The sequence below is a fragment of the Octopus sinensis genome, linkage group LG19 (genome assembly GCF_006345805.1).
Source record: "Octopus sinensis linkage group LG19, ASM634580v1, whole genome shotgun sequence".
NCBI classification, from domain to species: Eukaryota; Metazoa; Mollusca; class Cephalopoda; order Octopoda; family Octopodidae; genus Octopus; species Octopus sinensis.
This window is the reverse complement of record NC_043015.1, coordinates 45,150,150-45,222,238: the sequence shown is the minus strand read 5'-3', so window position 1 is coordinate 45,222,238 and position 72,089 is coordinate 45,150,150. Positions and strand designations below refer to the sequence as shown.

Sequence of the window (72,089 nt, the reverse complement as noted above, 5' to 3'; positions counted from 1 at the left end):
AAACTCTGCCAGATAAAGATTGGAGCCTGGTGCAGCCATCTGGTTCGCCAGTCCTCAGTCAAATAGTCCAACCCATGCCAGCATGGGTGGGATGGTTTGCCAGGAGCTGGCCAAGCAGTAGGCCCATATCAGACTTCTGTGACTGTTTTGGCAGGATTTTTACAGCTGGATGCCCTTCCTAACACCAACTTACTCAGCAGAGCAGACTTAGTGCTTTTTACGTGATTCAAACACAGGCAAGGTCAGTTTTGGCAAGGTTTTTACAGCTGGATGCCCTTCCAAACAGTGTGGATTGGATGCTTTTTAAGTGGCACCTGCACTGACAGGGTCACCAAGTAACTTGCTAGACAAAAATTATTTGTGAGGAGAGGGGTCATAAGAGGAGGTGATCTTGTATCAGGTGATGAAAGGCTATAGTGAGACAGAGAGGAAGAAACAGGTGTGCTGCTGCAAGGAGATACATGGTTACCTCACCTGAGGGAAGTGCAGGAGATGGAGAGAGAGTAGGAGACATCAGGATATAGATGGTGACAAAGTACTGGGCATACTCACAACAGACAGGGATCAGAATGTAAATGGAAGGTTCAGAGGTCGTATTACAGGTGGCAGGATATTGCAAAAGGAGCAGGATTAGAGTGTGCGAAGGGGTGAGAAAGTGAGTGGTGAAAACCTGGGTATATAGAGAGTTGGGGGTGGGGAGCTGCCTGGTAGCAATGATACAGAGAAACAGGGCCATGAGGACAGGATTGGGGAGTGAGAGGTAGGCATAGTGTATGAAGGAGGAAATGTGAGGAAGAGAAGAGATGCAGAGATGTAGATTGGTTTGTGGGAGTAGGGTGTGTGAAAAGTTTTTTTGTTAAGTGTGGATGGAACACACAGGTCCGCTGGGCTTGTGGATAGTAATGATATGAATCAGTGAGACAGAGCCAAGAAGACAACATTGGGGAGTGGGTAAGCATAGTACATGAAGTGAAAGTGTGAAGAAGAGAAGAGATGTAGAGATATAGTTTGGTTTGTTGTGGTAGAGTGTGTGAGAAGTTTTCTTGTTAAGTGTGGGTGTGGCACACAGCATTTCTAGAACTTATATATATATATATATAGGGAGAGTTTATGAAAAAAACAAAAGACGAAGACAGGTGGTGTAAAAAACAAACAGATGTATTAGTATAACGCTCAGGAATAGAAAAAGTCTTTTACGTTTCGAGCCTACGCTCTTCTTCAGAAAGGGACACAGAAAAAACAGGGAGAGAGAAAAATGTGTGTAGTGGCTAACGATCTATCATGGCGACGTGTGTATGTGTGAGTAGTCTAATTCATAGTTTGAAAATTTGACAATTTTCTAGAATCATTTCTTTGGGGCATTTGTTCAGGCAAGTAGACAGCAACGTTTGTTAGGAAGCATTTATTGGTCTGTTTGTCATAAATCACATTTTCGGGCCTTCTCCATTTAGCAACTGTAACCATATAACATTTTTAACACCATATTTATATAACTTTGTACACATAGGCGTAGGAGTGGCTGTGTGGTAAGTAGCTTGCTTACCAACCACATGGTTCCGGGTTCAGTCCCACTGTGTGGCACCTTGGGCAAGTGTCTTCTACTATAGCCTCGGGCCGACCAAAGCCTTGGGAGTGGATTTGGTAGACGGAAACTGAAAGAAGCCCGTCATATATATGTATATATATATGTATGTATATATATATATATATAATATATATAGGGAGAGTTTATGAAAAAAACAAAAGACGAAGACAGGTGGTGTAAAAAACAAACAGATGTATTAGTATAACGCTCAGGAATAGAAAAAGTCTTTTACGTTTCGAGCCTACGCTCTTCTTCAGAAAGGGACACAGAAAAACAGGGAGAGAGAAAAATGTGTGTAGTGGCTAACGATCTATCATGGCGACGTGTGTATGTGTGAGTAGTCTAATTCATAGTTTGAAAATTTGACAATTTTCTAGAATCATTTCTTTGGGGCATTTGTTCAGGCAAGTAGACAGCAACGTTTGTTAGGAAGCATTTATTGGTCTGTTTGTCATAAATCACATTTTCGGGCCTTCTCCATTTAGCAACTGTAACCATATAACATTTTTAACACCATATTTATATAACTTTGTACACATAGGCGTAGGAGTGGCTGTGTGGTAAGTAGCTTGCTTACCAACCACATGGTTCCGGGTTCAGTCCCACTGTGTGGCACCTTGGGCAAGTGTCTTCTACTATAGCCTCGGGCCGACCAAAGCCTTGGGAGTGGATTTGGTAGACGGAAACTGAAAGAAGCCCGTCATATATATGTATATATATATGTATGTATATATATATATATATATATATATATATATATATGTGTGTGTGTGTGTGTTTGTTTGTCTGTGTTTGTCCCCCCCCAACATCGCTCGACAACCGATGCTGGTGTGTTTATGTCCCCGTAACTTAGCGGTTCGGCAAAAGAGACCGATAGAATAAGTACTAGGCTTACAAAGAATAAGTCCTGGGGGTCGATTTGCTCGACTAAAAGGTGGTGCTCCAGCATGGCCACAGTCAAATGACTGAAAATAAAACATCAAACCCATACTTAGATCATTTAGGGAGTTAATAATTACCTCACTGCCTTGAAAAAAAAAATTGAAAAAGATAGGGTTCAGGAAAGGGAAAGCAAGAGGTAAAAACTTTAACGAGGAAGGAAATAGAGAAAGGAAAGGAAAAAGAAGAAAAATATTCTCACAAAAATCCATCAAAATATCAATTAAACAATTGGTTGATTAATCGAATCATTTCATTATATTTAAACTGCCGCATGATAATGAATTCAGTTGCATCAATTTAACATACAAGTATGTTTTGTTTGTTTGTTGCCGTTGTTGTTGTTGTTGTTCTTGTTTTATTTTTCTGTCATTTAAATTTTTTTTTCTTTCATCAATAAACAATAATTTTAATCCTTTTTGTTACCGAATTCCTGTTAAAATACACTTTTTTATTTGGTTTTAATTAATTTTGGTAATAATGAAGAATTTAGTAAAATATCTTTTATTATTACTAGCCCTTTAGCATTCAGATTATTGTCGAATGTGATGCTTATTAATTCACATTGTCTTGAATAGGTGCAGGAGTGGCTGTGTGGTAAGTAGCTTGCTTATCAACCACATGGTTCCGGGTTCAGTCCCACTGTGTGGCACCTTGGGCAAGTGTCTTTTACTATAGCTTCAGGCCGACCAAAGCCTTGTGAGTGGATTTGGTAGATGGAAACTGAAAGAAGCCCGTCGTATATATATATATATATATATGTGTGTGTGTGTGTGTTTGTCCCCCCAACGTCGCTTCACAACCAATGCTGGTGTGTTTACGTCCCCATAACTTAGTGGTTCGGCAAAAGAGACCGATAGAATAAGTACTAGGCTTACAAAGAATAAGTCCTGGGTTCGATTTGCTCGATTAAAGGCGGTGCTCCAGCATGGCCGCAGTCACATGACTGAAACAAGTAAAAGAGAATACATCATGCTTCAAGATTTTGATGATGTGAATGTTTATGTTTAGAATGACATTGTAGGGTAGGTGCAAGAGGCCAGATCTGATTGCTTTGAACACAAAACAGGTAGAATATTTGGGCCAGATATGGACAGTTTAAATGCTAAAGGATTGAAATAGAGAGTTTGAAACATAAATTGATATGAAATTTTTATTGAAGTTCACTTTAAAAACTAAAGATTGTATCAAAGATCCATGTGTGGTCTTGGGGCAGTTTGGTATCAAAAGGGTTGATATTCCTGATTTTATTGCCAGAAACAATAGAGAATTCAGCTACATGTTCCTTAGAATTTAGTTCTGCTACCCACCTATATTCTGATTTTCAAAATCCTGTGAAATTTTACTTTTCTCACCACACCCGGTATGTCTTAAAACATGTTTTATTTTACACTTCTTCCCCAAAACAAAGGCTAGTTGTGGTAGATGTTTTTTTTGGTGTATGTCACTTGTTGGCCACCATCAGGCAAACTTACAACACTTAGGGTTAATCTGTCAGCCAAACAACCAGGAATCCATCATTTAACCATGAGCGGTTCACATTGGTAACACTTTTTTTAGAAACAAAATTTTTTTCTGAGATATGGCAGTGTGGTTAAGAAGCTTGCTGTACAACCACATGGTTTCAGATTCAGTCCCACTGCACAGAAACTTAGTTGAAATTTAACTCGGAACATAACTGAATACCATAAAGCATTTTGTCTGGCGCTCTACCAATTCTGCTATTCACTGCCCTAATAATAACAATAATAATAATTAATATTACTATTGTTATTGTCATTATAACACAGAAAACAAACCTAAGTTATCATAACCCTTAATTAATATTACTATTATTATAATTATTAATATTATATGTTAAAGAAGATCATTGTTTTGCTTCACTGTTTCTTATTCTTCAATTTTCATATATATATTTTTTTTTTTATTTTGTTTGTATTTTTGTTGTGTTTTGTTTTGTTATTATTATTCTTATATAATTATTATTTTGTTTTCTATTTACCTTTTTTTCTTCTGTTTTGTGGTCACCAACAGATAACTCTATCATTATAGAGTTTCATCTCACATAATGAAATGAATATGTACATAATATGTAGAAAAAACAAAGTGGAAAAAAACATTACCAAAATAAAATGGTTTTAAAGAATATGTTGCGATTAACCATGGAACTTCACACAACCTGTATTCTATGGAAGAGTTTGTCATTCTGTATGTGCCATGAAAATACATCAGTATAGAACCATGTTTGGCTAAATGGTAAATACAAATAGGATTGTAATGTTAATTTTAAGAACCTGAAGAGTGTAAATTGTAATCATGTGAAACCAAGGATATTTCAAATACTCTTACGGTTATACAGTTCTATTTTTAAGAGATAAGGAATTATGTACATTATTTACATTCGACGGATATTTGTCCTCATCTTGTTTGTTGTTAGCACAATGTTTCAGCTGATATACCCTCCAGCTTTCTTCAGGTGTCTTGGGGAAATTTCAGACCTGGGTTCTCAGACAGATATTTGTCCTCATCTTGTTTGTTGTTAGCACAATGTTTCAGCTGATATACCCTCCAGCTTTCTTCAGGTGTCTTGGGGAAATTTCAGACCTGGGTTCTCAGACAGATATTTGTCCTCATCTTGTTTGTTGTTAGCACAATGTTTCAGCTGATATACCCTCCAGCTTTCTTCAGGTGTCTTGGGGAAATTTCAGACCTGGGTTCTCAGACAGATATTTGTCCTCATCTTGTTTGTTGTTAGCACAATGTTTCAGCTGATATACCCTCCAGCTTTCTTCAGGTGTCTTGGGGAAATTTCAGACCTGGGTTCTCAGACAGATATTTGTCCTTATCTTGTTTGTTGTTAGCACAATGTTTCAGCTGATGTACCCTCCAGCTTTCTTCAGGTGTCTTGGGGAAATTTCAGACCTGGGTTCTCAGACAGATATTTGTCCTCATCTTGTTTGTTGTTAGCACAATGTTTCAGCTGATATACCCTCCAGCTTTCTTCAGGTGTCTTGGGGAAATTTCAGACCTGGGTTCTCAGACAGATATTTGTCCTCATCTTGTTTGTTGTTAGCACAATGTTTCAGCTGATATACCCTCCAGCTTTCTTCAGGTGTCTTGGGGAAATTTCAGACCTGGGTTCTCAGACAGATATTTGTCCTCATCTTGTTTGTTGTTAGCACAATGTTTCAGCTGATGTACCCTCCAGCTTTCTTCAGGTGTCTTGGGGAAATTTCAGACCTGGGTTCTCAGACAGATATTTGTCCTCATCTTGTTTGTTGTTAGCACAATGTTTCAGCTGATGTACCCTCCAGCTTTCTTCAGGTGTCTTGGGGAAATTTCAGACCTGGGTTCTCAGACAGATATTTGTCCTCATCTTGTTTGTTGTTAGCACAATGTTCAGCTGATATACCCTCCAGCTTTCTTCAGGTGTCTTGGGGAAATTTCAGACCTGGGTTCTCAGACAGATATTTGTCCTCATCTTGTTTGTTGTTAGCACAATGTTTCAGCTGATATACCCTCCAGCTTTCTTCAGGTGTTGGGGAAATTTCAGACCTGGGTTCTCAGACAGATATTGTCCTCATCTTGTTTGTTGTTAGCACAATGTTTCAGCTGATATACCCTCCAGCTTTCTTCAGGTGTCTTGGGGAAATTTCAGACTGGGTTCTCAGACAGATATTTGTCCTCATCTTGTTTGTTGTTAGCACAATGTTTCAGCTGATATACCCTCCAGCTTTCTTCAGGTGTCTTGGGGAAATTTCAGACCTGGGTTCTCAGACAGATATTTGTCCTTATCTTGTTTGTTGTTAGCACAATGTTTCAGCTGATGTACCCTCCAGCTTTCTTCAGGTGTCTTGGGGAAATTTCAGACCTGGGTTCTCAGACAGATATTTGTCCTCATCTTGTTTGTTGTTAGCACAATGTTTCAGCTGATATACCCTCCAGCTTTCTTCAGGTGTCTTGGGGAAATTTCAGACCTGGGTTCTCAGACAGATATTTGTCCTCATCTTGTTTGTTGTTAGCACAATGTTTCAGCTGATGTACCCTCCAGCTTTCTTCAGGTGTCTTGGGGAAATTTCAGACCTGGGTTCTCAGACAGATATTTGTCCTCATCTTGTTTGTTGTTAGCACAATGTTTCAGCTGATATACCCTCCAGCTTTCTTCAGGTGTCTTGGGGAAATTTCAGACCTGGGTTCTCAGACAGATATTTGTCCTCATCTTGTTTGTTGTTAGCACAATGTTTCAGCTGATATACCCTCCAGCTTTCTTCAGGTGTCTTGGGGAAATTTCAGACCTGGGTTCTCAGACAGATATTTGTCCTCATCTTGTTTGTTGTTAGCACAATGTTTCAGCTGATGTACCCTCCAGCTTTCTTCAGGTGTCTTGGGGAAATTTCAGACCTGGGTTCTCAGACAGATATTTGTCCTCATCTTGTTTGTTGTTAGCACAATGTTTCAGCTGATATACCCTCCAGCTTTCTTCAGGTGTCTTGGGGAAATTTCAGACCTGGGTTCTCAGACAGATATTTGTCCTCATCTTGTTTGTTGTTAGCACAATGTTTCAGCTGATATACCCTCCAGCTTTCTTCAGGTGTCTTGGGGAAATTTCAGACCTGGGTTCTCAGACAGATATTTGTCCTCATCTTGTTTGTTGTTAGCACAATGTTTCAGCTGATATACCCTCCAGCTTTCTTCAGGTGTCTTGGGGAAATTTCAGACCTGGGTTCTCAGACAGATATTTGTCCTCATCTTGTTTGTTGTTAGCACAATGTTTCAGCTGATATACCCTCCAGCTTTCTTCAGGGTCTTGGGGAAATTTCAGACCTGGGTTCTCAGACAGATATTTGTCCTCATCTTGTTTGTTGTTAGCACAATGTTTCAGCTGATATACCCTCCAGCTTTCTTCAGGTGTCTTGGGGAAATTTCAGACCTGGGTTCTCAGACAGATATTTGTCCTCATCTTGTTTGTTGTTAGCACAATGTTTCAGCTGATATACCCTCCAGCTTTCTTCAGGTGTCTTGGGGAAATTTCAGACCTGGGTTCTCAGACAGATATTTGTCCTCATCTTGTTTGTTGTTAGCACAATGTTTCAGCTGATATACCCTCCAGCTTTCTTCAGGTGTCTTGGGGAAATTTCAGACCTGGGTTCTCAGACAGATATTTGTCCTCATCTTGTTTGTTGTTAGCACAATGTTTCAGCTGATATACCCTCCAGCTTTCTTCAGGTGTCTTGGGGAAATTTCAGACCTGGGTTCTCAGACAGATATTTGTCCTCATCTTGTTTGTTGTTAGCACAATGTTTCAGCTGATATACCCTCCAGCCTTCTTCAGGTGTCTTGGGGAAATTTCAGACCTGGGTTCTCAGACAGATATTTGTCCTCATCTTGTTTGTTGTTAGCACAATGTTTCAGCTGATATACCCTCCAGCTTTCTTCAGGTGTCTTGGGGAAATTTCAGACCTGGGTTCTCAGACAGATATTTGTCCTCATCTTGTTTGTTGTTAGCACAATGTTTCAGCTGATATACCCTCCAGCCTTCTTCAGGTGTCTTGGGGAATTTCAGACCTGGGTTCTCAGACAGATATTTGTCCTCATCTTGTTTGTTGTTAGCACAATGTTTCAGCTGATATACCCTCCAGCTTTCTTCAGGTGTCTTGGGGAAATTTCAGACCTGGGTTCTCAGACAGATATTTGTCCTCATCTTGTTTGTTGTTAGCACAATGTTTCAGCTGATATACCCTCCAGCTTTCTTCAGGTGTCTTGGGGAAATTTCAGACCTGGGTTCTCAGACAGATATTTGTCCTCATCTTGTTGTTGTTAGCACAATGTTTCAGCTGATATACCCTCCAGCTTTCTTCAGGTGTCTTGGGGAAATTTCAGACCTGGGTCTCAGACAGATATTTGTCCTCATCTTGTTTGTTGTTAGCACAATGTTTCAGCTGATATACCCTCCAGCTTCTTCAGGTGTCTTGGGGAAATTTCAGACCTGGGTTCTCAGACAGATATTTGTCCTCATCTTGTTTGTTGTTAGCACAATGTTTCAGCTGATATACCCTCCAGCTTTCTTCAGGTGTCTTGGGGAAATTTCAGACCTGGGTTCTCAGACAGATATTTGTCCTCATCTTGTTTGTTGTTAGCACAATGTTTCAGCTGATATACCCTCCAGCCTTCTTCAGGTGTCTTGGGGAAATTTCAGACCTGGGTTCTCAGACAGATATTTGTCCTCATCTTGTTTGTTGTTAGCACAATGTTTCAGCTGATATATACCCTCCAGCTTTCTTCAGGTGTCTTGGGGAAATTTCAGACCTGGGTTCTCAGACAGATATTTGTCCTCATCTTGTTTGTTGTTAGCACAATGTTTCAGCTGATATACCCTCCAGCCTTCTTCAGGTGTCTTGGGGAAATTTCAGACCTGGGTTCTCAGACAGATATTTGTCCTCATCTTGTTTGTTGTTAGCACAATGTTTCAGCTGATATACCCTCCAGCTTTCTTCAGGTGTCTTGGGGAAATTTCAGACCTGGGTTCTCAGACAGATATTTGTCCTCATCTTGTTTGTTGTTAGCACAATGTTTCAGCTGATATACCCTCCAGCTTTCTTCAGGTGTCTTGGGGAAATTTCAGACCTGGGTTCTCAGACAGATATTTGTCCTCATCTTGTTTGTTGTTGTTAGCACAATGTTTCAGCTGATATACCCTCCAGCTTTCTTCAGGTGTCTTGGGGAAATTTCAGACCTGGGTTCTCAGACAGATATTTGTCCTCATCTTGTTTGTTGTTAGCACAATGTTTCAGCTGATATACCCTCCAGCTTTCTTCAGGTGTCTTGGGGAAATTTCAGACCTGGGTTCTCAGACAGATATTTGTCCTCATCTTTTTTGTTGTTAGCACAATGTTTCAGCTGATATACCCTCCAGCTTTTTTCAGGTGTCTTGGGGAAATTTCAGACCTGGGTTCTCAGACAGATATTTGTCCTCATCTTGTTTGTTGTTAGCACAATGTTTCAGCTGATATACCCTCCAGCCTTCTTCAGGTGTCTTGGGGAAATTTCAGACCTGGGTTCTCAGACAGATATTTGTCCTCATCTTGTTTGTTGTTAGCACAATGTTTCAGCTGATATACCCTCCAGCTTTCTTCAGGTGTCTTGGGGAAATTTCAGACCTGGGTTCTCAGACAGATATTTGTCCTCATCTTGTTTGTTGTTAGCACAATGTTTCAGCTGATATACCCTCCAGCCTTCTTCAGGTGTCTTGGGGAAATTTCAGACCTGGGTTCTCAGACAGATATTTGTCCTCATCTTGTTTGTTGTTAGCACAATGTTTCAGCTGATATACCCTCCAGCTTTCTTCAGGTGTCTTGGGGAAATTTCAGACCTGGGTTCTCAGACAGATATTTGTCCTCATCTTGTTTGTTGTTAGCACAATGTTTCAGCTGATATACCCTCCAGCTTTCTTCAGGTGTCTTGGGGAAATTTCAGACCTGGGTCTCAGACAGATATTTGTCCTCATCTTGTTTGTTGTTAGCACAATGTTTCAGCTGATATACCCTCCAGCCTTCTTCAGGTGTCTTGGGGAAATTTCAGACCTGGGTTCTCAGACAGATATTTGTCCTCATCTTGTTTGTTGTTAGCACAATGTTTCAGCTGATATACCCTCCAGCCTTCTTCAGGTGTCTTGGGGAAATTTCAGACCTGGTTCTCAGACAGATATTTGTCCTCATCTTGTTTGTTGTTAGCACAATGTTTCAGCTGATATACCCTCCAGCTTTCTTCAGGTGTCTTGGGGAAATTTCAGACCTGGGTTCTCAGACAGATATTTGTCCTCATCTTGTTTGTTGTTAGCACAATGTTTCAGCTGATATACCCTCCAGCTTTCTTCAGGTGTCTTGGGGAAATTTCAGACCTGGGTTCTCAGACAGATATTTGTCCTCATCTTGTTTGTTGTTAGCACAATGTTTCAGCTGATATACCCTCCAGCTTTCTTCAGGTGTCTTGGGGAAATTTCAGACCTGGGTTCTCAGACAGATATTTGTCCTCATCTTGTTTGTTGTTAGCACAATGTTTCAGCTGATATACCCTCCAGCTTTCTTCAGGGTCTTGGGGAAATTTCAGACCTGGGTTCTCAGACAGATATTTGTCCTCATCTTGTTTGTTGTTAGCACAATGTTTCAGCTGATATACCCTCCAGCTTTCTTCAGGTGTCTTGGGGAAATTTCAGACCTGGGTTCTCAGACAGATATTTGTCCTCATCTTGTTTGTTGTTAGCACAATGTTTCAGCTGATATACCCTCCAGCTTTCTTCAGGTGTCTTGGGGAAATTTCAGACCTGGGTTCTCAGACAGATATTTGTCCTCATTTGTTTGTTGTTAGCACAATGTTTCAGCTGATATACCCTCCAGCTTTCTTCAGTGTCTTGGGGAAATTTCAGACCTGGGTTCTCAGACAGATATTTGTCCTCATCTTGTTTGTTGTTAGCACAATGTTTCAGCTGATATACCCTCCAGCTTTCTTCAGTGTCTTGGGGAAATTTCAGACCTGGGTTCTCAGACAGATATTTGTCCTCATCTTGTTTGTTGTTAGCACAATGTTTCAGCTGATATACCCTCCAGCCTTCTTCAGGTGTCTTGGGGAAATTTCAGACCTGGGTTCTCAGACAGATATTTGTCCTCATCTTGTTTGTTGTTAGCACAATGTTTCAGCTGATATACCCTCCAGCTTTCTTCAGGTGTCTTGGGGAAATTTCAGACCTGGGTTCTCAGACAGATATTTGTCCTCATCTGTTTGTTGTTAGCACAATGTTTCAGCTGATATACCCTCCAGCCTTCTTCAGGTGTCTTGGGGAAATTTCAGACCTGGGTTCTCAGACAGATATTTGTCCTCATCTTGTTTGTTGTTAGCACAATGTTTCAGCTGATATACCCTCCAGCTTTCTTCAGGTGTCTTGGGAAATTTCAGACCTGGGTTCTCAGACAGATATTTGTCCTCATCTTGTTTGTTGTTAGCACAATGTTTCAGCTGATATACCCTCCAGCTTTCTTCAGGTGTCTTGGGGAAATTTCAGACCTGGGTTCTCAGACAGATATTTGTCCTCATCTTGTTTGTTGTTAGCACAATTTTCAGCTGATATACCCTCCAGCTTTCTTCAGGTGTCTTGGGGAAATTTCAGACCTGGTTCTCAGACAGATATTTGTCCTCATCTTGTTTGTTGTTAGCACAATGTTTCAGCTGATATACCCTCCAGCTTTCTTCAGGTGTCTTGGGGAATTTCAGACCTGGGTTCTCAGACAGATATTTGTCCTCATCTTGTTTGTTGTTAGCACAATGTTTCAGCTGATATACCCTCCAGCTTTCTTCAGTGTCTTGGGGAAATTTCAGACCTGGGTTCTCAGACAGATATTTGTCCTCATCTTGTTTGTTGTTAGCACAATGTTTCAGCTGATATCCCTCCAGCCTTCTTCAGGTGTCTTGGGGAAATTTCAGACCTGGGTTCTCAGACAGATATTTGTCCTCATCTTGTTTGGTTGTTAGCACAATGTTTCAGCTGATATACCCTCCAGCTTTCTTCAGGTGTCTTGGGGAAATTTCAGACCTGGGTTCTCAGACAGATATTTGTCCTCATCTTGTTTGTTGTTAGCACAATGTTTCAGCTGATATAACCCTCCAGCCTTCTTCTTCAGGTGTCTTGGGGAAATTTCAGACCTGGGTTCTCAGACAGATATTTGTCCTCATCTTGTTTGTTGTTAGCACAATGTTTCAGCTGATATACCCTCCAGCTTTCTTCTTCAGGTGTCTGGGGAAATTTCAGACCTGGGTTCTCAGACAGATATTTGTCCTCATCTTGTTTGTTGTTAGCACAATGTTTCAGCTGATATACCCTCCAGCTTTCTTCAGGTGTCTTGGGGAAATTTCAGACCTGGGTTCTCAGACAGATATTTGTCCTCATCTTGTTTGTTGTTAGCACAATGTTTCAGCTGATATACCCTCCAGCTTTCTTCAGGTGTCTTGGGGAAATTTCAGACCTGGGTTCTCAGACAGATATTTGTCCTCATCTTGTTTGTTGTTAGCACAATGTTTCAGCTGATATACCCTCCAGCTTTCTTCAGGTGTCTTGGGGAAATTTCAGACCTGGGTTCTCAGACAGATATTTGTCCTCATCTTGTTGTTGTTAGCACAATGTTTCAGCTGATATACCCTCCAGCTTTCTTCAGGTGTCTTGGGGAAATTTCAGACCTGGGTTCTCAGACAGATATTTGTCCTCATCTTGTTTGTTGTTAGCACAATGTTTCAGCTGATATACCCTCCAGCCTTCTTCAGGTGTCTTGGGGAAATTTCAGACCTGGGTTCTCAGACAGATTTTGTCCTCATCTTGTTTGTTGTTAGCACAATGTTTCAGCTGATATACCCTCCAGCTTTCTTCAGGTGTCTTGGGGAAATTTCAGACCTGGGTTCTCAGACAGATATTTGTCCTCATCTTGTTTGTTGTTAGCACAATGTTTCAGCTGATATACCCTCCAGCTTTCTCAGGTGTCTTGGGGAAATTTCAGACCTGGGTTCTCAGACAGATATTTGTCCTCATCTTGTTTTGTTTTAGCACAATGTTTCAGCTGATATACCCTCCAGCTTTCTTCAGGTGTCTTGGGGAAATTTCAGACCTGGGTTCTCAGACAGATATTTGTCCTCATCTTGTTTGTTGTTAGCACAATGTTTCAGCTGATATCCCCTCCAGCTTTCTTCAGGTGTCTTGGGGAAATTTCAGACCTGGGTTCTCAGACAGATATTTGTCCTCATCTTGTTTGTTGTTAGCACAATGTTTCAGCTGATATACCCTCCAGCCTTCTTCAGTGTCTTGGGGAAATTTCAGACCTGGGTTCTCAGACAGATATTTGTCCTCATCTTGTTTGTTGTTAGCACAATGTTTCAGCTGATATACCCTCCAGCCTTCTTCAGGTGTCTTGGGGAAATTTCAGACCTGGGTTCTCAGACAGATATTTGTCCTCATCTTGTTTGTTGTTAGCACAATGTTTCAGCTGATATACCCTCCAGCTTTCTTCAGGTGTCTTGGGGAAATTTCAGACCTGGGTTCTCAGACAGATATTTGTCCTCATCTTGTTTGTTGTTAGCACAATGTTTCAGCTGATGTACCCTCCAGCTTTCTTCAGGTGTCTTGGGGAAATTTCAGACCTGGGTTCTCAGACAGATATTTCCTCATCTTGTTTGTTGTTAGCACAATGTTTCAGCTGATGTACCCTCCAGCTTTCTTCTTCAGGTGTCTTGGGGAAATTTCAGACCTGGGTTCTCAGACAGATATTTGTCCTCATCTTGTTTGTTGTTAGCACAATGTTTCAGCTGATATAACCCTCCAGCCTTCTTCAGGTGTCTTGGGGAATTTCAGACCTGGGTTCTCAGACAGATATTTGTCCTCATCTTGTTTGTTGTTAGCACAATGTTTCAGCTGATATACCCTCCAGCTTTCTTCAGGTGTCTTGGGGAAATTTCAGACCTGGGTTCTCAGACAGATATTTGTCCTCATCTTGTTTGTTGTTAGCACAATGTTTCAGCTGATGTACCCTCCAGCTTTCTTCAGGTGTCTTGGGGAAATTTCAGACCTGGGTTCTCAGACAGATATTTGTCCTCATCTTGTTTGTTGTTAGCACAATGTTTCAGCTGATATACCCTCCAGCTTTCTTCAGGTGTCTTGGGGAAATTTCAGACCTGGGTTCTCAGACAGATATTTGTCCTCATCTTGTTTGTTGTTAGCACAATGTTTCAGCTGATATACCCTCCAGCTTTCTTCAGGTGTCTTGGGGAAATTTCAGACCTGGGTTCTCAGACAGATATTTGTCCTCATCTTGTTTGTTGTTAGCACAATGTTTCAGCTGATGTACCCTCCAGCTTTCTTCAGGTGTCTTGGGGAAATTTCAGACCTGGGTTCTCAGACAGATATTGTCCTCATTTGTTTGTTGTTAGCACAATGTTTCAGCTGATATACCCTCCAGCTTCTTCAGGTGTCTTGGGGAATTTCAGACCTGGGTTCTCAGACAGATATTTGTCCTCATCTTGTTTGTTGTTAGCACAATGTTTCAGCTGATGTACCCTCCAGCTTTCTTCAGGTGTCTTGGGGAAATTTCAGACCTGGGTTCTCAGACAGATATTTGTCCTCATCTGTTTGTTGTTAGCACAATGTTTCAGCTGATATACCCTCCAGCCTTCTTCAGGTGTCTTGGGGAAATTTCAGACCTGGGTTCTCAGACAGATATTTGTCCTCATCTTGTTTGTTGTTAGCACAATGTTTCAGCTGATATACCCTCCAGCTTTCTTCAGGTGTCTTGGGGAAATTTCAGACCTGGGTTCTCAGACAGATATTTGTCCTCATCTTGTTTGTTGTTAGCACAATGTTTCAGCTGATGTACCCTCCAGCTTTCTTCAGGTGTCTTGGGGAAATTTCAGACCTGGGTTCTCAGACAGATATTTGTCCTCATCTTGTTTGTTGTTAGCACAATGTTTCAGCTGATATACCCTCCAGCTTCTTCAGGTGTCTTGGGGAAATTTCAGACCTGGGTTCTCAGACAGATATTTGTCCTCATCTTGTTTGTTGTTAGCACAATGTTTCAGCTGATATACCCTCCAGCTTTCTTCAGGTGTCTGGGGAAATTTCAGACCTGGGTTCTCAGACAGATATTTGTCCTCATCTTGTTTGTTGTTAGCACAATGTTTCAGCTGATGTACCCTCCAGCTTTCTTCAGGTGTCTTGGGGAAATTCAGACCTGGGTTCTCAGACAGATATTTGTCCTCATCTTGTTTGTTGTTAGCACAATGTTTCAGCTGATATACCCTCCAGCTTTCTTCAGGTGTCTTGGGGAAATTTCAGACCTGGGTTCTCAGACAGATATTTGTCCTCATCTTGTTTGTTGTTAGCACAATGTTTCAGCTGATGTACCCTCCAGCTTTCTTCAGGTGTCTTGGGGAAATTTCAGACCTGGGTTCTCAGACAGATATTTGTCCTCATCTTGTTTGTTGTTAGCACAATGTTTCAGCTGATGTACCCTCCAGCTTTCTTCAGGTGTCTTGGGGAAATTTCAGACCTGGGTTCTCAGACAGATATTTGTCCTCATCTTGTTTGTTGTTAGCACAATGTTTCAGCTGATATACCCTCCAGCTTTCTTCAGGTGTCTTGGGGAAATTTCAGACCTGGGTTCTCAGACAGATATTTGTCCTCATCTTGTTTGTTGTTAGCACAATGTTTCAGCTGATGTACCCTCCAGCTTTCTTCAGGTGTCTTGGGGAAATTTCAGACCTGGGTTCTCAGACAGATATTTGTCCTCATCTTGTTTGTTGTTAGCACAATGTTTCAGCTGATATACCCTCCAGCTTTCTTCAGGTGTCTTGGGGAAATTTCAGACCTGGGTTCTCAGACAGATATTTGTCCTCATCTTGTTTGTTGTTAACACAACGTTTCGGCTGATATACCCTCCAGCCTTCTTCAGGTGTCTTGGGGAAATTTCAGACCTGGGTTCTCATTCCTAAGGTATTTTTCAATGTTGTTATTATTATCATTATTATTATTATTATTATTATTATTATTAAGGTCACTGCTTGGAATTGAACTCGGAATCTTGGGGTTAGTAGCCCGCGTTTTTAACCACTACGCCATGTGCCCGTGAGCATATGGCGTAGTGGTTTCCTTGGAAACTACTTTGGGAAAATATTTCTCTAATTAGTAAATGAAAATATGTAAATTGTTGTTTAGCAGACTTATGTTCAAAAACCATTCCAGCTGTCACTATTTTCAGAGAGAGAGAGAAAGAGAGAATAATTGGCACAGTATCGTCCTGTATCTTGGCAGTTGAAAACCTTTTGTAAACTTCAGTTTACCTGCAGAGAAAGTAAAGTCAAACTGAGTGAGTAGATAATTTATTGGCCTTCATGCTCATTATCTTGGTTCACTAACTGCTGTCAAAAGACCGGATTGTTCAGTCTCACATCAGAATACACTAACCATCTTAATCCACTTTGACACCAAATCTTCGCTCTTATTGCAAGCTGCATATGATGGCATATGTATGTTCAGGCAAGCTGGCAGAAACGTTAGTGCGCTGGGCTAAATACTTAGCGGTATTTCGTCTGCCGCTACGTTCTGAGTTCAAATTCCGCCGAGGTCGACTTTGCCTTTCATCCTTTCGGGGTCGATAAATTAAGTACCAGTTACGCACTGGGGTCGATGTAATCGACTTAATACCTATGTCTGTCCTTGTTTGTCCCCTCTGTGTTTAGCCCCTTGTGGGTAATAAAGAAATAGGTATTTCGTCTGCCGCTACGTTCTGAGTTCAAATACCGCCGAGGTCGACTTTGCCTTTCATCCTTCCAGGGTCGATTAAATAAGTACCAGTTACGCACTGGGGTCGATATAATCGACTTAATCCGTTTGTCCTTTCTGTGTTTAACCCCTTGTGGGTAGTAAAGAAATAGGCATATGTATGTTCAGTTCTAGAGTTGGTTTAGTCCTTACGTTGAAACATTTTCAGCCAGAATTCATAAGTTCTGAATATATTTTGTTATGGAGGCACAATGGCCCAGTGGTTAGGGCAGCAGACTCGCGGTCGGAGGATCGCGGTTTCGATTCCCAGACCGGGCGTTGTGTGTGTTTATTGAGTGAAAACACCTAAAGCTCCACGAGGCTCCGGCAGGGAGTGGTGGCGACCCCTGTTGTACTCTTTCGCCCTAACTTTCTCTCACTCTTTCTTCCTGTTTCTTGGGTAATGCTGCAATGGACTGGTGTCCCATCCAACTGGGGGGAACACATACGCCACAGAATCCAGGAAACCGGGCCCATGAGCCTGGTTAGGCTTGAAAAGGGCGCATAAAAAAAAATATTTTGTTATATGTTCATAGTATCCAGCTCCACCATCACATCCCCATTAAGTTCATAGTGCACAGGTCTTCACTACTAAGTCCCTGTTAAGACCATATGTAGGCCTCCCCACTAGGTGCCCATTAAGATGATAATATGCAGGATCTCTTTGACCAGATCCCCATAAAATTCATATTACATAGGTCTCCATCACTAGATTCCATTAAGTTTATAATAAAGAGGCCTCCACTGTTAGAAGGATAATTTCGAAGAAAGCAAAAGAAAACTCCTTCCTCTTTTATTGATAAATAGATTTTGAAGTCCTGCCAAAACATTAGGCACAAGATGTTGAGAAATTACAAAGTAAATTTAAAAACGAAGAGTTTATAAAAAAAAATCAAAAATGGTTATTCCATTGTATAAACACTCGTTTTATGATCATCATTGAATGTCCACTTTCCATGCTGGCATGGGTTGGAATGTTTGACCAGAACTGGTAAGGCTGTGGTTTCCATTGTCTGTTCTGGCAAGGTTTCTACCGCTGGATGTCCTTCCTAATGCCAACCACTCCACAGAGTATACTGGGTGCTTTCTATGCCGAACCAACACCAGTATCAATTCTGTTATGGTGGACAGGTCATCTTGAGTACAGCAAGGCGCCAGATATCTCGATCCTTTGTCATCTCTTTCATAAGGCTTAGTCTCTCAAGATCAGCTTTCGTCCCATGTCTTCCTTTTCCACAAGTTCCCCACTTGTTTATCAAATTCTCTTACAAGGCATTGGTTGGCCTAGGGCTATCGTAAAAAACACATTTGCCCACAGTACTGCCCAGTGGGACTGAACACTGAACTTGTTTCAGTCATTTGACTGCGGGCATGCTGGAGCACCACTTTTAGTCGAGCAAATCGATCACAAGGCTTATTCTTTGTAAGCCTAGTACTTATTCTATCGGTCTCTTTTGCCAAACCGCTAAGTTACGGGGACGTAAACACACCAGCATCAGTTGTCAAGTGATGTTGGGGGAACAAACACACAAACACATATATATATATATATATATGATGGGCTTCTTTCAGTTTCCGTCTACCAAATCTACTCAAAAAGCTTTGGTCGGCCCGAGGCTATAGTAGAAGACACTTGCCCAAAGTGTCACACGGCGGAACTGAACCCGGAACCATGTGGTTGTTAAGCAAGCTACTTACCACACAGCCACTCCTGCACCATATAACAAAATATATTCAGAACTTATGAATTCTGGCTGAAAATGTTTCAATGTAAGGACTAAACCAACTCTAGAACTAAACATACATTCCACTGAATGTTCAGTGAGATAAAATACCTACGAACAAGCACCAGTAGTGAGAAGATTGGCAGTTCTCATCACTTCAGTTGTATTGTATATGACCAGTCTGTCTATCTGCCATAATAGCTTCTCTTTGATCCAACCAACCTCATGCCCTCATGCTATCCATGCCTATGAATATATAATATTTCTTTTTTTACCTTTTAAGTTAGCAAGACATTGAATGAATATGTTATGTATAGGCACAGGCATGGCTAGGTGGTTAAGAAGCTCGCTTTACAACCTTGTGGTTACAAGTTCAGTGTTCAATCTCACTGGGCAAATGTAGCTTTTACGATAGCCCTAGGCCAACCAATGCCTTGTAAGAGAATTTGATAAACAGAAACTGTGCTGTGTGTATGTGTGTGTATATGCATACATCATCATTTAACGTCCGCTTTCCATGCTAGCATGGGTTGGACGATTTGACTGAGGACTGGTGAACCAGATGGCTGCACCAGACTCCAATCTGATCTGGCAGAGTTTCTACAGCTGGATGCCCTTCCTAACACCAACCACTCTGAGAGTGTAGTGGGTTCTTTTACGTGCCACCGGCATGAGGTCCAGTCAGGCAGTACTGGCAACGGCCACGTTCAAGTGGTGCTTTTTACATACCACACACACACACATATATATATATATATACATACACACACACATATATCATCATTGTTTAACATCTGCTTTCCTTGCTGGCATGGGTTGGACAGTTTGACATGGAGCTGTCCAGACTCCAATTGTCTGTTGTGGGGCATGGTTTCTATGGCTCGATGCCCCTCCTAATGCCAACCACTTAACACGGTGCATTTTACTTGCCACCAGCAACAGGTTGTTTACACAGCACCAGCACGGGTGCTTTTCATGTGGCACCCCCCACCTGAAAGGACAAGCCTGTGTGGAAGACAGTGATCTTACTTAGTTTGACATGTCTTACCAAGTACAGCAAACCATGACATCTCCTGCTCCCTTGTCATTTCCTCAGTGAGGCCCAGCATCCAAAGATCCTTTCTTACCACTATCCCATGTCTTCACGGTGTGCTCCCTCCACAAAGCTCAGCACTCCTTTACACAGCTGTACTCACACACACACATAGTGAAGGCACATGGCTCAGTGGTTAGAGCATCAGGCTCACAATCATGAGGTAGTGAGTTCAATTTCTGGACTGGGCTGTGTGTTGTGTTCTTGAGCAAGACATTTTATTTCACGTTGCTCCAGTTCACTCAGCTGTAGAAATGAGTTACGATGTCACTGGTGCCAAGCTGTATCGACCCCTTTGCCTTTCCCTTGGATAACACTGTTGGTGTGGAGAGCGGAGGCTGATATGCATGGGTGACTGCTGGTCTTCCATAAACAACCTTGCCTGGACTTGTGCCTTGGAGGGTAACTTTCTAGGTACAATCCCATGGTCATTCATGACCAAAGAAGGACTGTATTTGTCACCCCACAACCACCTGACAACCAATGCTGGTTTTTTTATGTCCCCGTAACTTAATGGTTTGGCAAATGAGCCTTATAGAATAAGTACTAGACTTACTAAAGCTTATTAGTACTGGGGGTCAATTTGCTCAACCTAGACCCTTCAAAGCAGTGCTCCAATATGGTCACAGCCCAATGACAGAAACAAGTAAACGATAAAAAATTTTTAAATATAACTAGCAGTATCGCCCGGCATTGCTCGGGTTTGTAAGGGAAATAACTATATAAGCATTTTTAGAGAGTTACTTCCCTTATATAAACCGAGCAGAAAATGCCAAAAAAATTATGGTAAATTTTTTTTTTAATCATAGACTCAGCGTAGACGCACGCTAATACCCAGAAGGGCTCGATATGAATCACAACTATAAGATACCTGCTTTTGGTTAAACTGCACCGCAAAATGTGGGAGTAAAGAATCTAAATCGGAGGAGACAGACTCTCACACAACTTCAGTTTTATATATAAAGATAAATTGAAGACAAAACAGCTCTCTGATGGTATTAAAAAGTTCTTTTTTTAATTTACAATATGGAATTTGATGTGAATAGATAAGAGTTAGTCTTGTAATCTTCTTTACAACCCCTATCACAATTTCATGTCCACGTGTCTCAAAATCTATATAACAAAGTGTCCTAAACAATACGATACTCAATTCCGTTTCTTCTTTTTCTTTTTGTCTGGTTGACCAATCTGAAGACTTTCCTGGTATTCGTCTATCAAAGTCTGTTGCGTATCAGCTCGGGCTGGACAATAACGGCTAAATTCCATTGTAAACTCGCCTTTACCCTGAGTTGAAGATCGTAGCTCTGTTGCATAACCAAACATGTCGTTTAATGGTACCTGCAAGAAAGGACATAAGAATAAGAATGTTGTCTGTCTTTCAGACTGGGTGCAGCAAAGGTAATTAAACTTCTTTGTGTGGTGTATAAGAAAAGGATGGGTGATTAAAATCATCATCATCGTTTAACGTCCGCTTTCCATGCTAGCATGGGTTGGACGCTTTGACTGAGGACTGGAAAACCAGATGGCTGCACCAGACTCCAATCTGATCTGGCAGAGTTTCTACAGCTTGATGCCCTTCTTAATGCCAACCACTCCGAGAGTGTAGTGGGTGCTTTTATGTGCCACCTGCACAGAAGCCAGTCCAGCGGCCTGAGGACTGGAAAACCAGATGGCTGCACCAGGCTCCAATGCTCGAATGGTACTTTTTATGTGCCACCGGCACGGAAGCCAGTTTGCTGCTCTGGCAACGATGACACTCGGATGGTGCTCTTAGCACTCCACTAGCACAGATGCCAAATGACTTTTTTATATTACAAGTCCTCAGGAAAGATGACAGGCGACACTGATACCAACAAAATTTGAACTTACAACCATGAGATGAAAGTGAATCATAATAACCCTTTAACATTCAGATTACTCTGTCAAATTTAATACTTATTAATTTGCATTGTTTTGAATTAATCATGCATTATCTATTAACTTTGAGATTTCAATGATGTGATTGTATATTTTTAAAATGACGATGTAGGGTAGACATGAGAGGCCAGATTTTGACAGTTTGAACATAAAACAGGTAGAATATTTTGGCTGAATGTGGCTGGTTTTAAATCCTAAAGGATTCCTATAGGGGCAGTGGCTGGTTTAAATGCTAGAGGGTTCCTACAAGCACAGGAGTGGCTGTGTAGTAAGTAGCTTGCTCCCCAACCACATGGTTCCAGGTTCAGTCCCACTGCATGGTACCTTGGGAAAGTGTCTTCTACTATAGCCTTGGGCTGACCAAAGCCTTGTGAGTGGATTTGGTAGACGGAAACTGAAAGAAGCCCATTGTATATATATGTAGATATCTATATGTGCCTTTGTGCCTGGCCCCCTATTACCACTTGACAACTGATGTTGGAGCGTTTACATCCCCACAACTTAGTGGTTCGGCAAAAGAGACTGATAGACTAAGTACCAGGCTTTAAAAAAAAAAGTACTGGGGTTGATTCACCATCATCATTCCATGCTGGCATGGGTAGGACGGTTTCACAAGAGCCAGCCAGGCAGAAGCCTGCACCAGACTTCTGTGACTGTACAGCTGGATGCCCTTCCTAACACCAACCACTCAGCAGAGTGGACTTCGTGCTTTTTTATGTGGCACAGGCAAGGTCAGTTTTGGTAAGGTTTTTGCAGTTGGAAGCCCTTCTGAACCCCAACCACTTTACGGTGTGAACTGGGTGCTTTCAAGTGGCTCTTGCACTAACAGGGTCACCAAGTGCAAGACAAAATTCAACTAAAAATTCAAGGTGGTGCCCCAGCATGGCCACAGATAATGACTGAAACAAGTAAAATATATACAGTTTAATAATTGCTGGGGGTTTTTTTTGTTTTTTTTCAATATTTTTATTATGAATTAAAAAGTGTTTCCAGAGAAGCAGAGGGAGGTATAGTGAGAGAAAGAAAGAAAATGAGAAGGGGAAATCTAGGGAAGGAGAGAGTGAAAGAGAAAAAAAATCTAAAGAATTTCATCAAGTAAAGGTGTGTGGCCTAGTGATAAAGGTGTTAGGCTTGTGATTGTAACATCAATGTGACAGGCTTAGCCTTCAAGAATAATACCCCAGGAGCTGTCTTATTTATAAGCATTTTTACCAGGGAACATGTGGAAGGGGTAGACCCAGGAAGATGTGGGACGATGTAGTGAGAAAGGATCTACAGACATCAGGACCCACAGAGGGGATGACAGGAGACCAAGCAACTCACAGCTGGATAATTTACAAGGCACTTAGTAGTTGCTACTAGTAACTCTTATAGCATGGATTCTTCTTCTCTTCCCACCAGTCAGGGAGGTCCCAAAAAGATCAAGGATGTTCCTTCTTTGACTAACCCATTAGCATTTAAGCCATTCCTATCAGGCCCCAAATATTCTATTTGTTTTATATTCAAACTGACCAGCCCTAGCCTCTCATAACTTCCCTACCATGTCATTCCGAAAAAAAACAATCACATCGTTAAAATTTCAGAGCTTATGACATAATAGATAATTAATTCAAAACAATGTGAATAAATAAACATTACATATGAGATAAAAAGCTGGATGCTATCAGGTTTCCTTTAAACAATATAGAAACTTAAGAGAAAGAAACAGAGAGGAATTGTGAAAATACGTTGAGAATTCTGAGTGACATTACACCTACCTCACATTGTATTATAGTATAGCCTTCATTTGCATCTGTTCCCAAAACAACAGCATGGCGCCGATGGAGAGTAATCATGACATTTTTCTCATATTCAAACGGAATGACAACTTCTACAGACATAACGGGCTCCAAAATTTGAAAATTTCCACCTTCAAATACTTGAGAAATGACAAAAAATAAAAAAAAGTGATTATAATATTTCTGTTTTGAATTAGTGAACGTGAAACATAAATAGTAGGAATTGCAATAAAATCAACACTGGAATTCCAGAGTTTGTTAAACATAAAAATAAGACCATGACAAAGAAATGAAGCTGGTATGCTAAGAAATGAAGGCAGCCGTATGGTAAGTAGCTTGTTTACCAACCACATGGTTCCGGGTTCAGTCCCACTGCGTGGCACCTTGGGCAAGTGTCTTCTACTCTAGCCTCGGGCCGACCAAAGCCTTGAGTGGATTTGGTAGACGGAAACTGAAAGAAGCCCGTCGTGTATATGTAATATATATATGTGTCTGCGTTTGTCCTCCCAACATTGCTTGACAACCGATGCTGGTGTGTTTATGTCCCCGTTACTTAGCGGTTCGGCAAAAGAGAACGATAGAATAAGTACTGGGCTTACAAAAGAATAAGACCCAGGGTCGAGTTGCTTGATTAAAGGCGGTGCTCCAGCATGGCCGCAGTCAAATGACTGAAACGAGTAAAAGAGTAAGAGTATGCTTTGCTGGATGGGTAATTGAGTATCGTATTGTTTAGGACACTTTGTTATATAGATTTTGAGACACATGGACATGAACGATACATACATATATATATATATCATCATCATCATCGTTTAACGTGTTTTCCATGCTGGCATGGGTTGGACGATTCGACTGAGGACTGGCGAACCAGATAGCTACACCAGGCTCTAATCTGATCTGGCAGAGGTCCTACAGCTGGATGCCCTTCCTAATGCCAACCACTCCGAGAGTGTAGTGGGTGCTTTTTACATGCCACACACACATATCATCATTGTTTAACATCTGCTTTCCATGCTGGCACATACAACAATTTGAGAGCAAAACTGGGTATATGTAGCATCAAATGTGTGCAAGAGAGAAGACTATGCTAGTATGGCCAGGTAATTGCATCAAGGGGTGTTGATCTCTAATTGTAGAGAGAACATGTGGAAGGGGTAGACCCAGGAAGATGTGGTGAGAAAGGATCTACAGACATCAGGACCCACAGAGGGGATGACAGGAGACCAAGACTCCTGACAGTTTGCTGTGCTTGAAAAGACACATCAAACTAAGTAGAAGTGTGGTTACCTTTGCGTACAAGCTTGTCCCCTGCGTCCATCTCCAGCTGAGCATCCCTAATCTAGTGGGCTCATAGGTGCTAGTGCCACGTAAAAAGCATCCATGCCAGTGCTGTATAAAAAACACCCAGTACACTCTGTAAAGGGGTTGGTGTTAGGAAGGGCATCTGGCCATAGAAACCATACCGAAACAGACATGGAGCCCGAACAGCCCTTCAGCTGGTCAGCTCCTGTCAAACTGTCCAACCCATGACAGCATGGAAAACAGACGTTAAATGATGATGATGACAATAACAAGTAGGGGCAGGCATGGCTGTGTGGTAAAAAGCTTGCTTCCCAACCACATGGTTCTGGGTTCAGTCCCACTGTGTGGCACCACAGGCAAGTGTTTTCTACTATAGCCCAGGGCTGACAAAATCCTTGTAAATGAATTTAGTAGACGGAAACTGAAAGAAGCCTGTAATGCTTAGTAGCATTTCATCCATGTTAAATGATGATGATGATGATGACAATAACAGGCGTGGCTGTGTGGTAAGAAGCTTGCTTCCCAACCACATGGTTCCGGGTTCAGTCCCACTGTGTGGCACCATAGACAAGTGTTTTCTACTATAGCCCTGGGCTGACAAAATGAATTTGTGAATGAATTTAGTAGACAGAAACTGAAAGAAGTCTGTCATGCTTAGCGGCATTTCATCCATCTTAACATTCTAAGATTCATAGTTGAAACATCTAAGAACATTAAAACGTCCAGGTTTACCTTGTTTTACTGCACCTTCGGCTGCTGTGAAGAAAGAAAACTCACTGGAATCTACAATGTGATGAGCACCTGAAAGATTAGAAGCAGGTAAAATAAATATATCGTTAGAATATTATTTGAAGTAAAAAATATTCTGTATGTGAGTGTATACATATATGCATACATATATAATTGGCATAGCTTTTTAGTATATTTTAGCAGGAGTAGCTGTGTGGTAAGTAGCTTGCTTATGAACCACATGGTTCCAGGTTCAGTCCCACTATGAGGCACTTTGGGCAAGTGTCTTCTACTGTAGCCTTGGGCCGACCAAAGCCTTGAGAGTGGATTTGGTAGACGGAAACTGAAAGAAGCCCGTCATATATATATATATGTATGTATATGTTTGTGTATATGTGTGTGTATATGTTTGTCTCCCCAACATCACTTGACAACCGATGCTGGTGTGTTTACGTCCCCGTAACTTAGCGGTTCAGCAAAAGGGACCGATAGAATAAGTAGTAGGCTTACAAAGAATAAGTCCTGGGGTCGATTTGCTCGACTAAAAGTAGTGCTCCAGCATGGCCACAGTCAAATGACAAACAAATAAAAGAGAGAGAGAGAGAGAATCACAGCTAAGGCATGAGGTGCACCACTTTCAAAATATAGGGAATTATATGGGTGTGTGGGCATATGCATAAATGTTGATATTATTTTTTAAAATAATAAATAAATCATAATCATAAAAAAAATAATTAAAGCAGTCCTTTTTAGAAGGGGTAGCAGAATGGCAGGCTTGCCAGAACATTGGACAAAAGACTGGCAATATTTGCTCTGTCTCGAGTTCAAATTCTACTCTGGTTAACATTGCCTTTCATCTTTTGAGATTGATAAAATTCAGGCTTGTGCCTATATTAAAAATTATTATTTAAGCTCACTAGGTGTACCATGAGAATGGATGTTAATGGAAAACTACATGAATTTGGAAGGAACTGATTGAATGGTCGTTCCACACCATTAGACTATATTTTAACATGACTTGATGTAGAATTGAAAGACATGTAGAAAGATTCAATGTGATGGACATTTTCAGTTCTTGCAAGTATGGAAAAATTAAATAATAATAATAATGGTGGTAGAGAAGGGTGTGATGTTGTGCTGCTGCTGATGATTTGAAAACTTCTGCTTACCGTCTTGTAGTCTAAAGCTGACACCGGAAATTGGATGCCCGCATAAAGTCCCCTTGCCACAAGAATGTAAGAAACCCTATCAACAATAAAGACAGGAAGTCAAACAACAAAAATTTAGTTTTGGAAAATAAAAGGATCAAAACTGAAGAAAATCAAACATGAAATAAAGGTTAAGTTCTATTTATGCCTACAGACATGAAACAATCCCAGAGAAAGAGGGAGAGAGGGACACAGCATAACCACCTTTTCTCTTGTTTTATATATATATATATATATATAATATATATATATATTAGAAATATTGAATTTCTAAATGTCTCAAAGAGACATGAGCGGTGGTGGAGCGATAGAGCGGTTGTATAAAGTCAACATAGCGTGACAGTCCCATAAGGGAATTACACCACCGCTGTTTAGCCCTAGGAAGCATCGACGCTTCCTGTCGGCCTTGACACATTTCCTGTGTCGTAAATGTAAGGACATAGGAAATGTGTCAAGGCCGACAGGAAACGTTGATGCTTCCTAGGGCTAAACAGCAGTGGTGTAATTCCCTTACAGGACTGTCACATTATGTTGACAGTATACAACCGCTCTATATATATATGTATGTAATGTATTCAGTCCACACTGTAAAGTGGTTGGCATTTGGAAAGACATCCAGCTGTAAAATCCATGCCAAAACTGACCTTGCCTGTGCTTGTGCCACGTAAGAAGCAATTGTTTTCAGTTTTTGTTTTACTTTTGTTTTTTTGGGCTTTTTTTTTTTAATCTAGAGGAAGAGGCTGTAATTAATGATAGCATTTGCAGGCCCTCTAAGAATAATCAGATTAAAGTGTTAGTTGTAAATGAGTTTCACCATTATACAAGCAGTGTTGTTTGTTTCAAATCTTCCATGAATACAGGAATCAGAAGGCTCAAGGCTGGCTGAACTAAGACACCAAATTTAATGATTCCCAAGAAATATTTACAACCAAAACTAACAAGTTTAGCACCACATTCTTTCTAAATACAGCATTTTAAAGATCGGAAACATGCCTGTTGTTAAAGACGACACTGCCCCACTTACTATTCAATGGTGTACCATCTAGTGCCCACCCAGAATATTCTGAAGCAGCCCCAAGGTACCAAAGTCTGGCAATGGATCTGATCAGATATGAAATAAAAACTTTCGCTAGATACCTTTTTAATAGCTGGTAGATAAGGTCTTGGTACGTTTGTTCCAGAGGTCTCATCAACAAATTTTAGCTGTGTGTTTTCATGTGGAGGTAATGGCTACATAAAAATAAAATAAAGTAAAACAATAATGAAAGAAAAACATCTACACATCAAAAGATACGCACATATAATTACGGACTTAATCAAAAATATATCATTCAATCTTATTGCATTGAAATCCGAGGTAGCTTAAAGCAAATTTTTATGATAATTATCATAATATCATCTCATCATCATCGTTTAACGTCCGCTTTCCATGCTAGCATGGGTTGGACGAATGACAGAGTTGGCGAACCAGATGGCTGCACCAGGCTTCAATCTTGATCTGTCAGGGTTTCTGCAGCTGGATGCCCTTCCTAACGCCAACCACTCCGCAAGTGTAGTGGGTGCTTTTACATGCCACCGGCACAGGGGCCAGTCAGGCGGTACTGGCAATGACCTCGTTCGAATCTTTTACACTTGCCACCGGCACAGGTGCCAGTAAGGCGATGCTGGTAACGATCACGCTCGAATGGTGTCTTTTACATGCCACCGGCACAGAGGTCAGATAGCCGCTCTGGCAACGATCACACGCGGATGGTGCTCTTAATACCCTACTAGCACAAGGCTTGAGTAACGATTACGCTCGAATGGTGTCTTTTACGTGCCACCGGCATTGTTTGTGTATATATTTTTTTCCAGGTTTGTATGGGTTGAACAGGTCAGTAATGGAATATGCCTCTTGATAGTGGGTTATATCAGTTGCATGGTCCATTGTTCTCAAATCTGACCAAACTACTTGTAACACAAGATATACAATGAACATCCCATATACAATGTAATATGAGGTATATCATTGTCCATATGCATAGAAGAGGCGGTGCTGAAAAGTTCCTGGCTTTAAGGATATTGCGAAAGGCCTGATTGAAGGCCTTTTACTTCCAAGTTCTTTTACAGGGTTTAGAAAAACTGAAGGACCGCTGCAATAAGTGTGTGAATCTGAGAGGGAAATATGTTGAATAAAATCCTAATTCACTGATCCTCCTGGATTTTCTTTCACCCAAAACCAGGAACTTTTCAGTTTAATCTGCCTACTTCAACATTCAGAAGGATATCCAGCTGTAAAGACAATAACTGAGTGGAAGTCCATCACGCACACACACATATATATGTATGTGTGTGTGTGCTTGTCCAAGCCACCTCCCAACAAGTGTTGGTTTGTTTATGTCCCTGTAATTTACATGTTTGGCAAAAAAGATCACTTGAATATGTACCAGAGATAGAAAAAAGTTCTGGGATCAAATTGTTCAGCTAAACCCTTCAAAATGGTACCTCAGCGTGACCATAGCCTACTGACTGAAACAAGTTAAAGATAAAAAATTAATTACTTCATTCATAATTCATTTTGAAATAAATGAAAGTGTCAACTGACCTCCATAATTCCTATGACGCGACCATATTGACCCTGACCTCCTGACTGTCTTTTATGAAGGTAATCGAATCTGAAATGAAAGAAAATTGTCCATTATCACATTTGGGAACTATTATATCTTTATGAAAATACAATTTCTTTCCCTTAAACATCCCTGTCCTGAGTCTTAGGACTCGTAAGGCCAGTTATCCAGTTTCCAATGTGTATAAGTGGCTGAGATCATAACATCTACCTAGACCAGGATGCTGGACTTCTCACAGGATTACACATTTACAGCTGAGTGGACTGGAGCAATGTGAAATGGGGTGCTTTTTCTCAAGAACACTGCACTGCTTGGTCTGGGAATTGAAACCGTGATCATGAGTACAACGACCTCATCACTAGGCCATATACCTTAACCACAATTTCTTTTCAGCTATACAAAAATATCTTTACGGCTACTCTGGCACCCTGTTGATTATTATAATGATGAGGGTTCCAGACAATCTGATCAATGGAACAGCCTGCTTGTGAAATTAACATGCAAGTGGCTGAGCACTCCACAGACATGTGTAACCATAACGTAGTTCTCGGGGAGATTCATCGTGACATAGAGTGTAACAAGGCGGCGAGCTGGCAGAAACGTTAGCATGCCAGGCGATATGCTTATCGGTATTTTGTCTGCCATTACACCGACTTTGCCTTTCATCCTTTCAGGGTCAATAAATTAAGTACCAGTTAAGCACTGGGGTTGATGTAATTGACTTAATCCCCTTGTTTGTCCCCTCTATGTTTAGCCCCTTGTGGGCAATAAAGAAATAAGAATGTAACAAGGCTGGTCCTTTGAAACAGAGATACTACTCATTTTTGCCAGCTAAGTGGACTGGAGTAATGTGAAATAAAATGTCTTACTCAAGGACACAAAGCACTGCCAGGTATTGAACTCACAACCTAACAATCTTGAGCTAAATATTCTAACCACTTAGCCACGTACCCTCACAACTTTACAACTATAGAAAGACTAGCTATTTTGACCCATGCTTCGCTCAGGTTTTGGCGGTGGTGTTGTTTTATGCATGTTGTTTCCTTTTCCCTTTCTTCTTTGCCTGGTTCTTTATATTGCCCTCTTCTTTCTCTTTTTTTAATTTTTTCTTCATCTTTATCTTCTTTCTCTTCTTCCACTCTTTCTTTTCTCCTCATCATCTCCATAGTTGATGCCCCCCCCCCTCCATCCCTTCCAAAATCCCCTAAATTTTTACACCCACAATTAAAGATAACCGCCTCTAGCTCCTGCAGCAACATGAAAAGCCACCATTATTCAAACAGCGCAACCTGTCTATCCCATAAAACTCAGTTTTTCCCATATTCCTCACCATGGCAACCAAACGGTAGCCCTGAGTGACTTGCAACCCTCCTCACACCATTGCCCACCCCATTTTACCCCCCCCCCCCCCAGTATAAATTTCGGTGCCAATCTGACCCCATCTACTGCCCCTTAAACTGTTCCCATCCCAAAATGAGACAAATAACCAAGAAATCAAATAACTTTTTCGCATTTCAGCTTTATAGATATTGATAAAGAAATGTAGATTGTGGTGAGAATGAAAAGTAGCATCAACAGCCCTGCCCCTCCATTCTAAGACTGAAACACTGCTGCCATTGGTGCCATGCTGTATTGACAAACAACAACAACAATAACAATAATAGCCCTTGCTTCAATGAAATAAATTGTGTACAAAACGTTACAAATAAATGATAAATAAGAAATGAAACAATATACTTACTCGCAAGGAGCTAAAAGAGTTTCTCGGAAAGCAACTTTAGGTTTCCCAAGAACACATTTGGCATTATATTCCCGTTCCAAGCGCTGAAATATATTTTCAATAAACACAGTTTTACTATCTTTTGAAATATTAGCTTTTAGAAATGCCGCATTTTTATTATTATTGAGTGAAAGAGCAGCACATGCCATCAAAGTGACACTGGGGTACAAATATACAAAGCCCAATATACCCATCATGAATTGGTCCCACTCAAAAGGTCCCCGAAAAAGGGTTGTTTAAGGATGTTGAACGAACCACCCATGTTTCCAGAGGTGAATTATTTAAACCCCAAAGAATTCCTCTCAACACATGGCTATGATGCTGCCCCACTACATCTACTCATTATCAGAGGTGCACATATCATCAGCCACTAAGGGACATGCTTGACTGATTAAGGTCAAACAACTGACCAGCAAATCTGTGGTATTGAGCAGAATATTTGCTGTAGCCCATCTTTTATACCAAGACAAAACAATGTACATGATAACACTTCCAATCAGTTAAGATCAGAAGCCATGATCTTAACTGGTAGTTTTATTCTTACTATTTCAAAGACAGCAAGCTACCAGAATCATTAGAAGGCGGTGAGCTGGCAGAAATGTTAGCACGCCGGACAAAATGCTTAGCGGTATTTCGTCTGCTGTTACGTTCTGAGTTCAAATTCCGCCGAGGTCGACTTTGCCTTTCATCCTTTCGGGGGTCATAAATTAAGTACCAGTTATGCACTGGAGTCGATGTAATCGACTTAATCCCCTTATTTGTCCCCTCTATGTTTAGCCCCTTGTGGTCAATAAAGAAATAAGAATCATTAGCATGTTGGGTAAAATGCTTAGCGGAATTTCATCCTCCTTTGTGTTCTGAGTCCAAATTCTGCTGAGGTTGATTTTGCCTTTCATCCTTTTGAGGGTGGATAAAATAAGTATCAGTTGAACACTAGGATTCAGTTTAATCAACTTACCCACCTCCCTAAAATTGCTGGCCTTGTGCCAAAATTTGAAACCATTATTATTATTAGTAGTAGTAGTAGTATTTCAAAGACGGCAAGCACAGGGCAAAGTGCTTAATGGCATTTTTCTGGGCCATTGATATGTACCAAGACCTTATCTACCAGCTATTAAAAAGGTATCTAGCAATGCTAAAAATGAGAAAATTCATTCCAAGGGCCACAAAAACATCGAAAGGACATATTTCCCACCTGCACCAGGTAAACACAACAAAGAGGAGGAAAAATATTGCTTACCTGAGTGTAGATGTCTAAATGCAGCTCACCCATGCCAGAGATCAATGTTTCTCTGCTCTCGGGATTAAATTTAACAACCAATGTAGGGTCTTCTTTGGTGAATCGAGCCAAACCTTTAGAAAAGTTGTCTGAATCTTTCTGGCTCACTGGTTGGATTGACATAGAGATCACTGGTTCAGGAATATACATGGATTCCTGTGAAAATTTGAGAAGATTTTTGTAATAAAAAAAGACCAAGGGTGATGGAGCAGAAGAAACTGTAAGAAACCAGGTTAAATGTCTTTTATCTCTTACTTTCAATTCCCTGTGTTTTAAGTTCAAATAATGCCAAAGTCACCTTAACATTTCCCCTCTCTAGTATCAATAAAATAATTACCAAAAATATAATTTTCTTCAATTCACTGCTCCCCTTCTCTATAAGAAACTGGCTGTTTTGGTGCTTAACCAAAAACAAAATTGAGATTCTTCATTTAACATCCATTTTTCCATACTCGCAAGGGTAAGATGGAATTTTGCTGAAGCAGATTTCCTATGGCTGGATACCTTCCTGTTGCAAACCCTCACCTGTTTCCAACAAGGTAATATTTCCCATGATCTGACATGTCATTTTTTTTTAGCAGAAGACTGGAAATGAATAATGCCACTTATATGACAATGATGCTCATTTACAACCATCATATGATGTCAGGACAAGCATACCCTACACCCATGCACAAGCAAACCCACTTATGTATATATATATATAAATCCTTAAAAATGTTTTAGCCCGAAGGCTGCAGCCATGCTGGGGCACCACCGCTGTATATGTACATATACAACAAGTTTCTTTCAGTTTCTAACAAATCCACTCACAAGGCTTTAGTTGATCAGGGGACTATAGTAGAAGACACTTGCCCAAGGTGCCAAGTAGTGGGTCTGAACCAGAGACCATATGATTCAAAAGCAAGCTCCAAAACCACACTGTGCTTTTCTCCAATCCTTCTGCAGTTATTGTTGTCAAATGCTTTTCAAGTAGTTATAACTGCTAAGGATGAGGGTGATGTGTAATGATATTTTATTAAATATTCTGAAATGCAGAAGCAGTGCAAGTGGCCATTTTAGATCCACCCAGAATAGAGGCAAGGGCATTTGGTGTTTGTTTACTGTCGAGGTTAACCCTTTCGTTACTATATTTATTTTGAGATGCTCAGTGTTTCTTTCAATTACTTTAAGTTATTTTACTAAATTCTTTGTTATATTTAGTTATCATTCAGCTAGTGTTAGGAACATAAACTGTGAGTAAGGTTTGGTGGAAAATTTTAATTCAACACTTATGAAAACAAGACATTTGTACTACAGAGCCAGTTTTGACCAGGTTGGTAATGAAAGGGTTAAATATAACAAAGAATTTAGTAAAATAACTTAGTTATCATGAAGCTAGTGTTAGGAACATAAATTGTGACTAAAGTTTGGTGGAAGATTTTAATTCAAAACTTATGAAAACATGACATTTGTACTCAGAGCCAGAGCCGGTTTCAGCTGGGTTGGTAACGAAAGGGTTAATGGCTTGTGAGAAAAGATATCAAGGATGAAATTCTAGAAGGGAACATTTGTAAGGAAAAAGACTTGGTGGGGGGAAGTATTTTCTCCAGAGCCTGGAGGTGAAATGCAGAGAATGGTAACAGGAGGAGCTGAAACACAAGAGCAACTGGAATAACAAGACTGTGTTCTTTTCAGAATGCAGTGTGAAACATGATTTACTGTCCATCATTCATCAACAAAAAATGCCAGGTGAGTGAACAGGTAAACATGTGCAATCAGTATTGGCTTTTCAGATCAATTAATGCAAGATTCTATAGTTGGATGCCCTTTTTATTGGCAACCCTTACCCATTTCCAAGCAAGGTAATATTTCCCCAGGACCAGACATGTTTTCCACAGAACAATGGAAAGGAACAACACTGCTTGTGTGAAGGCGATGTTCATTTATAATCATCATGTCTAGACAAGGATACACACACACATATGTGTATGTATATATATATATATATATATAGGCATAGGAGTGGCTGTGTGGTAAGTAGCTTGCTTACCAACCACATGGTTCCGGGTCCAGTCCCACTGCATGGCACCTTGGGTAAGTGTCTTCTACTATAGCCTCGGGCCGACCAAAGCCTTGTGAGTGGATTTGGTAGACGGAAACTGAAAGAAGCCCGTCGTGTATATATATATGTGTGTGTATATCACTTGACAACCGATGCTGGTGTGTTTACGTCCCCGTAACTTAGCAGTTCGGCAAAAGAAACCGATAGAATAAGTACTAGGCTTACAAAGAATAAGTCCTGGGGTCGATTTGCTTGACTAAAGGTGGTGCTCCAGCATGGCCAGAGTCAAATGATTGAAACAAGATATATATATATATATGTATATATATATATATACACATACATACATACATATATATATGCAGGTGGCACGTAAAAAGCACCCACTACACTCACGGAGTGGTTGGCGTTAGGAAGGGCATCCAGCTGTAGAAACATTGCCAAATTAGACTGGAGCCTGGTGCAGCCTTCTGGCTTCCCAGAACCCCGGTCGAACCGTCCAACCCATGCTAGCATGGAGAACGGACGTTAAACGACGATGATGATGATGATGATATTAATGATGGGCTTCTTTTGATTTCAATCTAAAATAGCTACTCACAAGGCTCTGGTCAGTCAAGGGCCATAGTAGAAGATGGTTGCCCAAGGTGCTATGCTTGGGAAGCAAGTTTCTTGACTACACAGCCACGCCTATTTTCCCAAATTATTTCTTACATAAGCATTTCTAGTGATGGAATGGGGGCTATAGTTGGGGATATTTTTATGTGTAAAACATGGGGTGCATTAGGCAAATGTACAAGATATCAAAAGTATGCCAGGGCAAAATGAAGGAGTTGATCTGTTCAAGACACTGCACACTTGGAGATTTCACAGTAAAACATTAGTGCCTATGACAACTGTATATCGGAAAACTATGAGATTTTTAGAAAAGAATAGGGGAAAAAAGCAAGGAAAATAAATAAGTCTTACCATAGAGATATTAGTGTTGCCTTTTGTAACAAATGTATCTCCACTGGCACAATCGATTCCAAAGAGGGCACAAATATCACCAGCAAATCCTTCAGGCACTTCCTGTTAGTAAAGCAAAATATATAGATAGATATTTGTATTTTCTTTCTAATAAATTGCGACATGCATGGGGAACAGCAAGAATCCAACCAATGATTTGCATATTTCATCATCATCGTTTAGCGTCCGCTTTCCATGCTAGCATGGGTTGGACGGTTCGACCGGGGTGTGGGAAGCCAGAAGGCTGCACCAGGCCCAGTCTGATCTGGCAATGTTTCTACGGCTGGATGCCTTTCCTAACGCCAACCACTCCGTGAATGTAGTGGGTGCTTTTACGTGCCACCGGCACAGGTGCCAGATAAGGCTGGCAAACGGCCACGATCAGATGCTACTGGCACGAGGCCAGTCAGGGCGGCGCTGGCAATGGCCACGTTCGGATGGTTTTCTTATGTACCACTGGCACTAGTATCACAGCTGCGATTTCCATTGATGTTGATCGATTTCGATTTTTGATTTTCACTTGCCTCAACAGGTCTTCACAAGTAGAGTTTTGTGTCCCAAGAAGGAAAAGTATGCATAAGTGGACTGGCTACATCCCAGGTAGAGGCCATGGGTTATGGTCTCACTTGTCCTGCCGCGTCTTTTTATTCATAAGAAATATGTTCTGGCAGATTCGAGCATAGATATGCTAATCACTGTTGTGTTTCGTTAAGAAGAAACTACTCCTTTCAGATGAATGTATATTAGTAACACACTCAGTTCGTTAGTGCAGGGGACTCTGGGACAGCTGGTATTTCAACATTGTTACATCTCATCAGTGTGAGGCACCTCTGACTAATGAATCTAACAAGAATTCAAAGCAGATCATCATTTAATGCCCATCTTCCATGCTGATATGGGTTGGGTGGTTTGACAAGCTGGTAAACTAGAGAGCTGCACCAGGATCCCTTGACTGCTTTGGCCTGGTTTCTATGGCTAGATGTCCCCCCCTAATGCCAACCACTTGTACAGTAGTGCTTTTTACGTGGCACCAACACCAGTGGGGTTGCCAAGTAATTTGCAAGATGAAGACTTCTCAACGGAGAAAGAGTGGAAGCATGAGAAGTGGCTTTGTGCCAGATGAGAGATTAGCACAAAGTTCTTTTATATTCTGCTTTCTGATACATACCAATATCTGACAACCAATAACAACAGCAATCAACATATTTAGGTTTGAATCTGCCTGTATTAAGAATGGATATGAAAGTCATCATTTTGATTCTCACTGTTTAATGTGTATATAACAATTAATCATTAGTTGGCAGATATTAGCAAACAGTTTGACAGAGTATTTTAATGGAAATATGGTGATAAAAGGGTTAGGAAATTGAGAATTTCACGATTGCTTTAGTGTTTAATTTGCAGGAAAAAAAATACATGAATATTTTTGATAACAAAAGCTTAGAATTATTTTATGAAATATATTTGGATTGCATATTTATAATTTTAAATAAATTTCAGTCATTCGGTAATAATTTTTACCTGCATCTCATCAGCATGCATCCTCACTAATCTTTGCACTCGAACCTTTTTCTGTGTTCTGGTATTGATGATTGTGTCTCCTCGCTTCAAGCTTCCTTGATACAAACGAAGATAGGTCAGCTGGCCAAATCTTCCTGCCTAAAGAAACATTAGAAAAAACCAAAAAAAAAGACCTGTTTAAATTTTGTGCGATCATCAAGGACTTTTATTTCTCTTTTTAAACTCTGACACAAACATCATCATTATTTTAGCATCCACTTTTCCATATTTGCATGGGTCAGACAGACTTTACTGGGTCAGATTTTCTACAACAGGATGCCCTTCCTGTTGCACAGCCTCGTCTATTTCCAAGTGAGCTAATATTTCCTCATGGCCAGATATGTTTTTGCAGAATATTGAAAATAAACAATATATCTTGTATGATAGTGACTCACAAATACCATGCAATGGCATAACAGGACTGTTCAATAAGTGACAGTGCTTGCTATATTTTCCAAGATGTGGTCCCGCCCCAAGATTTTTTTTTAATTCATTTCCTTTTCTTTTTCCCTTTTTATCACTGCATGCCACATTGGGCAAGTGTCTTCTACTATAACCCTGAGCCACTGAAAGACTTGTAAGTGAATTTGGTAGATGGAAATTGTAAGAAGCTTACAATTGTAACACACACACACATACATAACCTCCTTGCATGTCACCTTGGGTTTGCAACATAACTTCATACAAACCCCCCCCCAGCTCATCTTCAATATTAAGACATTTACTTACTTCTAATTTGAATGCAAGTCCTACAAAGGGATTTGTTGCATCTCTTGCTGTGTCCAGTAGAAATTTTTCAGCATGTTCAACTCTGGAAATATAAACGAAGCAAATTACTTGAAACAACTTACTTTCAGACAAACTCAACATAAATTAAGGCAAGTTCAGGTTGCCAATAATTGGTAGAAAGGGACAGTAATGGTCCATATTACGAAGTTTCTAAGTTTCTGGAGCAATACTCTTTTATTTGTTTTAGTCATTTGACTGTGGCCATGCTGGAGCACCACCTTTAGTCGAGTAAATCGACCCCAGGATTTATTCTTTGTAAGCCCAGTACTTATTCTATCGGTCTCTTTTGCCAAACCGCTAAGTTACGGGGACGTAAACACACCAGCATCGGTTGTCAAGCGATTTTGGGGAGACAAACACAGACACACACACACACATATATATATACGACAGGCTTCTTTCAGTTTCCGTCTACCAAATCCACTCACGAGGCTTTGGTCGGCCCAAGGCTATAGTAGAAGACACTTGCCCAAGGTGCCATGCAGTGGGACTGAACCCGGAACCGCATGGTTGGTAAGCAAGCTACTTACCACACAGCCACTCCTGTGCCTACATATATCATCATCATCATCATCATCATTTAACGTCCGCTTTCCATGCTAGCATGGGTTGGACGGTTCAACTGGGGTCTGGGGAGCCCGAAAGCTGCACCAGTCCAGTCAGATCTGGCAGTGTTTCTACAGCTGGATGCCCTTCCTAACTTCAACCACTCCGAGAGTGTAGTGGGTGATTTTATGTGCCACCGACACAGGTGCCAGACGAGGCTGACAAACGGCCACGCTCGGATGGTGTTTTTTATGTGCCACCGACACAGGTGCCAGACGAGGCTGGCAGACGGCCATGCTCGGATGGTGTTTTTTATGTGCCACCGACACAGGTGCCAGACGAGGCTGGCAGATGGCCACGCTCGGATGGTGTTTTTATGTGCCACCGACACAGGTGCCAGACGAGGCTGGCAGACGGCCACGCTCGGATGGTGTTTTTATGTGCCACCGGCACAGGTGCCAGATGAGGCTGGCAAACAGCCACGATCGGATGGTGCTTGTTACGTGCCCACAGCACGGAGGCCAGTCGATGCGGTACTGGCTACGGCCACGTTCGGATGGTTTTCTTATGTGCCACGTGCCACCGGCACTGGTACCACAAAGATACAAATTCCATTGATGTTCATCTATTTTGATTTGTTTTGATTTGATTTTCACTTGCCTCAACAGGTCTTCACAAGTGTCACAAGAAGGAAGGTATGCACAGGTGGACTGACTACGTCCCAGGTAGGGGCCATGGGTTATGGCCTGACTAGTCTTGCCGGGTCTTCGGATGGTGTTTTTATGTGCCACCGACACAGGTGCTAGATGAGGCTGGCGAACGGCCACGATCGGATGGTGTTTGTCATGTGCCCCATATATATATATATATATATTATATATATATATATATATTATATATATATAGATGGATGGATAGATAGATTGTAAGATATATAACAATAGATAACCAGGCAAACAAATAGGATAAACTTCCAGTTTTTGCTCAATAAACACACACAACACCCGGTCTGGGAATCGAAACCGCGATCTACTGACTGCGAGTCCGCTGCCCAAACCACTGGACCATTGCACCTCCACAAACATTTAGTGGAGAAGATAATTTGGTCTGCCTGCAGATAATCTCTCTAGAGTTGGAGGCATGATCAAGTACATCCAGTCCTTATTGTAAACTGGTTGGTTTTAGGAAAGGATTTCTGCCTTAAAAAAAAGTGCTACATGTTGGTGTATAATAAAGGGATACATAAAAAGTGAGACATCAAACTCATTAAACTAATGCATGCATGGAAAAAAAGTATATGACTGTGATGATGAAGATTAGCATAGCTAGAGTGTGTGCTGAATAGGGCAGCCCTTTGAGTCTGCAGCCCACCACTTGAATCCTATACAGGTTCATACAGCAGACCCACAAGTACTCTCCCCCAAAAAGCATTGCTTGGGTTAGACCCCCATCATCACCGCTAGCTACACTACAATGATGAAGATAGCAACGTCTGTTTAATTACCCTTTGCTATTGTCCAGAGCATAGTTCTCCACTTCTTTCGGGTTTGGCAAGTATTCAAGGACGGAATCCAAAAGAGGTTGTACACCTTTGTTTTTCAAAGCTGTTCCCATGAAAACTGGATTGAATTTACGTTTCAAGCACGTCCTCTTCACAGCAGCCTATTAGAAATAAAACACGTAAATGTATCATGGAAAAAAAAAAGTCATAAATATTTGGAAGAAAATTTAAATTCCAACAACCATAAACTTCTTTAAACAAATCTTAGATTCAATTCTATACAAACTGATTGTATAAATTAAATAACAAATGAGTTTGTTGACATTTTACAGTCAAACACTGAATTTGATCACAAAGTGCATATATGATATTGTAAAACTAAATTCAACGAAACAAAGAAGGCAGTTGCCAAATTAAAAGCCCTACTTATCAAATGAGAATGATTTCACACCAAAAGAGAATACCATAAATCCTCAAGTATAGGCCCTTGAGTATAATACGCAGGGGACTTTTAGGGGGCTGTACCTCTGAAAAACCTAAACCTTGTGTATAATACGCACCCCTTCTCTAACTTCAGTCAAGGAGGTCTATATAACGTCCTTGGTTTGTAAAAATGTAGAGGGTAACGTCCTTTAGTATTATTGTATATATAACATAATGCAAACATGTAGCTTTTTTGTGCATTTTGTTTGCAAAAAATAAAGAAGTAACAGTAATAACGTTTAATAAATGTTGCTAACTGCAAGTTATGGATGATTCTTTTATGACTTCATTGCTTTCAGGCTTAGCTTAAGGTATTTTTGCGCCCGACATCACAAAATGCGTCTGAATAAACATTGCTGGACAGCAAATAGAGACTTGGACATTGCTTAGAAAATAATTTTCATTTTTAACCTCGTATATAGTATGCACTAGGGATTTTAACCTTTAAATTTTGGGGGAAAAATGCGGATCATACTCGAGGATTTATGGTAGTTAATTTTATAACATTTTAATGTCAATGTGGCCTCAGATATTGTGTTACAGAGGAACCAGTTTTAATCATGTTTGGATGCTGACATCTGTATAATTAACTGCTGTGTATCCATAGTAACAAGGTACATCAAAGACTAACAAATATTGCAGTGACAAAGAAAGACGGAAAATTTACAAGAATTGCTAAATTGCTTTAAAATGGGGAAAATTTTTTTTCCTTGATCCTTACTCTTATTTCATTTTCAGTAGGTACCCGATCTTCCAAAAATATTTCACCAAAAATTTCATCAACATTGGCCAAACATTCTGAAGATAGAATGAGAATAAAAAAGTAATGAAACCTTTATAAATTGTAAGAAAGTGAATAAAAATGAAAAACTTTGGCAAAGAGGAATCAGTCGTAAATGAACTTTATTGTATATTCAAATATGAATTAGAGGCAGCTTAAAATCAAACACACACACAACGGTAACGATAATGATGACAGAACTAGTGAAGATGCCTTGTACTCAACAAGACAGAACAGAGCCTCACCACCACATTTATTCTCTATTCAAATGGAGCAACTCAATCAATAAAGTGGGTGACAGAGATGGTTACATTCATTCAGGGCAATGTGGCCAACCAAATGCATAGCAGAGGAGGTGATTGCAAAAGGTGAACCAAGGTAGAAAAGAGAAAGAAATGAGAGCATTAACAGGTAAATATACAAAACCTTACCAATAAGTTCTGCTCTCCTTTCTTCAGTCTCTGTTCTTCTGTCAACAGGAATTTCGTCTTGAACAATATTGAGGCTATGACAAATAAAAAGGAAAAATTGAACTTCAAGAGAAACGTTATTACTGTAGTAGACTAGATGTGAAGAACCTGTGCTTTTAAGGTCACATTCAGCATGTTAGAACAGTAGCAAACAATTACTAAAGAAATCAGAATAATTTTCACTTCATAGTATTTCTATTGTGATCAATAAAATAAAATGAAGAGGATCTGTAATGGTGGCTGTTTGTGGCAATAAAAAATCATTATCATCACCATCATCATTGTTTAATGTCCACTTTCCATGCTAGCATGGGTAGGACAATTTGACTGAGGACTGACGAACCAGATGGCTGCACCAGGCTCCAATCTGATCTGGCAGAGTTTCTACAGCTGGATGCCCTTCTTAACGCCAACCACTCCAAGAGTGTAGTGGGTGCTTTTACGTGCCACCGGCATGAGGGCTAGTCAGGCAGTACTGGCAACAGCCACACTCAAATGGTGTTTTTACATGCCACCTGCACAAGAGCCAGTCCAGCGGCACTAGTAATGACCTCGCTCGAATGTTTTCTCACATGATACCAGCACAAGTGCCAATAAGGTAACATTGCTCTGACGATCACACTCAAATGGTGCTTTTCACATGCCACCTGCATGGAAGCCAGTTAGCTGCTCTGGCAACAATCATGCTTGGATGGTGCTCTTAGCACTCCACTAGCACGGATGCCAGTCATCGAATTTGATTTCGATTTCACTTGCCTCAACAGGTCTTTGCAAACAGAGTTTAGTGTCCAATGAAGGAAAGGTACGCATAAGTGGGCTGGTTACACCCCTGGCATAGACCACGAGGTTATGATCTCACTTGGCTTGCCGGGTTTTCTCAAGCACAGCATATTTCCAAAGGTCTCAGTCACTAGTCATTGCCTCAGTGAGGCCTAATGTTCAAAGGTCATGCTTCACCACCTCATCCCAGGTCTTTCTGAGTCTATCTCTTACACAGGTTCCCTCAACCGCTAGGGTGTGACACTTTTTCACACTATTGACTTTTTGGTTAGTGGACCAATATTTCTCTAATCCAGCCAACAATGACTGGCAATGTTTAAGTAAGTAGTAACATACCCCATAGGTTCCTTGAAGTATACAGCTTTTCTTTCAATCAAATCTATAATACCTTGCGTTTCAGACTCTTTTCCAATGGGAAGTTGGAGAAAAGCAGCATTGTGGTTCAGTTTTGATCTAATAAAAGACAAAAAGACAAAAACATTATATTTATGTAAAGCATGTTAAGTACAATAAGCCTGCAACACTGAATAGGTAGGTTCAAATCTTCAGACATCTGTTATAACTGAATATTGTAGTTCCCCAACATTATTCGAGTGGCATATCCTGAAACAGTTTTTTGACATCAAACAGGTAATCACTTTAAGTAATCCTGATCACAGGTAAGAATTTTTTCTACTCTAGGCACAAAGCCTAAAATTTTGGGGGTGGGGGCCAGTCAATTAGATCAACACTAGTACGTAACTGGTACTTAATTTATCGACCCTGAACAGATGAAACGCAAAGTTGACCTTGGTGGAATTTGAACTCAGAACATAAAGACAAACGAAATACCACTAAGTGTTTCGCCCAGCGCGCTAACGCTTCTGCCAGCTCGCAGCCTTGACCACAGGTTAGAATGCAACAACACAACAACTGATGATATCCCAAACCAGGCAGAGAAATAATATGTGTTACATGCAGACTGGATACATTGACATATTAAGAATACAATCCTATAAATATAACATTACTCCAACCAGTGAAGGTGCATGGCTCAGTAGTTAGAGCATCGAGTTTACAATTGTGAGGTTGTGAGTCCGATTCCCAGACCGGGCTGCTTGTTATGTTCTTGAGCAAGACACTTTATTTCACATTGCTCCAGTTAACTCTGCTGTAGAAATGAGTTGCAACATCACAGGTGCCAAGCTGTATCAGCGCCTTTGCCTTTCCCTTGGATAACATCGGTGGCATGGAGAAGGGAGGCCAGTATACATGGGTAACTGCTGGTCTTCCATAAACAACCTTGCCCGGATTTGTGCCTGGGCGGGTAATTTCCTAGGTGCAATCCCATTGTCAGTCATGACCAAAGGGGGTCTTAAAAACTCCAACCATGAAAGGTAAATCATGTAGGTCATTACTTCTTTCATTATCGTTATCATTGTTTTAACATCCATTTTTCCATGTTTGTATGATGGGCTGGTCGGAATTTGTGGAGTCAGATTTTTTACAGATTCCTGTTTAGTTATATATATATAGAGGTGCAATGGCCCAGTGGTTAGGGTAGCGGACTCGCAGTCAGAGGATCACAGTTTTGATTCCCAGACCGGGCGTTGTGTGTGTTTATTGAGCAAAAACACCTCAAGCTCCACGAGGCTCCGGCAGAGGATGGTGACGATTCTTGTTGTACTCTTTCGCCCCAACTTTCTCTCACTCTTTTTCTTGAGTAACGCTTCGATGGACTGGCGCCCCGTCCAGCTGTGGGGGAACACATACGCTATAGAAACTGGGAAACCAGGCCCATGAGCCTGGCTAGGCTTGAAAAGGGCGCATAAAATATATATATTTGTTTTGCTTTCTTCAAATTGTTTCAGTCATTTGACTGCGGCCATGCTGGAGCATCACATTGACCCCAGGGCCTATTTCTTAAGCGTAGTACTTATTCTATCGGTCTCTTTGGCCGAACTGCTAAGTTACAAAGACATAAACACACCAACACCAGTTACCAATTTGGTGGGAAATGTTGCAAGTCCTCCCGTCCAAATATCACCAGAAATTTGGGAAAAGAAGTGCAAGACCTTGGTCTGGTAAAGCAAGATTGTGAGGTTTGGGGAGAATTTATAAGGTTTGTCAGGATTGGAATCACCAAATGATGATGTATATTTCAATATTGAAACCGAATAGCTATTATCTAAGGGGAGATAACCAGTACATGTCAAAGTGAAATGCTAGAATTTAAAGAAACTAATGATGGTCAACAAACAGAAAAGAGAGAATAAATTATTTCGTTGTCAACGAAGAGGAGAAATCCAATATTTCAGATAGGTGTTTTTGGGTTTTTTTTTTTTTTGGCTTTTTTTTTTGTTAGAGAGAGATGAAATATTTACCAGTACCTTAAATAAAAAGACTGCTTTGGTTCGAAATGTTAGATTTGCCCTCTTCCTCTCAGCAAAATAATTTATTATGCGTCAAACTTGATGGGGGTTGGATTGAAAATGTTTACCTTAGTTGTGAGAGGACTCTGTATGGGTTGGCTCCCATGCGATCTAACTTATTAATGAAAGTAATGCAGGGAACCATGTATCGCTTCATCTGACGGTCAACGGTGAAAGTCTGACTCTGAACTCCTCCGACAGCACACAGTACAAGGATGGCACCGTCAAGAACACGAAGAGCTCTCTCCACCTCAACAGTAAAATCAACATGACCTGTTTAAAGATTTTTAGAAAAGACAAAAAAAAAAAAAACACATTAATTTCAGAAATATAATTCTAATATTTCTTTTAATCCTTTAGCAATCAGATTAACCTGTCAAATGTAGAGTTTATTTATTCAGTTTTGAATTAATCCTGCATTCATCATCATCATCGTTTAACATCCGTTCTCCATGCTAGCATGAGTTGGACGGTTCGACTGGGGATCTGGGAAGCCAGAAGGCTGCACCAGGCTCCAATCTGATCTGGCAGTGTTTCTACAGCTGGATGTCCTTGCTAACGCCAACCACTCCGTGAGTGTAGTGGGTGCTTTTTACATGCCAGGCGAGGCTGGCAACAACCACGATCGGATTGGTGCATTTTAAATGCCACCAGCATGGAACCCAGTCAAGGCGGCGCTGGCATCGGCCACGATTCGGATGGTGCTTTCTATGTGCCACCGGCACGGAAGCCAGTCTAGGCGGCGCTGGCATCGGCAACGTTCCGATGGTGCTTTTTACATGCCATTGGCACAGGGATCACAACTGCAGTTTCCATTGATTTTGATGTTGGTGTACTTGATTCAATGGATCCCCTCAAGCACAGGGTCGAAATGGTGTTTCTTCACAGGTGCCAGTCATAGGATTGGTTCAATATCTTGTAGCTTTGAGATTTCAATGATGTGATTACTCACTTTTAGAATGACATTGTAGGGTAGGTGTGAGAGGCAGAATCTTGCCAGTCTGAACATAAAACAGCTGGAATATTTGAGATGGATATATTGTCAGTTTAAACACTAAAGGGTTAAATCCAGTTTCTCCCACTCTCAAACACTACATTCATTTTATTCAAAGTTTCACTCTGAGTGGCTGTGTGGTAAGTAGCTTGCTTACCAACCACATGGTTCCAGGTTCAGTCCCACTGTGTGGCACTTTGGGCAAGTGTTCCAAACGCATAGTTACTAGAGTAAGTAAAAGGTAGAAAAAATTCAGGGGTCTATCATGTCTGCTGGTAAGAAACAGTTTTACTCTCAGAGTGAAAGACAGAGTGTATGGTCTTATATATATGAAGTGTAATTCCTATAGTAGCAAAACATGGGCCTTGGATGAGCAAAAAATGGTAAGAAATATGGTGAGTATGCTTCATCAGATATGTAAATTTAGTGTACATGAACAATGGCATATCAAGAATATGAGAGAAAAGCTGGATTTAATAGGAGTCAGATGTAGTGTGCAAGAGAGAATGCTGTACTGGTACAGATAAGCGACCCAAGTGGAAGATGTCAGTTGTATAAAGAAATGCTGAGCACTTGAAGTGGCTCAAATATGTGAAGAAAGAAAATCTAGAAAAACATGGAATTAAATGAGGACTAATCTATTAAGGCAAACTATAGCTTTTAGTAATATAGTAGTAATATTTGGTTTTTTTTTACTTACCAGGTGTGTCGATAATGTTTATGTTTGTACCTTTCCAGACAGTGTAAGTGGCAGCAGACTGAATGGTGATGCCTCTCTGTCGTTCAAGTTCCATAAAATCCATTTTTGCCCCCACATCATCTTTTCCTTTCACCTAAATAAAAGTAGAAAGAAAATCTAAATCGGGGGAATTCTTTAAAAACATGCTAGACATCCAATTTGTTTGCCATAAACGGCAACAGAAATTGATGACTGAAGGATAGATTCATCATCATTTTCACCATTTAATGTATGTCTTCCATACTGCCATGGGTTAGATAATTTGGAAAAAATCCAATCAGTCAGGAAACTGACCATGTCAGGTTCAAACGTTTCAGTTGTGCCATGGTTTCTATGGCTGGACGCCCTTCCTAACACCGACCATTATAAAAAGTGTAACTGGATGCTCTTTTTCATGGCACCATGAAACCACAATCCTACGACTGTGAGTCCACTTCTCTAACCACTGGGCCATTGCGCCTCCATTATTTAAATCATCATCATCATCATCATCGTTTAACGTCCGCTTTCCATGCTAGCATGGGTTGGACGGTTCAACTGGGGTCTGGCAAGCCCGAAGGCTGCACCAGGCCAGTCAGATCTGGTAGTGTTTCTATAGCTGGATGCCCTTCCTAATGCCAACCACTCCGAGAGTGTAGTGGGTGATTTTATGTGCCACCGACACAGGTGCCAGACGAGGCTGGCAGACGGCCACGCTCGGATGGTGTTTTTTATGTGCCACCGACACAGGTGCCAGACGAGGCTGGCAGACGGCCACGCTCGGATGGTGTTTTTTATGTGCCACCGACAGGTGCCAGACGAGGCTGGCGAACAGCCCATATAAGATCATAAATATAAGATCATAAATATAAAATCATAAATTTTTAGGGTAGGGGAATAAGTTTATAGATAAGTTTAACTTTTTCAAGGAGTTAATATTGATGTAAGCAATGTTCATAGGGTCTCTACTGAGAACTGAATCTATTTTGCAGATTTGGCTCACAGAACCATATTTCTTATTTGACCAAGTTTCATAAGGGAGGAATATAAGTGCATAGATTGGTTTTATAAGTAGTGCATTTGTAGATAGTTAAAAGGTGGTACATAGCTGCTGATGAAGACACCAAAATGGGTTGAAATATATACACAGCTTTTCCACCTTTTTATCTGTCTGCACACATATTACAACAAAAGAATTCCTTTATCTTTTATCTTTCACTTGTTTCAGTCATTGGATTGCAGCCACGATGGGGTACCACCTTGAAGAAATTTTAGTCAAATATATCAACCCTTAAACACACCAACACTAGTAGTCAAGTGGTGGTGGGGGGATGAGAAACATAAATACAAGGACACACAGACACACACATATACGTGATGGGCTACTTTCAGTTTCCGCCTACCAAATCCAAGGCTCTGGGTGGCCCAAGGCACTTGCCCAAGATGCCACACAGTAGGACTGAACTCAGAACCATGTGGTTGGGAAGCTAGCTTCTTCCCACACAGCCTACAATTGTTCTAAATAATGACTTAACAGTAGTGCTGGCTTAAATGATTAATATTTTTTCTCTTTGGCCACTTTTTACAGTATAAGGCACATGGCTCAGTGGTTAGAGCATTGAGTTTACGATCGTGTGGTTGTGAGTTCAATTCCCAGATCGGGGTTTGTGTTGTGTTCTTGAGCAAGAAACTTTATTTCACGTTGCTCCAGTCTGCTCAGTTGTAGAAATAAGTTGCGATGTCACTGGTGCCAAGCTGTATCGGCCCCTTTGCCTTTCCCTTGGATAACATCGGTGGTGTGGTGAGGGGAGGCTGGTATGCATGGGCGACTGCTGGTCTTCCATAAAAACTATGCCTGGACTTGTGCCTGGGAGGGGAACTTTCTAGATGCAATCCCATGGTCATTTGTAACCGAGGAGGGTTTTTACCCTTTTTACTGTATAAGAAAGTAAAGAAATTCCTTGCTATCTTACCTCATGCATTTCACTGAGTTTTCCGGTATAAAAAAGTATCCTCTCGGTTAAGGTGGTCTTCCCTGAATCAATGTGTGCTGATATACCAATGTTACGAATCTGCTCCAATGCCATAGCTTCCTAAAATAGAAAAATAGCTTTGCAAGAATTCACTGCTGACATTTTTAATGATATATTAGATATTGTAAACACCAAATTGAACTTGAAAGACCATCAATAGGCCTTGTGAGATCTTTTCTGTCTCAAATTGATGCTTAATAATCTCTTATTTCTTTACTGCCCACAAGGGGCTAAACATAGAGAGGACAAACAAGGACAGACAAAGGGATTAAGTTGATTACATTGACCCCAGTGTGTAACTGGTACTTAATTTATTGACTGACTGGCCTCCGTGCCAGTGGCATGTAAAAAGCATCATCCGATCGAGGCCGTTTGCCAGCCTCGTCTGGCACCTGTGCCGGTGGCACGTAAAAAGCACCCACTACACTCACGGAGTGGTTGGCGTTAGGAAGGGCATCCAGCTGTAGAAACATTGCCAGATCAGACTGGGCCTGGTGCAGCCTTCTGGCTTTCCAGACCCCAGTTGAAACGTCCAACCCATGCTAGCATGGAAAGCGGACGCTAAACGATGATGATGATGATGATGAAAGGATGAAAGGCAAAGTCGACCTCAGCGGAATTTGAACTCAGAACGTAACAGCAGATGAAATACCGATAAGCATTTCGCCTGGTGTGCTAATGTTTCTGCCAGCTCGCCACCTTGATAATCTCTATTATCATTTAACTTTGCATAGTATTTCATAAAGAAACTAGTGTCCACGTGTTGTCAATAAGTAACAGGCGCAGGAGTGGCTGTGTGGTAAGTAGCTTGCTAACCAACCACATGGTTCCGGGTTCAGTCCCACTGCGTGGCATCTTGGGCAAGTGTCTTCTGCTATAGCCCCGGGCCGACCAATGCCTTGTGAGTGGATTTGGTAGACGGAAACTGAAAGAAGCTTGTCGTATATATGTATATGTATATATATATGTATGTGCGTGTGTGTTTGTGTGTCTGTGTTTGTCCCCCTAGCATTGCTTGACAACCGATGCTGGTGTGTTTACGTCACTTAGCGGTTCGGCAAAAGAGACCGATAGAATAAGTACTGGGCTTACAAAGAATAAGTCCCGGGGTCGATTTGCTCGACTAAAGGCGATGCTCCAGCATGGCCGCAGTCAAATGACTGAAACAAGTAAAAGAGTAAAAGAGTATCAAGTATGTTCTTTTACTCTTTCAGAAAACATTCCTTTTAGTGATGAAGTTCCAATTATTTTCTGGATCTGCTTAATTTGGACTATTTCTTTTTAACCATCTCAGACAAGATATATTAAAGTTATATAGAACAGATTGTGATTTTTAAAAAATCATATCAAGTATATTGGATACGCCACATTTAGGAATGGTCATTTTGCCAGTTTAGCCAATAAAAACACACGAAATAAGATTAAGATTAATGTAAAAAATAAATAACACTGAAGCAAAGTAAAACCAAATATATAGTGCGTGTGTTTTTTATTGGCTAAACTGGCAAAATGACCATTCCTAAATACAACAATATCTGTTTCAACACACGATATCACATCAAAAATCTTGCAAAACAGTGGCTGTGTGGTAAGTAGCTTGCTTACCAACCTCATGGTTCCGGGTTCAGTCCCACTGCGTGGCACCTTGGGCAAGTGTCTTCTACTATAGCCTCGAGCCGACCAAAGCCTTGTGAGTGGATTTGGTAGACGGAAACTGAAAGAAGCCCGTCATATATATGTATATATATGTATATATATATATATATATATATATATGTATATATATATATGTATATATATATGTATATATATATATGTATATATATATGTATATATATGTATATATATATATGTATATATATATGTATATATATGTATATATATATATATATATATATATATTATATATATATATATATATGTGCATGTGTGTTTGTCCCCCTAGCATTGCTTGACAATGTGTTTATGTCCCCGTCACTTAGCGGTTCGGCAAGAGAGACCGATAGAATAAGTACTGGGCTTACAAAGAATAAGTCCCGGGGTCGAGTTGCTCGATTAAAGGTGGTGCTCCAGCATGGCCACAGTCAAATGACTGAAACAAGTAAAAGAGTAAAAGAGTAAAACAAATACATAAACGTAATAAAATATAATGACATACCATATTAGAAGATTTAGAAGAATATAATTTAACAGCATCTGATAAAGGCCATAGCTAAAAAGAAAAACAAAAAAAAGTGATATGTGAATAATGCAAATACACACTGATGTAGATACACAGAGATAATAATGATATACAATATACAATAGTTAAGTTAGTGTTAACATATTTAATGCAAAGAGTATTAAAAGGCTAACTGGAAATATTTATGCGGTGAGGAAAAAAGCCAATATTAGTCATTGACCGACATCATCTTCATCCAGTGTTTTTAAATCTGGGTTTTGTCCCTGTTAATGTGGCTGTATCTAGCTCAATGCCATAGCAACCACCCTCCACTATCTCGCCCAGTTTTGGGCATCCTCCTTTTTCAAACCAACCCTCCCAATCTCCTCCTCTTCCACCTGTCCTCTCCACCTTTTCCTCGGTCTACCTCACTTCCATGCTCAATTTACTTCAAATGCAATCACCCTCCAGATCGCTTCCATCTTGATAACATCATCGATACCCAGTGCAAAAAGAGCAGGTCAGGGTGGTTCACCCTGTTGAACTCCTGGCTCGGGTAAATAATCCCTCAGTTCTGGAGGCGCGCGGGATTATCCAGAAGTGATGGGAAGAGACCTTTGTCCCTGGGTAAGAGGTAGGTGTCTCTTCTGGGACACCACAGTCAGTGATTCCTCTGATCCCTCCTACATCCTGGGTGCTGCAGTAAATGGAAAGATCACTGCTTCTGTAGCCGCACGGAATAAAATCCTCTTCATCCCTCCTCAACACATGCCCATACCACCTTACTCCATTCGCCCTTGCCAACCATTCCACTGATTTCTCCAACCCCAGCATCCCCATCAAATCCTCAGTCCTCCTCTTATCAAACAGCTTCACCCCCACACATTTTTCTCACCATTGCTCTCTCAGTCCTTCTCAAAATTACCATCTCACCCTCTCCCACAGACACCATGTCTCACTCCCATACAGCGTTGCCACTCTCACACAACTCCTATAGACCCTACCTTTCATCTTTAATGAAAACCTTTTCCCATATAACAATGCTCCACATTTAATTAACTGTCCAAATATGAGAATCAATGTGAAAACTAATTGGTGTTTTGAGATGTATGTGTTGTGTTTTTATACTTAGCAGCATCAGATGGAAGGTAGTAGAAATAGTTGTTGTTGTTGTTCCTGATCTTGCAGAAAGCTTTTCTGTTTACAGAAGCGCCCTGGTTATGAACATCTCGCCCTTTATTTCCAAGTATAGCAGGGGCGAACCCAAGGTGGGGGAAGTGAGGGGCACGTGCCCCACAAGTGCGCCCTTCTAAATAATGTTATTACGCCATTTTCTCTTGGAATTGTATTCCCTTGTGACCTTGTGCCCTAATTTTGATAAATTCCTGGAACCGTGCCTGTATAGTGTATCCTAAATAGCATTATCTCTCTCTCCCTTTTTTCTAAAGCAGGGTGGACTATTTCTAGCAAGTCGGGCGTCCGGGCAGAAACATTTGTTGTTATCCTAACAGACTGCTTTTACATATGTATATATCCACCCCGACTGGCCTCCTGCCGGTGGCACGTAAAAAGCACCATCCGATTGTGGCCGTTTGCCAGCCTCATCTGGCACCTGTGCAGGTGGCACTTTAAAAGCACCCACTACACTCACGGAGTGGTTGGCGTTAGGAAGGGCATTCAGCTGTAGAAACACTGCCAGATCAGACTGGGCCTGGCACAGCCTTCTGGCTTCCCAGACCCCAGTTGAACCGTCCAACCCATCCTAGCATGGAAAACGGACGTTATATGATGATGATATATATAAGATACATCTATAGGGTGGCGAATATTCGTTATAAATATCACCACCAGTGGACTAGCATGTATAAATAGTCAATAGACAACATATTCATATTTTAAAATAGAAAATTACCCTTGGCTGCTATTTCTAGCATGTAAAAATTACCTGTTAAAGGGTAATTTTCTATTTTAATATATATGTATGTATGTGTGTGTGTGTAATAACATTATCCTTGCGTGTATATCAATGGTTTTAAACCTGGATCGCAACAACATGCCACCAGAAGTATTGCAAAACTTTCTACATTGATACAGTGACACGGTAATATTTGTTGAGATTATATATATATATATAACAAAAGTAGGCTCAATGTAGTGATAACTTTAAAATTAAAAAAATTGAACATAAATGAGCGAAGTTATATTGTGAGTAGAAGTGGGGAATGGACAGAGTTGGATGAAATTAGTTAATATTACGGAAATTAAATTTATGAATTGATAGGAATCATCTAACACAACCCGAAAAGAACATGTTTGTTTTTTTGTTGTTGTTTTTTTAAATATTAAACACTAAAATTAATATTTGTTTACAAATGACGATGGAAGATTTGCCGATTATATAATTGAAACACATAGGCGCAGGAGTGGCTGTGTGGTAAGTAGCTTGCTTACCAACCACATGGTTCCGGGTTCATTCTCACTGCGTGGCACCTTGGGGGCAAGTGTCTTCTACTATAGCCCCGGGCCGACCAAAGCCTTGTGAGTGGATTTGGTAGACGGAAACTGAAAGAAGCCCGTCGTATATATGTATAAATATATATACATGTGTATATGTTTGTGTGTCTGTGTTTGTACCCCCCGACATCGCTTGACAACCGATGGTGGTGTGTTTACGTCCCCGTCACTTAGCGGTTCGGCAAAAGAACCGATAGAATAAGTACTAGGCTTCCAAAGAATAAGTCCTGGAGTCGATTTGCTCGACTAAAGACGGAGATCCAGCATGGCCGCAGTCAAATGACTGAAACAAGTGAAAGAGGTTGAAGTATGGGCGAAAGTAAAGAATACGCACACTCGGTGGTTAGGGTCAGGGTTACACCGAGAAAAAGGGTGGTGTGCATATTCTTTACCTTCGCCGAACTATGAAACGATGAGCTTTTTTTAAATCCTAAAACTTCAGCATATATACAAAAGTATCAATCGTTCCGATGAACCTTGTGGTGTGCAACCAACTAAAGGCACTTGGTACTGAACTGAATTTCTTTTTCGTTGTTCCTCTTTTTTTCCATTTTTTTATTGTCTCATAGGAAAAAAAACAACTCATAAAATACTTTATAAATGTAACAGCAATACTCGTAAAAGTGCAAAGAGAGAGTCACAGCTGATTGTGTAACATAGTTTCTGTAGTTTGTGCACCGACTGATGTGTCGGAAACAGTAATTAAGGATTGCAGTGGACAGTGGTGTTTTAAACGTAATTGATAAATATTGTCAATAAAGGTGGCGCATACTTGTAGCTCAGAAAAGGGGTCCTTCAGACTTACGGATTAGCAATAAGGAAATAGAGTCCCGAGGTCAGCGACTCGTAGGAAATAACTGGTTGAACTTTACTTAAATAGCAAGTGTCTTCCAGAAAGGCATGGGAAACCACACATTCTAATTTTCGAACTAATATAAAATATTTTAGGGGTTTTTTTTGCCTAGGTAGTACAAATATTAAAGTGTTGTGTTTTGTTTGTTTGGGGGTTTTTTTTAAAGAAAAACGAAATAAAACTATATAGTGTATTTCGGTATTTCGACGGATATTTTAAGGCGAAAACATTATGGATCTATATTTCAATAGGAAGAAAGAATAAGAAATGTTTTAACGGTTACGCCTTAACCGAGAGAATTAACGTAACGAACTCGATAGTTCCGAATGGTTCTAACAGGAATTGAAACCGTCTCGCAGGGACTTCAGCTCTCCCCCCTCTCTCTCTCTCTCTCAAGTCAGGACTTTTTACAAAAACATACCTGAGCAGGTTTAAGTAGAAAATTGCAGTTCGATAGCCTAGAAAGGCAACGAGTTGCCTTTAGGATCAACATGGTTGTCACCGGGGTCTAATTACGCCGTCTGCTCCCTTATTTCTGACCAGCTCCCTTCAGAGAGTCTTCTTCTTCATGACTGACGAATAACCTTCAGCAAGATCAACACATGGCACAGACACCTACCGTAAACGAAACTGCTATCGTATCACACTCACACGTCTAAATCCTATTTGCTCTCGTAGGCATTAAAACTAATTTTTAAAGAAAGATATCTGAACTATTTTTTTAATTATAGATAAATTACGAAAACAGCAATAAAATTTACGGTAAACAGTATTTTCATGTTTATAAGCGGTGAATGTAGAAAAAGTTAGGGAGAAAAAAGGCAGTACGACATTTTGCCGGAAATTGTTGCTTCTCTTATGTCATCTCTGAACAGAAAGACCTTTCAATAAATATTCTCCTGTCATGACTATCCTGTCTTTTTTATATTCAATAAAACATTGTATAATGTGCCTTTATTGATTTATTTATTATTATTTTCTTAAGATGGTAGAGCGTGTTTTAAAATAATTTGATTGCTAGTTCTTGCAGGTATTAATGTACTTGGAAAAAGGGCATTGATGTCCGTTTTAAAAGTGTATGGGGATCTTTTCGGTTTGACCTGCAGTTTTTTAAAATAATTTCCACGTTACTAAACACTTTTAAACTTCGTATACTGTAGAATGTGTTTATAAAACATCTTTTTCTCTTGGCTTTATTGAGAAAATTCTATAGTTTGTAAGATATTGGTTGGGTTTTTTTCTTCAATTTCTGCAATTTCAACCAATCAATGGCGTCTATTGAGGTAAAAAAAACATTCTGTGCCGTATGAATATGTCCCTCGTTTAAGAAACAGATTGGGTTTATTTACATTTCTGAAGAAAAAAAGCTATCCTTACCCCTAACCCTAAAACAGATTGAAATGCAACAGATCGATACTAGGGTTATAATTATGGGTGACAATTTCATATGACACCGCTAGAAAAAACTGCCGTTCAAACCGAAAAGATCCGTGTATGGACTTAAAATTTACATAAAATACAACAACGGAAAAATTGTGACGTTCATGACTTTGCAAATCACCAACTTTTGAAATATTTTAAATGTGCTTGTTTTCTCGTGGCCGACAACCTGAACGGGTAGGGTAGGAGGTGAGTAAAAGTTTGTGCAAAACCCGACTAAGGTATTCCGGCAATGACAATCACCCTTACTTTTCTCAAGAAGTACATTAATTAATCTATTTATTTCTCAAGACAGGGTGACGTCTGAAGGAGATTAGGTACTGAACTGGATTTTTTTTTCTTTGTTCCTCTTTTTTTTCCATTTTTTATCGTCTCATAGGAAAAAAAAAAAAACTCACTTGCAGTTGCTGTAGGACCTGGGGTTCGACATTATGTTACTTGGCACCAAGCAGAAGGTTAAATTGACCAGAGTAATAATATTTTAAAAACAAGCACAAGACCACATATTTCGCGCAGAGTTTATATAATCGATTATATCGCCCTCAGTACTGCTAATATTTTATTTTATCGATCACAGAAGGATGAAAATCAAAGCTGATCTCAGCGGGATTTGAACTTAAGAACATAAGGAACCGTAACTAAGTACCCTAAGACATTTTGTTCGTTTATCTATCGATTCTACCTAAACCAACAAAAAATCTTTCCCCGAGCCACAGGCTCATAAGGCCGATTTCCCAGATTCTGTGGTGTATTTATCCCCCACCCGCCCACCCCTGACGGCACACGGGTTGTATCGCAGGATTACTTACTTTCTCCAATAACTTAGGAATCGACAAGTACTTCCTAAGTTTTAAAAAAGAAACCTTGGTGGCGCCCAATTGCCTCAAGCTTTTTAATTATTGCTCAAGCTTAGCCATCTTGGACCTAAAGATGGACCCAAAAGTTTGGTCAGTAATTCTGGTTCCAAGAAAGCACCACGCTGATGAGGGAGGAACCGCGATAATTGGGAAGGAATCTATAAACAGGTTTACAGTCTGCTGATGTGAAGGTGGATGGTTGAGGAGCCAGAGCTCACATTTAGGACTGTTGACACTACTAGCGTAGCTGAGGAGCGGGGTCCGTGCCCGGGCAGCACTTTTGGGTCTGTTGATAGCAATATGTGGTTTTTTGTAGTGGATCCGGGGGGTGGTAAACGTAAGAACCGCCCCGAGCGGCATACATTCTAGCGACGCTAGTGGTTGACACTAAGGCCTCAACGACCAAGTTCCTCAATTATCGTCCGGGCAGTTGCAAGGACCTTGTCAGAAAGACCCCACCAGCATCACAGGGTATGCTTGACCATGGCAGATCTGGGGACAAGGCATGGCTTTGTCTTTAAGGAGCTGGTTTCGAACCATATGGTTCCTGGTTCGATCTCACTGAGCGGCACCTGAGGGTAAGCATCTTTTCCCCTAGCCTTGGGCTGGTCAATGTTTTAGGAGTGGAATATGATAGAAGGAAACTGTACAAAAGCCGGTCGTTTGTATCAGTGATGTAGTGAAAGTTTTGTCTGTCCTGTGCGACAGCTAAATCAGAATTAGCCGCCTTTATCTTTAAACCTTTCAGTGTTAACCGTTTTACAAAATCAAACTAGAAAACGGGACAAAACAGAGAACACAATTGAAAAAATTAAAAAGAGAAAGAAGGAAGAGAAAAAAGGAAGGAAAAACAAACAAACAAAATTTTGGCAAGAGACGGATTAAAATAAGTACCAGGCTTTAAAAAAAAATTACCGAGGCAAGCCCGTCGCTAAGGGTGTGCACTGGACGGTATTGCCTCTTCGCTCCCTCAGATTTACAGTGATACACTTATTTCGAAAACTCCACTTAAGCATTATTACAAATTAGTGCCCACCCAGAATATTTTGAAGCACGTCCGGACACCGAAGTCTCGCAACGAGCCTGTACTGGACCCGACTCGTTCGGCTAAAATTCTTCAGGGCGGTGCCCCTGTATGGCTGCAGTCTAATGACTGAAACAAGTAAAAGATAAAAGATATATCCACACTAGAACCATGATTCGATAGCAAGAAAAGCGAGAGGTTTTTCACAGCTCGGCTCATCTAGAGTTACTGTCCTTTATCCGCCAGGGCAACAGGTGGGCACCTGTCTGTACACACACACATATATGTATAAGCTGACATACATACGTACGCACATCGAAAGTTATGCAAGTACAGGTGTGTTAAGGATTAATTAAAGCCACCTGGATTCTGTGTAAATTTTTAAATATCTACTGTTCTTATTTCCCTTATGTGTATTATTAGCCATGGCATTTTTATGTCCCGCGAAATTGAAAAAGTCAAAAAAGAAGAAAGGTAATACTTTTTTTTTAAATATTACCGATTCTGATTGAATTTCTTGAATTTAATTTTGATTGTAATATATCACTCGGTGTAGTTTTTTCTTTCTTTTCTTTTTTTCGTATTGAATTTATGTTGGTACTGGTACATTTGTACCTTACTTTTTCTCTTCATTTTTTTTTTTGTATTTTTGTTTTTCTAAGGTACAGACACATACATATGTTATAATTAAGCGGACGTATCGCAGTCATTCCGCCTACATATTATTATACTATATATACACTTGTAGAAGTCACAACTATCTGTCAGTGACCACGACGGGACACCGACAAACACACATACACATTGTACAAAAATATGGGTTCAAACTTTGTATTATAAAAGTCAGGGTCTGGTGCTTTACAGATGTAAGGTAAACTGTGTGTGTGTAACACGTATTGTGAGAACAAAATTATCACGTCAGAGTTATTTACGTTTCTTTTTCTTTTTTTTATTCCCGGCACTGATTACGTTTACCTCTCCCACGGCGTTGTGACAATTACCACGCATGACTCAATATTTCTTTTCGTAAATTGTTTCCTGAGTCCGTAGACCGGTGGTTCTCAACCATTTTTTGACTATGAACCCCCTTGATTTTTTATTTTACTCAATTGGTTCCCCCATACTCATTTGATGTTTTAAAAAACCCCATCATATTTTTACAATTATAAAAAAAAATATATTAAGATATTTTGTGTATTGTAGAAGTATAATCGATTCATTACACATAAGTTTTCACCACAAAATCTTATATGGACCCCGGTTAAGAAACACTGCCATAGAGAAAAGAAAAGTTTTCCAAATACAACTGTAGATGTGTACCCCCCCCCACGACTTTGTTGCCTCATAACTTCCATGAAAAGGGATACTTTTTAACGAAACTTTCAACAAATAATCGCTTAGATCTTGTAGATTGAGTGTATGTAATGATTTGTTGGAAAAAATTTTTCCAAGAGGTTGGGGAAAGGAGCTTCGGAAAATTCACATGACCCGATATTTTCCCCCTCATAACATTCAGGAAAATGGATATTTTTTAAATGAAATTTTATACGCATACCTTTCAAACAGTGTAGATTACGATTACAAAGAAATTTGTAGGCAAAATCTTTTGTAAGGGGGTAGAGGAGGAGTTTCGGAATTTTTCCCTTTTGACTGGGATTTTTCCCAATTTTTTTTCAGCACAGTCTTCGGAATAATGGGAGGCATCTTTTCCCGAAAAAAAAATTTTTTTTTTTCATTCCCACCTTATCACCCCAGTCCGGACCGATTTGGGCGAATTTTTTTTTCGCTATGTACTTAAAACCCGTAAGAGAAACATTTTTGGTTAAAAAAAATTGAGAATAATTTCAGAGGAAAATGTGTGATTTAAGGGAGATCTGGCTGTTATTTCTAGCACATCCCAAGACCTCCCTCCTCGCTTCTTTCTTACTCTCGCATCTATTGATGTTTTTCAATATTTTTCTTCCCATAAAGGCAGCGAACTGCTTAGCGGTATTTCGTCTGTCTTTACATTCTGAGGTCAAATTCAGCTGAGGTCGACTTTGCCTTTCAACCTTTCAGGGTCAATAAATTAAGTATCAGTTGCGTATTGGGATCGATCAAATCAACTGCCCCCTTCCTCCAAAATTTCGGGACTTATGCCTAGAGTAGAGAAGAATAAATATTTTTCTTCCCATAAACACATTTTATGGAATCATAATGCCAAAGTAACACACGCACTGTCCATTACTGGGATATAAGCAAAGAAAAAAATAATTAAAATGTGTAAGAAAAAAAAGCAAAACATTTTCTAACAGAAAAATTATGCTATCAAAATAAATCACTTTTTGCATACCTCTTATTAAATCACTCTGGATAAATCCCAGCAATAATCTTCTCAGGCTCTCCAATATTTTAGAATTATATAAACAGAAATAATTGGGAGCAGGGAGTGGGGCTAGAAAAAACATAAATGTGTTTATGGGGGAAATTATTGAAAAACATCAATACATATTTGAGGGAAAAAAAAAGGTGGTCTTGCAATGTGCTAGAAACAGCCAGATCTCCTTTAAATCACACACTTTTTCCTCACCCCCTTCCAAAAACTTTTACCTACAAATTTCTTTGTAATTGCTAATCCACACTGTTTGAAAGGTTAAATGCAAAGACCACACCTCACAAAAAATAACTCCTGTATCAAAACAAAAACAAAATCAGTGTTGTTTTTCAGAACTGTTTAGTAGAGTGATTTCTTATAATGTTACAATGTAGGAAAGCAAAAATATGATGGTAGAATATTCATGTCACCTAGCTATGATTAAAATTTATGGAATATCAGTTTCTGTATAATATTTTGTATCCTTTGATAAGACACATAATTCCCCCCATTCCACTAAGCCTGGTGTTCTTTTCATTTTAGCAAGTCCTCTGAACATTAAGCCATATATAGCTTTAAAGAGAGAGTTCCTGTAGTTGCCAAATTTAGAGCAGAGTCCTTAGATGTCTTAGTCTTTTCCTTAAATCCAGTTCATGGGCATGATTATAAACTGTGTGAGATAGCTGATGGACAAAGCTTTCATATTAAATTCCATATAGAGACATTCATCAGCAACAGATGGATATTTTCTCTAACCATGAAAGTTCTGTAATATTAATAAGCCATTGGATTATAGAAGCACTGTTGAATATTACCTCTTCATATACAAGCTTATAAGGGAGCCTCCCATATGATGGTCACTCAACCTTCTAGAAATAGCAGCCAAATCTACCTCAAATCACACCTACTATTTGAAAAACAAAGTGGATATGTTGGATACTGCACTCATATATATGCTATGCATTGACAAAAAGAAGACACGGTCATAGGTCGAACATCTCTGATCACAGATCTGTCTGTTGATCAGGGATGACTTAGGCATAATCAACATTCCTTGCAATGAATCCATGAGAAACAGCATGGTGAAACCTTTCCTTCTCAAAGTTGAATTCATCATTATACTCAGTTTTGTAGAGATGTTGTGACTTAGAAAGAGGAGATATTCCTTCTCTGCATTCCCTATTTACAGCCACATAGATTGTGTTATTTATAGGTTAAGCGTTTTGTCCAACAAATTAAAATGTTAATGTAAATAGTTATCAGAAATAATACCCCTTACATTGGATGTACAAATTGGTTGCAAATTTTGGCATGAGGCCAGTAATTTGACTCGAGTCGATTACATTTACCCCAGTGCTCAACTGGTATTTGTTTTATCAACCCTGAAAAGATGAAAGGCAATCTCGATGGAATTTGAATTCAGAACTTTAAAATGGATGAAATGCTGTTGAGCATTTTGTCCGATGTGCTAACAATTGTGCCAGTTTGCTGCCCTACAGTCATCCTCATCGTTTAACGTCCATTTTCCATGCTAGCATGGGTTGGACGGTTCAACTGGGGTCTAGGAAGCCAAAAGGCTGCGCCAGGCCCAGTCTGATCTGGCAGTGTTTCTACAGCTGGATGCCCTTCCTAACGCCGACCACTCCGTGAGTGTAGTGGGTGCTTTTTATGTGCCACCGGCACAGTGGATATACATATTACAATCACATTTATCAGAAGTAGTTTTGCTATTATAATTTTTTTTTTTGGTGTTTGGTATTTGACTTACCATTGCAGAATTCTTCATAATACAGTTTGAATGGTGAATTGAGAGAGTATTGGACAACCGGCCAGGAAGTCATTAGTTGTCTCTGTCTCTCTCGCTCTCTCACACACCAGCATTACATTGTGTTTATTACTGGATTTTTATCTTTTTCAGAATTTGACCAGTATCCTCTACGCCGAAATCTAACAGGAAGCGCAAGTCTTGACACTTTGACTCAAGTTGGTTTAGCCAAAAAAGACGGTCTTGACCCTGAAGCTCGCCTAATAGTCATTCAAGATTTTGTCGCTTGTGTTGACGACGAAGTCTCTGTGAAGAAAGGAGACATAGTCTACGCTCTTTACAGAGATAATGATTGGTTGTATATACTTTGTGATAATGGTAAAGAAGGCTTCGTTCCTATATCGTACACCACACAAGCAATACGTAAGCAGCAACGTACAGTTGATAATGACATCAAACAGAATACGCTAGAGAAGGATTCTCATAACAACTCAGGAGAAAGTTATATCAGTTATCAAGAGGCCAGTATATTCCATAAACGAGACTGTGGGAAGTTCTTGGTAGTATATAATTTCGATGCTGTGAATGACAATGACATAACAGTTGAAAGTGGGGATATTATTACTGTTCTAAATGTCGATGATCCAAACTGGTTTTGGATTATAAAAAACTGCAAACAAGAAGGATTTATTCCAGCTTCTTACTTAGTGCCTATAATTCATACTGATCCAACAGGAAAAGGTGTCTAACTAGAGTAATAATACCTCTTGAATTTTTTTTTGTGGGGTTTATGAACAAAATTTTTCACACACAGAGAATGACATTACACAAAAAATTATTATATGTCAATTCGTGCCATGAGAATACTACAGCCAAATGCAATAAACTCTTTGGGACTTTCGACTCGGCATGGCTATCGTCACTCAGAAATGAGTATAAGTGTATTGAGTTGACAAGAGTATTGTAATCCTGTACAAAATAAGAGTTCGTGAGTTCAATCTCAGCTTGGAAATATGATGAACAGAAGTAAAACTATTTGAAATTTAGTTTTTCAAAAGAGAAAAGATGAATTTAACCCTTTAGTATTTAAACCGGCCAAAATATTTAATCAGTTTTATGTTCAAACTGACCAGATCCAGGCCCTCACACCTACCCTACAATGTTATTCTACATTAGGTAATTACACCATCAAGATCTTGAAGATATGAGATAATGCATGATTAATTCAAATCAATGGGAATCAATAAGCATTATGTTTGATAGAATTATCAGAACACTACAGGTTTAATGGTCTCTGAATTCAAGGTGTCGATATATAATTGTATAAGTACCTGGATAGGACGAGGAAACCATGGAATTTCTCTTTTAAAGAATTTGTCTTTCATAAACTTGAATTTGTAAATTGTTACTGATCAAAAACAACATTTCTTTAATGAACATATATTTATGTTTAGTTCACAAAAAAATTTTTAATTGAATACCTCTGTACACACAAACTTAGCTGGGAAAAATGACAACATGTGATATCTCTGCAGGGCATTATCCATATAATAAAATGAAATGGTTATAAGGGAATCAAAACTGGGTCACTATCTTGGCTTGCCAGAATCTGTCTTGAGCTGCTAAAGTGTCAGCTCCCCGTCCACTTTATTTTTTTTTATCTACTTGCTTGCCCTGCAGAAAAGGGCAGTGCTCATGGCCTTTGAAAACTCTCCTAGACCAGTGAGACTGATGCCATTTAACAGTCCTCTTGCAACTTTGTAAGCCTGCAAGAAAGACTGGCTGCTCATAGACCATAGGTCTGTTTGATCATAATTCACCCGTGGTTAAATAAAAACATTCAGTTTTAACCCTTTAGTGTTTAAACTGGCCATATCAGGCCAAAATTGTCTTCCTGTTTTATGCTCAAACCAGCCAGCGCTGACCTTTTACACCTACCCTACAAAGTCATTCTAAAAATAAACAGGGTCATCATCAAAATCTCAGAGTTACAAGATGCTGTACTATTAATTTAAAACAATGTAATTAAACAGGCTTTACATTTGACAGAGTAATCTGAATGCTAAAGGGTTAAAGGGATCTGCTCAGAACTGGTGTTATCATTATCACCATTTAATGTGTGTTCCATGCTGGCATGGTTTTGACAGTTTGACAGGATCTTGTGTGTTCAAGGATGGCATCATACTCCAGTGTCATTTTTAGCTGTGGTTTTTATGGCTGGATGCCCTTCCTAATGCCAACCACTTTACAGCATAGACTGGGTGCTTTCTTTGTATTACCTTCCCTACTGGAGTCACCATGCAGTTTACTGAGCTATGTCCTGGAGGTGGGGAGGTTAGCATCCTGCAAGTGAATGAGAGATTGAACTATGAGAAGGGAAAGTAGTGCAGGCTCTTGTTGGGAATCTGCATGCTTACTTCTTGTAGCAGAAAGGAAGAGAAAATGAACAGTAGGAGCTGCAAGAGATGAGCAATGAGGGTCCTAGATGGCCCCTACAAGGCACAAGGTGAGCTGGAGAATCAGTTTGCTAGATTGTATGTCTTTGGTATTAATTACACTGAATGAGAATGGGATTGAAAGATGTGATGGAGCATCAAAGTAAACATCTTTTAGTATTTATTTTTGTCTATTTCAATATATATTCTTAGTCCAAATCTCACAAGAATTGTAACCTTGTAAACCCTTGTAAATATTGGTAATTAGTCAAAAGAACAATAATTAGCCATACTGTTAAGCATACTAGGCAAGTGTTGAGCTGCTTGCTTCAGATGCAGGCTATTTCCTTTCCTTTGTTCAAACCTTTAAAATGTTTAGATTTTTTTGGTTTGGTCTGAAGGAGTTGTATCCACAGCATTTGCAGAATGATGTTCTGGAATGATTGCAGGTCAACACCTGGAGGCAAAAGATTAGTAGGGACATTTCAATGAGGGGGCTTCTACATGGTCATTTGACTTGTGAGATACAACAATAAAATTTCTATCAAATTACATCTCTACTGCCTTGAAAAGATAAGGTAGTCATCAGTATGGAATGTCTGAGAGTAGGACACGGTGATAATAGTAGGATCACCGTTGACCCCCAAGTCTGCTCATTTAGAGCTGGCCTGTGGTTAAGTAACATGAGCAGAGAGGGAATTCCAGAAGAATGATGTTTTGGATGAAAGGACTGGATTAAGTTTGAAGTTAGGGAATTTCACATGTCATGGTTGATTGAGTTAAGGGAGTACCATGAGCCCAGTTAATGCAGCTGCAGTAGAAGCGGTGAAGTGAAAATATGTCATGTCTTTGGCCAGAGGTTAGAACACAACTCCATGCCAATTGTGGGAGATGGTATTTTGGGAGTTTGTGGTCAAGGAAATTACAACTTTGTAAAGAATATATATAGTTGAAGATGAATTTTTTTTGATTTTGCTCTATTGTTATTAAATGAAATAATAATGGTTTATTTGTTTTAACCTCTTATATATTTTGTCATGTATCATCCAATATAATTTGGATAGGTCTTCATTATTATAGCTCATTACCAGTTGTTTTGTTACTATACTCTTTTACTTGTTTCAGTCATTTGACTGCGGCCATGCTGGAGCACCGCCTTTAATCGAGCAACTCGACCCCGGAACTTATTCTTTTGTAAGCCCAGTACTTATTCTATCGGTCTCTTTTGCCGAACTGCTAGGTAACGGGGACATAAACACACCAGCATCGGTTGTCAAGCAATGCTAAGGGGGACAAACACACACACGCATATATATATACATATATACGACGGGCTTCTTTCAGTTTCCATCTACCAAATCCACTCACAAGGCTTTGGTTAGCCTGAGGCTATAGTAGAAGACACTTGCCCAAGGTGCCATGTAGTGGGACTGAACCCCGGAACCATGTGGTTGATAAACAAGCTACTTACCACACAGCCACTCCTGCGCCTCTTCCCTCTGATATACAAATATCCTGAAATCTAAATGCATTATTTCTTCACAGTTCATCATCATTTAACTTCTGTTTTCCACACTGGCAAGGCCCACATCAGGTTCCAATTGTCTGTTTCGGCAGCTGGATGCCCTTCCTAATGCCAACCACTTCAGAGAATGTACGTGGTGCCTTATGTGGCACTATCACCAGTGTTCTTTATGCAGAACCAGCCCTAGTGCTCTTCACATGGCACCAGCACCTGTACGTTTTGTGCAGCACCAGAGCTTTTTACAGTTGTTATACATAGACATCCAATAGAAGTCCATTTAACTAAGCAAGACTCACCAACATTCTGCAACCACTAGCCAAAGACAGGGCATAAGTTCTAATGCTTGACCAGTTAGAAATAGCAGGCAAATCTCCCTAAATCTTCTTAAGAAAAAGTAGACATGTGCATCTGGAATTAAATAGTACCAAATAGATTACATTTTAAAGTCAAGAGCGTCTGGCTTGAATGCCATTGATTAGAAGTCAGCTCAATCAGGGGACAGCGAAGGGCTAAATGACAACCTTTAGCTCATAGATGTACTGTTTCTTCCTTGTTGCTACGAAAACACGTTTCTTTGAACTACCAAGTTGTACACCACCTCTGTCTCAGATCACTTTGTCTTCACTATGTCCCCCACCTCTTCATAGAAATTAAATTGAACATCAACCACATTGATCTCAAGTTTGAGAAAGCACTCTGGCTAATTATAATCATTTTCTAATATAACCACAAGGACTGAAATTTCGGGGGATGGCGGTTAGTCGATTACATTGACCCCGAAAGGGTGAAAAGCAAAGTCAACCTCAGTGGAATTTGAACTCAGAATGTAAGGACGAATGAAATGTCACTAAGCATTTTTCCCACAATTCTGCCAGCACACCACCTTTATTCTGAGCAAGTAAGGTATTGTCCTATCGTGTTGCATGTTGTTTCGAGTACCCCTAACCCTAACCTAAAAGCCCTGGTTTCTGCTGCCCAGTTGTGTACTCCAGTTCACTTCTCTGTATCTATGCACAATATATTTTGATTTTGTAATATTACTTTACCCTTTAAAATTTTGGTAACAAAATTCGTGATGCATTACTTACCTTAAATATCAGATTGTTGACCAGCACCGAAAACTTCTTTTTTGGCAACTTCTGTGAAGAAATTTCATCCTACTTCGTGTCATGTACACAGGAAACCTTTATTTCAGGTTTTTAATTCAGCTTAACCTAAATTTTGTAATTGAATCTATGATCCTGTGATTGAGTGCAAAATCCTAATCATGATGCCATTTGCCCTCAGCAGAACCAGACATTTCATCTATAACCATCCCATTTACTTTTTTTTGAAAAGAAATGATTTTAGGGAAATTTCGCTGTTATTTATAGCAGGTAAAACTAATTAAGACTTGTCTTTTAACCTTATATCAAAGCTCTTCAAGTAGGTCTATGATCAAAAGCATTCCAATTGTGACCATCCTGTTTGTTATTGGGTGTCTAGGATCACATTCTCTAGTGCGTGCAAGTGGTTTTTTTTTCTAATACAGGAGAAATTGAAGCTATTTCTTGCAGGTTAACCCTTTTGTTACTATATTTATTTTGAGATGCTCTATGTTTCTTTCAATTATTTTAAATACAATAAAGAATTCAGTAAAATAACTTAGTTACCATTCAGCTAGTGTTAGGAACATAAATTGGAACTAAAGTTTGGTGGAAGATTTTAATTCAAAACTTATGAAAACAAGACATTAATACTACAGAGCCAGAGCTGGTTTTGGCCGGGTTGGTAACGAAAGGGTTAAGCAGCTTCAGGATCTTTCATGTCATCATAGTTGAATGGGATGGTAGTCATGACAACTTCAAAGCTTTACCCTTGAATAAACTTTACAATGTATTGAGTACTTCTTCCTCTTGTTTTTACATCAAAGCATGTATGTATAAATAGTTTTAGGTGTCATGCTCAAATATCTGGTTGCACCTTTGGCAGGTGTCTCATTTTATAGCCCTGGGCCATGAGTGGATTTGGTAGATGGAAACTGAAAGAAGCCCATTGTGTGTGTGTGTGTGTTTGTAACTTGTCTTGATGTCACATAACTGTTGTAAATGAATGCCATTCATTACGAGAGTTCTGTGAAAATATGTCTGACCATGGGGGGAAATACTACCTTGCTGGAAACAGATGAGGGTTTGGTAACAGAAAGGACATCTGCTTCAATAAACTCCATTCAAGCATTGGAAAAGTGGAATGTTAAAACGATGACACATACAACTAAATTCACCAATTAGCCAACCATTCTTCCCATGCTCTTATATAAAGTATTAAACTGGATGATGAGTTGCTTGTTAGACAAAATCTAAGATTTAGAAAAGCTTGCAGTTAAGTAAATTTCATTCTTACCTAAACTTCCTCTACTGGTACTGTACCCACCCTCAAAATTGAACAACTTAGGCTTGGGTCTGTCATGAACCCAGAGTTACATAAAGCCAGAATTCAACTTGGTTTCCATGACATGTAAGTTACGGAGATTGCAACATAACCTGCTGGATAGGATGCTAGTCCATTACAAATTTAACTTCCCAGCTATTGCAGGGATGCTCATTTATAGCTGAGTGTGGAATGGAGCAATGTGAAATAATGTTTTGTTCAAGAATACAACACACTGCCCTGTCCAAGAATCAAAACTATGATTGTATAACCATGTGTAACATCCTACCTAACAAGGCCATGTGTACCTTCACAAAAAAAAAAAAAATTCCATGTGGGCAATTTTCTTTAAGTCTAAGTATAAGGCTTTGTAAACCATTCAACTAACCTTTCTTATTGCTTATCTTTTAATTACAAAGATGGTCACCTCAATTCATGGCACTCTGTCGGTTACGACCACAAGGGCTCCAGTTGACCTGATCAACGGAACAGCCTCCTCGTGAAATTAATGTGCAAGTGGCTGAGCACTCCACAGACATGTGTACCCATAACGTAGTTCATGGAGAGATTCAGCGTGACAGTGTGTGACAAGGCTAGCCCCTTGAAATACAGGTACAACAGAAACAGGAAGAAAGAGTGGGAAAGTTGTGAAAGAGTACAGCAGGGTTTGCCACCCCACACTGTCAGAGCCTCGTGGAGCTTTAGGTGTTTTTGTTCAATAAACATTCACAACACCTGGTCTGGGAATCAAAACCGCGAGTCCGTTGCCCTTACCACTGGGCCATTGCACTTCCACTGTAGTCACCTCAATTACTGAATAATTGAAAGGGGTTAGTAACTTTTATGAAGTTATTTCAATTTTACTTTTCTCTCAATACTAAGGAATTCCAAACATTGCTAAGTATTTTCTGATACATGAAATTTCCCAAAATATATATTTGGTAAAAGAAAAAAATAAAGTGATTTAGATATAAAAGACAGATTGCACACTACTACAATACAAACAGTTGGTTTTTTTGTAATTTAAAAAAAAATTACTCAGAGAATAGATGACAATAAAGGAACTGCAGTTCAAAATCGTAAAAAGCAAATAAGACAATACATGAAAAGACTGAAGAAATCACGTAACCTAGTTAAGTCATTATGGAGAAGCAGGGCAAATTCACTCACAGATCATCATCCGCTTTCCATGCTAGCATGGGTTGGACGGTTCAACTGGGGTCTGGGAAGCCAGAAGGCTGCACCAGGCCCAGTGTGATCTGGCAATGTTTCTATGGCTGGATGCCCTTCCTAATGCCAACCACTCCGTGAGTGTAGTGGGTGCTTTTTTTACGTGCCAGACGGGGCTGGCAAACGGCCAAGGTCAGATGGTGCTTTTTACGTGCCACCGGCAATTCCAGAAATTATAATTTCACATCCATTTTTGCCAAGAGATTATCATATGTAAGACAATTTCTTTTGAAATCTCTATAATGTGTGTAGTAGCAGATTGATGGTTTTGTTTTGAAGTGAAAGCTGTTTGAAACTCTTTTAGCAGGTTAGGAAGGCAGAATTATGTATTTTGTTCAGATTGAAAAGTGTCTGCCCTTTTATCTTTTATTTCAGTCATAAGACAGCAGCATCACCCCAAAGGGTTTACTCAAATCTACCTCGGTATTCTTCTACTGAACTGCTAAGCCACAAGGACATAAACGAACCAACAATGGTGGGTGGAGAGGGAAGAAACAAACATACATGACCAGCTTCCACATGTCTATGAAATTTATTCACAAGGCATTGGATGTCTAAGGGTTATAACAGAAGACACTAGCCCAAGGTGCCATGCAGTGGGACTGAACCTGAAACCACGTAGTTGCTACATGAGCTCTCTAACCACACAACCATGCCTGTGCATTTACTGTAGAAGTAAAGCTTGATAAGGTCATTAGCTGTGCATCAATCATGCATATGTAACTTCCTTGAAGTATATGTAAACATGCATATATTAAGAACTGTTCAAGGACTCTGATTTAGCAAAAGGTGGCTACAAAGGAATCTGGGGTAGAGGGAGACCCAGGAAGACATGAGATGAGGTGGTGAAGCATGACCTTTGAACGTTGGGCCTCACAGAGGCAATGACAAAAGATTGAGACCTCTGGAGGTATGCTGTGATTGAGAAGACCCAGCAAATAAAGTGGATCCAGAGCTGTAACCTACACCAGCGTTGCATAACCAGCCCACTCAAAAGTACTTTGGATCGTAGGCTGACCTGCTGTGCTTGAGGAGACCTATTGAGTCAAGTACATCAACATCAATATCAAAATCAAATCAATTGGAAATTGTAGTTGTGAGCCCGGTGCCAGTAGCACAAAAAAATCACCATCCAAACATGGCCGATGCCAGTGCTGCTTTGACTGGCTTCCGTGCCGGTGATCTAAATGACAGTAATAAACAAAAAAGACTTAGGTCATTTTACTACACAGTGGAGTGATGGAAACTTGACAGAGCAGCCAATGATGATTTGATTTTATAAACTCTTAACAGTGGTTTCAGAGATGACACCTAATATAAAAAAATTCAATGAAATTAAAAAAAAAAAAAATTTTTTTGAGAAAGTATTGGATTAAAAATCAATATTTCAGCATAATGATGAACATTACACAATGGTACAAGCTTGTTTTTCTGTCTTGCTTTTTTTTTTTTTTGTGTTTTCCAAATAAAATTATTCAGAACTGAAAAGAAAACAGTTATTTTTCATAAAATAATGACAACAACAAAATACAAATAACTTTCTTGAGAACAAGATTATTTCATAAGAAATTTGATTTTCATGATAGTGGGTATGCAATATATTTGGAGAGAGAATTGAACCTGGTTTTATTCAGTTAGAAATTAATATATAAAAAAAAAATTATAGTCTACAGAGAAGGGACAGGATACTGTTACTTTTTTTAATTTTTTTAACCTTTTTAAAATTGGCATGATTTAAATGAAAAGGGTTATTCTGCCCAGAACAAAGGCCAGTAAAAATCCTGAGCAGAAACCAAAGCAGTTCTAAGTTCTAATAGCTAATCTAACAAATAAGGAGATTTTTTTTTTTTCTAAATTTAAATAGCTAAAATATTAAAAGCTCACAAACTATATACCCAGAAGTTATATCCTGAATGGAAGGAATTCTAAAATTGACTGACAAATTTACACAGATCACTTTTGATCTATGGTAAAAAAAAAAAAAAAAGGCTTTTAGACAAATCAGAAAACTCAAAACCCTGATATAGTGAAAAAAAAAAGACAAACCAGTTTTAAGACACTATGAATAAGTAGCTTTATCATGGAAGGCAGCAACTAGTTTCAAAATTTAATTCTGAGCTCACTTTGAAGTAAAGGATTCAACACCAATATGCCGTTTATAAAGCCAGTCGTTATTTTCTTTCTACATTCATATTTACTGCAAATGTTTAAACAAATGAAAATTTCCTGTTTAACAAAATATACCTGCAACCAGTATAATTTAGAGTAGAAAAAAAAAAAACAGAAGAAAACTCACTGAATTGTCGAGCTGGATATTAAAATTGCTGATAAAATACTTGAGAATAAATCAAAAGATAGCTTATAATTAATTAAATAGCATCTGCTGCCATGGTTTCTATACTGCAATGTATGTAAAATTAGAGGGGAAAATAGTTTCAGCAGTAACATTAAATGGCTAACATGTCAATGACAATTACACTTCTCAGCTAACTAAATCACAAAATTTTAGCCAAGTAACAAGCTTCATTCCATTTTAAATATGTTATTAAATGTATTGGATACAGACTCCTTTTGTAATTATTAAGCTATATTCCATAGAGAGAGGAAAATATATATGTATGCATATATAATATGTATATCAGGAGATATGTATATAGTTGAAAAACAGTTGTGTTTGTTTTTTTCTTTATAGACTTTTTCCCAACCATCCTTAAAATATAGAAGACTTTTTTTAAAAAAAAAGTTTCTTCTAAATTGACTACAATATCATCTTAGTTGGTTTAGAAAGTTAAGATGAAGTTTTAAGACCTAAAACCTCCAATGCTAAAGTATTAAAAATGTACTTTCAATTTAGTTGTATGTTAGTAAATCAAACAAACCAGCTAAGATTGAAATTTCAGTCAGTCTTTTTCAGCAAAGTATTGTTATTTTATTTAATAAATTTCATTCATAATTTGTGTTATTATTTTCCAAATATACTTTTCACTGCATTTATTTCAGATTCTTTAACCAAATTCTCTGGCATCATCTTCAGTAATGTCACCATAACGCCATAAGTTTTGCTGCAAAGAGAAAGAATGCATATTTGTATTGTAGACTCCATTGTTTGTGTTTATGT

General features: G+C 39.7%; 3 protein-coding genes across 3 annotated transcripts in view; 1 reads left to right on the top strand and 2 right to left on the bottom strand.

Moving 5' to 3' along the window:
- Nucleotides 1-20,676: 20,676 nt before the first annotated feature.
- Nucleotides 20,677-54,567, bottom strand: LOC115221970 (elongation factor G, mitochondrial). Its single transcript, XM_029792068.2, has 20 exons — nt 54,355-54,567; nt 50,564-50,617; nt 48,346-48,465; nt 46,355-46,487; nt 44,729-44,933; nt 42,586-42,702; nt 41,431-41,504; nt 40,940-41,016; nt 39,739-39,896; nt 37,629-37,710; nt 36,861-36,998; nt 35,301-35,402; nt 32,249-32,443; nt 30,970-31,052; nt 29,207-29,276; nt 27,760-27,852; nt 26,584-26,659; nt 25,418-25,486; nt 23,363-23,523; nt 20,677-21,026 (listed from the first exon to the last, which is right to left on the bottom strand). The coding sequence occupies exons 1-20, from the start codon at nt 54,424-54,426 to the stop codon at nt 20,835-20,837; spliced, it is 2,271 nt and encodes a 756-aa protein (XP_029647928.1). The 5' UTR covers nt 54,427-54,567; the 3' UTR covers nt 20,677-20,834.
- A 2,879-nt stretch (nt 54,568-57,446) lies between these two features.
- LOC115221975 (SH3 domain-containing protein Dlish-like) lies at nt 57,447-62,805 on the top strand. The gene is made up of 2 exons (XM_029792073.2): nt 57,447-57,728; nt 61,526-62,805. Exons 1-2 carry the CDS (start codon nt 57,680-57,682, stop codon nt 62,119-62,121), a joined length of 645 nt encoding a protein of 214 aa, XP_029647933.1. The 5' UTR covers nt 57,447-57,679; the 3' UTR covers nt 62,122-62,805.
- A 7,877-nt stretch (nt 62,806-70,682) lies between these two features.
- The window catches only part of LOC115221969 (staphylococcal nuclease domain-containing protein 1), a 52,232-nt gene continuing 50,825 nt past the window's right edge, over nt 70,683-72,089 (bottom strand). The window contains exon 22 of the mRNA XM_029792067.2: nt 70,683-72,033. Within this exon, the coding sequence (XP_029647927.1) occupies nt 71,977-72,033 (57 nt within the window). The 3' untranslated portion in view covers nt 70,683-71,976. The remainder of the gene's footprint in view (nt 72,034-72,089) is intronic.

What these genes read in the sequence shown, in the direction of transcription:
- LOC115221970 (XM_029792068.2), bottom strand. Translation starts at nt 54,426, where the DNA reads ATGTTGATCCTAAAGGCAACTCGTTGCCTTTCTAGGCTATCGAACTGC. An exon ending in CTTCTAAATCTTCTAATATG is followed by an intron (nt 48,466 to 50,563) that starts GTATGTCATTAT and finishes TTTCTATTTTAG; the next exon opens with GAAGCTATGGCATTGGAGCA. An exon ending in GCTCTGGACAATAGCAAAGG is followed by an intron (nt 37,711 to 39,738) that starts GTAATTAAACAG and finishes TTATATTTCCAG; the next exon opens with AGTTGAACATGCTGAAAAAT.
- LOC115221975 (XM_029792073.2), top strand. Translation starts at nt 57,680, where the DNA reads ATGGCATTTTTATGTCCCGCGAAATTGAAAAAGTCAAAAAAGAAGAAA. An exon ending in AAAGTCAAAAAAGAAGAAAG is followed by an intron (nt 57,729 to 61,525) that starts GTAATACTTTTT and finishes TATCTTTTTCAG; the next exon opens with AATTTGACCAGTATCCTCTA.